General features: G+C 41.0%; 2 protein-coding genes across 2 annotated transcripts; one reads left to right on the forward strand and one right to left on the reverse strand.

Moving 5' to 3' along the window:
* Positions 36466–38659, forward strand: LOC109232127 (probable sodium-coupled neutral amino acid transporter 6). The gene is made up of 5 exons (XM_019397795.1): positions 36466–37116; positions 37307–37447; positions 37552–37755; positions 37832–38300; positions 38392–38659. The coding sequence occupies exons 1-5, from the start codon at positions 36738–36740 to the stop codon at positions 38516–38518; spliced, it is 1320 nt and encodes a 439-aa protein (XP_019253340.1). The 5' UTR covers positions 36466–36737; the 3' UTR covers positions 38519–38659.
* Positions 38783–40034, reverse strand: LOC109232128 (protein LURP-one-related 10-like). Its single transcript, XM_019397796.1, has 3 exons — positions 39687–40034; positions 39168–39389; positions 38783–39055 (listed from the first exon to the last, which is right to left on the reverse strand). Exons 1-3 carry the CDS (start codon positions 39933–39935, stop codon positions 38921–38923), a joined length of 606 nt encoding a protein of 201 aa, XP_019253341.1. The 5' UTR covers positions 39936–40034; the 3' UTR covers positions 38783–38920.

Raw genomic sequence — 72089 nt, forward strand, 5'->3', positions numbered from 1 at the left:
AAACCATGGTTTCATGACATTAAGAAGTATCTGTCAACAGGAGAGTATCCAGAACTTGCAAACACTACTCAAAAGCGCACACTGCGGAGGCTATCCAATCACTTCTTTCACAGCGGAGGAATCCTGTATAGGAGGACTCCCGATTTGGGATTACTAAGATGTGTCGAAGCAAAGGAAGCATCCAGGTTGTTGGAAGAAGTTCATGCAGGGACCTGTGGTCCGCATATGAATGGTTTTGTCTTAGCAAAGAAAATACTCCGAGCAGGATATTTTTGGATGACTATGGAAACGGACTGCATCCAGTATGTTCGGAGATGCCATCGCTGTCAGATTCATGCAGACATGATAAAGGTGCCTCCAAATGAGCTTAATGCAACAAGCTCGCCCTGGCCGTTCGCCGCTTGGGGAATGGATGTCATCGGGCCTATCGAGCCTGCCGCATCAAATGGGCACAGGTTCATTCTAGTGGCAATTGATTATTTCACCAAATGGGTTGAAGCAGCATCGTATAAGGTAGTAACCAAGAAGGTTGTGGCAGACTTTGTCTGCGACCATATCATTTGCCGGTTCAGCGTCCCAGAGTCAATCATTACTGATAATGGTTCAAATCTCAACAGTGATCTGATGAGGGCAATGTGTGAGACGTTCAAGATTAAGCACAGGAATTCTACAGCCTACAGACCTCAGATGAATGGATATGTAGAAGCATCCAATAAGAACATCAAGAAAATACTAAGGAAAACGATAGAAAAACACAAGCAGTGGCACGAAAAGCTATCATTTGCTCTGTTGGGATACCGTACCACAGTCCGCACATCAACTGGGGAAACTCCTTATATGTTNAGAGGATCAGGCAATGCGAGAGTGAACATCAGGAAATTCAAGAAGCAAATCAAAAGTTGATCGAGGAATGGAAGGATATGGCTGTCAGCGCCAACAAGCGTCTAAGGCATTTGGAGCGAGGGTTGGTAGAGCTGGAAGGGAAATTCATCCGGAGGATCGAGAATTGCCAAAACACTGAGGGAAATGAAGGAGGACATTTGGCTAAGGCTTATCTACTGTTGGGGCTGCGTGAGCTGGTGAAGCTGTTCGATGGAGCTAAAAATGCCGAATCTGGGGAAGGTCCTTCTGGGACCAAATAGTTAGGAGTCTCTTTTCTTTAAAATGTAATAAGGCCAGTGGCCATTAGTGACATTTTTACTTTATGCAATCTTAGTGTCGTTTTGGGACTCGTCTTATTTTTATCAATAAAATGAGGCATTTAGCATTATAAGTTCTCCAAATTAACTTGTCGCTAGGCCTACCTCGGGCACAACGAGGCACCCAATTTAGGACACGATTCATATTCTTATACTACGTGTTTAAATATTGCAATATTTTTCTCGGAATCCACACTAACTTGTTACCTTTTTGTTTTTTTTTTCTTTTATTTTTATTCCCCTCCCCAAAAGGTTAGTTCGTGCACTCTGGCATCATCATCCTACTCCACAAGATCTAAGGGCCCTCCACCTCCTCCTCCTCCAAGTCCTATCAAAAGCAAGAACAAAGCAAAAATGGAGGACGTGAACAACATCAGAAAGGAGAACTCAGCTGAAAGGGTAGAGGTTCCTCAGGGTATTCAGGTGTCCAAAGANTGTCTTTATCTCTCTTCTACTTCGAATTGACTTGGCTTTTTTGTTCTTTTTCTTTCTTTAACGCTTTCATTTACTGTTTTCCTCCAATACCGTTGTAATTTTCGAGCAATTATTATAATCATTATGAACGTGAAAATACGTGACAATTTGTTTCATTTTTTGTAATTGCATCTTCAACATCATATTCCACTCGTGCCAAACAAATCCCATAGCAACGCTTGATGAGGTGTTGCGCTCTTCCGATATTATTACCCCCTAAATTTGGCAAAGGCATATTTGCGGTAAAACCAGTCGATCGGCGGTGCAGTCGACGGTTCCGTGCCTTTCCCTCTGGAGTTGTCCACTCAAGGGTACCGGTCTAGCACCTCATAGAAACCTTATTCTATTTAATTGTTCATGCATCACTGTCAAACCTAGTCGAGTCAGTTATGTTGTCCACATAATGACTCCTTAAGATAGCCTTGTCCAAAGTCCACTGGGTTTCCTTGAAACCAAAACGGACACCACCATGTTCTGTGCATTTATTTGGAGAACTAAATGCCATTATGCTAATTATTGGTTTAAATAGTCGAGTCCGGTGGGGGTATGGTCTTACCCCTTTTGTTTTGCAGAAAATGGAGAACAAGGTCCCCGACTTCGGTATGGTCAGTATACCCTCACTCTTGCTGACCTGGTGGAGGAATCTCCCATCAAGTGACCAAATCAACGAATGGAAAGAGAGGGTCACCAAGGCTAGTGAAAAGTTGGAGTATCTGGAATACAGTCTGCTGGAACTGGAAGGAAAAGTGAGAAAGAGAGTCACCGACTGCCAGAATGCTGAGGGAAACGAAGGAGAACGCCTGGCAAAGGCCTTTTTACTGGAGAACCTACGCGAGCTGGAAGATTTGATCAACGAGAGCATTCAACCTGCGGAAGGTCCTTCTGGGACCAAGTAGTTAGGAGTCTTTTCTTTTACTTTTAAATGTAATAAGGCCAATGGCCATTAGTGAAATTTTATTTTCCGCAATTTTGGTGTCGTTTTGGGGATTCGTCTTATTTTTATCAATAAAATGAGGCATTTAGCATTATAAGTTCTCCAAATTAACTTGTCGCTAGGCCTACCTCGGGCACAATGAGGCACCAAATTTAGGACACGATTCATATTCTTATACTACGTGTTTAAATATTGCAATATTTTTCTCGGAATCCATACTAACTTGTTACCTTTTTGTTTTTTTCTTTTATTTTTATTCCCCTCCCCAAAGGTTAGTTCGTGCACTCTGGCATCATCATCCTACTCCACAAGATCTAAGGGCCCTCCACCTCCTCCTCCTCCAAGTCCTACCAAAAGCAAGAACAAAGCAAAAATGGAGGACGTGAACAACATCAGAAAGGAGAACTCAGCTGAAAGGGTAGAGGTTCCTCAGGGTATTCAGGTGTCCAAAGAAAGTGCCGCCCAGCTCGAACAGAAGCTACTGAAATTTCAAGAAGAACTAGACCAAGTCCGGAACTTGGCGAGCTTGTCATTCTCCCTCACTACTCCAGACGTCAACTTTCCCAATGCTCAACACCCCATACCTCCACAGAACATCCCGAAGCCGCAGAAACAACCCGCTACTCATCAAAATTGCAACACATGTCACAACAACACCCCACTCCTCATCCCTGAACCATCAAATGATCATCCCCACCACACTCCCATCTATGTGGAAACCCTACCACAATACACTCAGCCCATTACAAACACACCGGAGTCTGATGACAAAGACTCTCTCATCAAAAACCTGGCTGCCGAGCTCAAGAAACTGACTAGCCGAGTCCAGGGTGTTGAAGGAAACAAAGGTATTGAGGGTCTGAATTATGAGGACCTTTGCATTCAGCCAGACGTCGAACTTCCCGAGGGGTACAAACCTCCCAAGTTCGAAATGTTTGATGGCACAGGAGATCCCAGGGTCCATTTGAGGACATACTGCGATAAGCTGGTCGGAGTCGGAAGAGATGAAAAGATTCGCATGAAGCTCTTTATGAGAAGTTTGAAAAGCGATGCGCTATCTTGGTACATCAGCCAAGATCCCAAGAAGTGGACAAGCTGGGTAGGAATGGCGTCCGATTTCATGGACAGGTTCAGATTCAATACAGAAAATGCACCAGATGTCTTCTACATCCAGAATCTGAAAAAGAAAACTACTGAGACATTCCGCGAGTATGCTACTCGATGGAGATCCGAGGCTGCTAAGGTCAGGCCGGCCTTAGAAGAAGAACAGATGAACAGATTTTTCGTCCGAGCTCAGGATCCACAGTATTATGAGAGGCTAATGCTGATAGAGGGCCAGAAATTCTCCGACATCATCAAGCTAGGAGAAAGGATTGAGGAAGGTATTAAAAGTGGTATGGTCACTAATTTGGAGGCATTGCAGGCTACCAACAAGGCTCTACAGTCTGGTGGCACGTCCAAGAAAAAGGACGTGAGTGCCGTGATGGTTGCACAGAGAACCAAGTCCCCAGTAAAATACCAAGCCTACCCGGTACCCCCTCTCGCATACCAACCTATCCCCAATTACCAAGCACCTCCGCCCTCTTACCAAATTCCATCACCTACTTACCAATCATCTCCCTCCCCCACATATCAACCTACCTCACCAAGATATTCCCAACCCGCACCCGTCTACCAAGCCTATAATGCTCAGCCTTCTCACTACCAATCACCTCCCGCCCGCCAAAACTTCCCCAGGCCACGTCCTAATTTCGACCGTAGACCTCCCAAGCAATACACCGCCATCGCCGAGCCAATCGACCAGCTATATGAAAGACTCAAAGCAGCCGGTTACGTCACCCCAATCCCCGCCATAACTCTAGAAAATCCTTCCCAATGGGTCAATCCAAACAAAACCTGTGCATACCATTCCGGCATGAAAGGGCATACCATTGATGAGTGCCGATCTTTGAAAGACAAAATCCAAGCTCTAATTGACAACAAAATCATCGTGGCGAAGGAGCCTGCTCCTAATGTTTGCAACAATCCCTTGCCTGATCATAAGGGTGGAGGCGTGCATATGATCGAGGTAGAAGATGATTGGGACCCCAAAGGGTCAATTGGATTGATTGCCGAAGGTGACGAGCCCAAGAAACCAATAGTCACACTGAATCCAATCGTAGTCCAGATCCAGCCCTCTGGGGATGCTGAAGTAAACATGTCCGTGCCTCTCGAGTTTGAAACACCGTCATCCACAAAGACCGCAGAGCCAATTGAGGTGGAGTTTGGGTCTCCAAAGGCACCTGCACCATTTGAAGTTGCTGTATTACCTCCCAAAACAAGGGTGCCCATTCCTGTAGCAATGTCAGCCATAACGCCATTCCATACACAGGCCATTCCTTTACACCGCCGAGGCAAGAAGGAAGGGGAAAACTAGGTCTGGAGAAGCAATTGCAGCACAGGGTATGACCAGAACCGGTAGAATTTATACACCGGAGCACTTAGTTGAATCAAATAAGTAGGCCTCTGGACGGCCTATTGAAACTGGGCCCGATGATCTCTGGCGGAAGATACAGGCGAAAGAATACTCAGTTGTTGATCAATTAAATAAAACACCAGCGCAGATCTCCATTCTAGCTCTACTGCAGAGCTCCGAGACACATAAGAATGCCCTGATGAAGATACTGAGCGAGGCGTATGTACCCAGTAACATAACTGGAGGAGAGATGGCAAACATGGTCGGGCAGATATTGGAGAGTCATAAGATCACGAGGATGAGTTGCCCCCTGAAGGTTTAGGCCACAACAAAGCGTTGCACATCACGGTGCAATGCGAAGACTATTTCATCACCAGGACTTTGATTGATGGAGGGTCCAGCCTCAACATTTGTCCATTGGTGACCCTCAGAACATTGGGGAAGAGTCTACATGAAATCAAGGATGGGGCTATCAACGTCAAAGCTTTTGATGGTTCCCAAAGGTCCACTATTGGGGAGATCAGTTTATGTCTGCAAATGGGACCAACTTGGTTCGATGTTGATTTTCAAGTAATAGACATCCCAGCATCATACAACTTATTACTGGGACGACCTTGGATCCACGCCGCTGGAGCTGTAGCATCAACCCTGCACCAGGCAGTGAAATTCGAGTGGAATCACCAAGAGGTGATTATTCATGGTGACGGGAGTAACCCCATATACAGTCGCCAAACCATCCCAGCGATTGAAGGAAGAAGGAAGCTAGGAGGAGAAACCTACCACCAGATTGAGCGAGTTAACGCCGTGGACAAAGATAAGTGGTGGGATAACAAGATAGAAAGATATACTGAATTGGAGCGGGTATGAACCTGGCAAAGGGCTCGGCAAGAACCTCCAAGGAATCACCAAGCCTATCAAACTGAAGAAACATGGCACCACTTTCGGGTTAGGGTATGGTACGGTTATACTTGGGAAGAATTCCAGGAACTGGTCGCCACCATGGCGCGGCCCTTACTACCCGCTGGAGCACCCTATACCCCGCCTGGAGCAAACTTTCCAGCCAGCAGACATCATATATGGGTCAGAGGAAGATGAAACATTGGCAGCAATGAAGAACCTGTTCTTGGAAGATGACAATATGGGCTGTCATGTCATTCTCGAGGAGGAAGGGGAGGAAGGCCCTTCCATACAAGCTGTGAGCCGAGGAGCGCGCCTCAACAATTGGTCCATCAGAACCACCAAGGCCCGGAAAGCTTCGGGGTAGCAAGGCTGAACAAAGCACTATGCATTATCTTTTATCTTTTTTGCTAGTTGATTTCCCTTCAGTATTATCTTTAAAATTTTGAAAAGAGCTCCGATGTTCAAAACGATTTTGGAATTTATCGAAGTATTTCAGTTTCTTATAAGTCTCGCTCTTATTATTTTTCTCTATCATTTATTTTATTTTACACAGCATTACTATTACTTATCTTGATGAACCGACGAGTGTGACATGCGACGAGATAATGCAACAAACGGATATAGACTCAGAAGAGGATGAGATACCAGAAGAGATCGTTAAAAAGGTCGAGGACTTTGAGAATAGACCTAAGTCTAACCTGGACGAAACTGAGGTCGTCAACCTGGGGAATACAGAGAATATCAAGGAAACGCGAATCATTGTTCACTTGTCACCATCAGAAAAGGAAGAGTACGCGGAGTTCTTAAAAGAATATGAGGACATATTTGCCTGGTCGTATGATGATATGACCGGTCTCAGTACATCTATTGTAGCTCACAAACTGCCAACAGATCCAACATGTCCGCCGGTAAAGCAGAAACTCAGAAAGTTCAAGCCAGATATGAGTTTGAAAATTAAGGAAGAAGTTACCAAACAAGTCAAAGACAAGGTCCTCAGGGTAGTGGAGTACCCAACATGGTTAGCCAACATTGTGCCAGTGCCAAAGAAGGATGGGAAGGTCAGAGTCTGTGTCGACTACCGGGACCTCAACCGGGCCAGTCTGAAAGACGACATCCCCTTACCGAACATACACATCCTGATCGACAACTGCGCCAAGCACGAGCTGCAGTCATTTGTCGATTGTTTTGCCGGATATCATCAGATATGGATGGACGAAGAAAATGGCTTTCATCACGCCGTGGGGAATGTATTGTTACAAGATGATGCCGTTTGGATTGAAGAATGCTGGGGCCACCTACATAAGGGCCAAGACTACTATTTTCCATGACATGATACACAAAGAGATCGAGGTGTATGTAGACGACGTCATCATCAAATCCAAGAGAGCCACTAATCACATGGAAGATCTGAGGAAGTTCTTCAACAGACTAAGAAGGTACAACTTGAAACTGAATCCCGCCAAATGTGCATTCGGGGTTCCCGCCGGAAAACTGCTTGGGTTCATCGTAAGTCGCCGAGGAATAGAACTGGATCCGTCAAAAGTTAAAGCTATTCAGGAATTGCCGCCGCCAAAGAACAAGAAAGAGGTTATGAGTTTCTTGGGGAGACTCAACTACATCAGCCGGTTCATAGCCCAGTCCACTGTTATTTGTGAACCAATCTTTAAGATGTTGAAAAAGGACGCCGCCACTAAATGGATTAATGATTGTCAAAAGGCCTTCGACAGAATCAAGGAATACCTGTCAACGCCGCCAGTCCTGGTTCCGCCCGAACCGGGTAGACCGCTATTGCTCTACCTTGCAGTACTGGATGGGGCATTTGGCTGTGTTTTGGGACAACATGATGAAATAGGGAGAAAGGAGCAAGCCATCTACTATCTCAGCAAGAAGTTCACCCCGTATGAGGCCCGGTATTCCCTGCTAGAGCGCACATGTTGTGCTCTGACTTGGGTAGCTCAGAAGTTGAGGCATTATTTCTGTGCCTATACCACTTATCTCATATCAATTATGGATTCGCTAAAGTACATCTTTCAGAAGACCATGCCCATGGGCAAGCTAGCCAAATGGCAAATCCTGCTGAGTGAATTCGATATTGTCTACGTGACCCAGAAAGCGATCAAAGGACAAGCACTGGCCGATCATCTTGCTGAAAACCCTGTGGGTGGAGAATACGAGCCTCTAAATACGTATTTTCCTAACGAGGAGGTCTTTTTCATAGGAGAAGACATTGCAGAATCCTATGATGGTTGGAGAATGTTCTTCGACGGAGCAGCAAACTTTAAAGTAGTTGGCATAGGAGCAGTTCTAGTATCAGAAACAGGTCAGCATTATCCGGTGTCCGCCAAACTCAGGTTCCCATACACCAACAACATGGCCGAGTATGAAGCCTGCAGCTTGGGGCTCAAGCTGGCCATTGACATGAACGTTCAGGAGTTACTAGTGATCGGGATTCCGACTTGCTCATACATCAGGTTCGAGAAGAGTGGGAAACCAAAAACTCCAAGATACTCCCATACTTGCATCACGTACAGGAATTGAGGAAGAGGTTTACAAAGACAGAATTCCGGCATGTCCCCAGAGTCCAGAATGAGTTCGCCGATGCATTGGCCACTCTATCATCCATGATTCAGCATCCAGATAAGAACTTCATTGATCCTATCCCGGGAAAAATCCAGGATCAACCTGCTTACTATGCTCATGTCGAGGAAGAAGCAGATGGAAAACCATGGTTTCATGATATTAAGAAGTATCTGTCAACAGGAGAGTATCCAGAACTCGTAAACACTACTCAAAAGCGCACACTGGGGAGGCTATCCAATCACTTCTTTCACAGCGGAGGAATCCTGTATAGGAGGACTCCCGATTTGGGATTACTAAGATGTGTCGAAGCAAAGGAAGCATCCAGGTTATTGGAAGAGGTTCATGCAGGGACCTGTGGTCCGCATATGAATGGTTTTGTCTTAGCCAAGAAAATACTCCGGGCCGGTTATTTCTGGATGAATATGGAGACGGACTGCATCCAGTATGTTCGGAGATGCCATCGCTGCTAGATTCATGCAGATATGATAAAGGTGCCTCCTAACGAGCTCAATGCAACAAGCTCACCATGGCCGTTCGCCGCTTGGGGAATGGATGTCATCGGACCTATCGAGCCCGCCGCATCAAACGGGCACAGGTTCATTCTAGTGGCAATTGATTATTTCACCAAATGGGTTGAAGCAGCATCGTATAAGGCAGTAACCAAGAAGGTTGTGGCAGACTTTGTCCGCGACCGTATCATTTGCCGGTTTGGCGTCCCAAAGTCAATCATCACTGATAATGGTTCAAATCTCAACAGTGATCTGATGAGGGCAATGTGTGAGACATTCAAGATTAAGCACAAGAATTCCACAGCCTACAGACCTCAGATGAATGGAGCTGTAGAAGCAGCCAATAAGAACATCAAGAAAATACTAAGGAAAATGATAGAAAAACACAAGCAGTGGCACGAAAAGCTATCGTTTGCTCTGTTGGGATACCGTACCACAGTCCGCACATCAACTGGGGAAACTCCTTATATGCTGGTTTACGGTACCGAGGCAGTCATCCCAGCCGAAGTAGAGATTCCCTCCCTGAGGATTATACAGAAAGCGGAACTTGAAGATGCAGAATGGGTAAAAAGTCGCTATGAGCAGTTAGCCCTCATAGACGGGAAAAGACTGAACGCAGTTTGTCATGGTCAATTGTATCAGAACAGGATGTCCAGAGCCTTCAACAAAAGGGTCAAACCGAGACAATTCACGCCGGGACAGCTAGTACTGAAGAAAATTTTTCCGCATCAGGATGAAGCCAAAGGAAAGTTCTCTCCTAACTGGCAAGGCCCGTACATGGTTCATTGGGTCCTAACAAGAGGGGCCCTCATACTCGCAGAGATGGATGGAGAAGTCTGGCCAAAGCCAATTAATTCAGATGCAGTCAAACGCTATTATGTGTAATCATTATGATTTCTGTATGATGTAATTTGAACTACGCCTGACCTGATTCCCGTTTAAGAGGGGATACGTAGGCAGCCCTATGGGTTCGGTCACAATTCAATAAAATTTTCATTTCCCCCACTATTGGAAACTGGGGCAGAATTTTGAGGAGGACCCTCAAAATTCTGAAGTTGATCTTCAGCCATTCACCAACGCGCAGCCGTCAGAAGCACCAGCCCAGTAAACTGGGGCAGAATTTTGAGGAGGACCCTCAAAATTCCGGAGCAAAAGAGGTCGCAATATCTTGAACCGCGTCGCAGTCGTCTGTTCATCTAAAAGAAAATCGTTTTTATTATTATTTATGTGTTTACATCATATTTTTTGAAAGTTATGCATGGCTACTATCAAATTGCTTTGTTTAGCGACGCTACCCCCCAATGAAAACAAGATCCGAGTAGGACGAGCGAGGTCCACGGGAAGACGAACTAACCTTCCCCCTTTACAAAATTCACGATCCTTCTTCGAATGCAGGCACCCCAAAACATAGCACCATCAGATACGGTTACATATTCATATTTTGCAGGAGTACAACTCTCAGAATCATCGCTCACTTACAAGTGTTGTCCGCACATGACATCCCCAGCAGCCATAACGACGCAATCAACTATCAGCTATCATCTATTAACTAAGAGCTTTCGTTACTACTCACCTTTATCTGCATTTTGCATAAGGCTACCTTTCTGCCTTCCGAGGTTAAGCTCTACCTCCATTTTCATTTCCTGCATTGCATAAGGATACTATTCTGCCTTCCGAGGTTAAGCTCTACCTCCATTTGCATTTCCTGCATTGCATAAGGCTACTATTCTGCCTTCCGAGACTAAGCATTGTCTCCATCTGCATTTTGCACTGCATATGGCTACCTTTCTGCCTTCCGAGACTAAGCATTGTCTCCATCTGCATTTTGCACTGCATAAGGCTACCTTTTTGCCTTCCGAGACTAAGCACTGTCTCTATCCTGCACTCCTGCATTGCATAAGGCTACTATTCTGCCTTCCGAGGTTAAGCTCTACCTCCATTTGCACTCCTGCATTGCATAAGGCTACTATTCTGCCTTCCGAGGTTAAGCTCTACCTCCATCTGCATTTTTTTGCATTGCATAAGGCTACCTTTCTGCCTCCCGAGGTTAAGCTCTACCTCCACCTGCATTTCTGCATAAGGCTCCCATTCTGCCTTCCGAGACTAAGCTCTGTCTCCATCTGCATGGCTGAAATATCGCCACTTCATTTAAATCCTACATCGCCTGAAATATTGCCACTTCATTTAAATCTTGCATCGGCTGAAAGATCGCCATTTTACTTACATTTTTTGCATCGGCTGAAATATCGCCACTTCATTTAAATCTTGCATCGGCTGAAAGATCACCATTTTATTTACACTTTGCATGGCTGAAATATCGCCACCTCATTTAAATCCTGCATCTGCTGAAATATCGCACTTCATTTAAATTTATCTGCTGAAAGATTGCCATTTTGCTTACATTTTTGCATAGCGGAAATATCGCCACTTCATTTAAATCTTGCATCGGCTGAAGGATCGCCATTTTACTTACATTTTTTGCATGGCTGAATATCGCCACTTCATTTAAATCCTGCACCGGCTGAAATATCGCCATTTTATTTACATTCTTGCATCGGCTGAAAGATCGCCACTTATTGCATCTCATGAGCTCAAAGATCGCCAAACTGTCCAAGGGCGTCATTGTTCGGAGGCACCATTTGCATAACCTGAGAACGCCATGCCATGGCTTGAGGACCCCATTTTATCTTTTGCATAGCATTATTCAAAGGCATCATGGTTCGGAGGCATCATTCTCATAGCCCGAGAACATCATTTCATAGGCGGCGAATCCTTTATTATACGCTTCATGGCCCAGGACGTCATGGTCTGAGGACGTCATCCTAACCGTCCAAAGACAACATTCATGGTCCAACGGGAACTTGCGTCACGTTTAAATTTATGCGCAATATATGTTCGCATTGCTCATTTGCAGGTAAACCGGCTAGCAACGGTCGTCTCAGCAGGAGCGATCCCGCACCAGTTCCCGTAGCCTACTAGACTTTGACCATCCTTCCCAACCTGGATATCGCGTTCTTTTTTCAAAATCTCCATCGGCATATCCCGCCGATGGATCCCAAACTACATATGGCCTGATTCCTGTAAGACCAAGGATATGTCGGCGGCTCAGGAACCAGAGCTCGGTCAAAATTCTTCAAATCGTTTCGTTCGGTCAAATTGGCCAACATATCTTTACCCGACAACTCTTTCATCCTTCCCGGGTAAAGAGGGGCAGCTGTTGATACCCAATTTTTCCCTATGTATTTTTTATATACAAAATACTTTCAAAATAACATGTATATGCATATATAAGCACGCCCAAGTATTTTGGTACTTTTCCTAATTTTTAAAGATTTTTAAAATCAATTTATTGTCCACTTTAGGAGTACAAAAAATCAGTAATTATTCCCAAAAACTATCAATTTTGGTGAATAATTTATTTTATTCTCATATTTATACTAAAATATAGTTGAGATAATTTTTTGTATATTTTTACAAATTTGTTTGGTATTTAAAAGACTAAATTGCCTATAATTGAAATTTTAGCCTATTTTAAGATTGATACCATTTCATAATTATAAAATTGGTTCCAGTATTTTTAAATTAATATTTATATATTATTTACTGGATCAATACTTTTAATTTGCTTTTAAAATCATCTTTACTATTTTTTATAAATAAAAAGGTAAAACTGGCTATTTAACATTTAGCCCCATTTCATTTCAATTGTATCCTACTTTACATTTCAATTTTAACCCTAATTGACCCAGGCCTAATTAGACCAACCCAATTTCATTTTACCCGGCCCCGACCCAATTTAAAAATTCGCCCGGTTCCTGTTATTAATCCAGGTCGTTGATCATTTTGATCAACGACCATAATTCCCCCTTACCATTCTAACCCCAAACGACCTACCCTAATCCCTCATTTCATTCTGATAGCCGCCTTTGAAATCCTTTCGTCTCTCAAACTCTCTCAACGGTTCGTCGAAACCCTAATCGTCTCCTGCCCTTTCCAACCACCACTCCACCGGAATCCATGGCTTTTCAGGCCATGGATGGTCTATACTCACCCCCTCCACCATTAAACCTTGGATGTTCGAGGTTTCAAAGTCTGACTCCGATGGTTCTCTTTCAGATCTTCTCAGATCTTTGGTTCCATGGCCTCTCCGGCCTTTGCTCCGGCATATTTAAGCCTCAAGAGCCTGATTCTCCCTCATCCGACTTAGATCGGACATTTTCGAAGCCTTTCTCATTCTAGGGTTCATCCTAAACCCTAACTATCGAGGTTATCTCCGATTATTTTTAGATCTATTATATGTTTGCAATATTGCTTAAGTTTCTTAAACGTTTTCTCCGATTTTCTTTCAAAAAGTTACTTCTTTTCGATTAGGGTTTCTGGAAAAGGTTCTTGAAAATGTTTCTGACTCTTCTTCTTCTTTTCTTGGTGTGAATCGATCCCTGCTATGTTCTTATTTGCTCTTTTCTGACTCGCATGCTTTTTCGTGTGTTCTTATATTTGCTGTATTATGAAGTTTTCTGTTGTGCTCCGTTCTGTCTCCTACTGGTTTCAATATCATGCTCTCACATGCCTATCTTATGTGTTCCTTTACTGTGTTTTCCTACTGAGTTTTAGTCCTTTGTTTGCCTTTACCGGACTTTGTTCTTTCTAGATGTGTTTCATTGACTATTTCCTTAAGTTTACACTACCCCTTTATCTCCTGAACTCGTTTAAATTCCAAGCTTTTCTTGAAACTTGTTCCCTGTACTTCAAATTAGTTTCTATGTTCTATTTGCCTTGGACCTGCTATTGTGTTTGTATGTTTTCTCATGAGTCTCTGAAAGAGGTCTCTGAGTCTGTTTCAATAGCTTGCCTTCTCATCTCTGTGTCGAATTCGAGTTTAAAAACCCTAAGATTTGGGGGTTTCTTTGGCAAGTTTGATTTTGTGTTTGACAGGGGTTCTTCTTTGAAACCTCGAACTCTCAGACTCACTCCGAGTTTATGAACTGAATTTGAACTTTTTCTGCATTTGTGATTTTGAAACTTTCTTGCTAGTCTTTCGTAATTAGCATGACATCCTTCGTGCTTGACATGTCTATGTGTTTTATATATGAGAGCTTCTCTTTCAAAGGTTTTGCCAACTGTTAATTGATTCTGAATCCCTTTGATGTTGCTTACTTGATTGTTACTGATTTTCCCCTAAATTAAACTTTTCTTTACCACTTTTCTGACTCGGTTCAATCGAACAAGGCTTTCAACTTAGTTCGTTTACTGGCTGTTTTACTGATTCCCTTTCCTTGTTTTTCACAAATCAAGTACCACTAGACTTTTACCTTAAATAGTTTTTATGTATTTACCCTTTATTGTACTGCTTGGGAAAATATTCTGATTGACCCTTTCCTTAATTATCTTTACCCGTTGGAAATCANAATCAAACTTCAATTATTTTCTTACCTTATTTCTCATGACTTTCACACTATAAATACCCGGCCTTTTCTTTTCACAACACACTGAATACACTTCAGACTTCACGCTTATAATTCTCACAACCTTTTCTGAATTTTCTTGTCTGCACTTTGGCTTTCACAAGATCTCCGCTTTCTTTGCTTATCTTTTTCAAAAACTGGTATGTCTTGATTCAATTCCCAGCATCATCCCAATGTGTTTATTTACAGTTTTTTCGCCTATGTCTACCTTCTGCAGAATTTGACATTGAAATGCTTATGTGCTACTGTTTGCTTTACTTTCTTATAAACACTAGTTCCCCATCCCATTTACCCCCATATGTTTGTAAGTGGGGACTCAGGGCATGGCAACAAGAATCGTTGCTCATGAACTGAGTTCTAACCTCCCTAAGTAGGCTAAAGGGTGTGCCGGTATGTCCCATTGCTGGGTATGCCCTTGCCTGCTCCTTTCTTGAGTCCTGCTTGTTATGAATCTCCATATCCCCACTCCCCCATTTATGCTGAGTTAAGGTATAGTCTGGCAGCATCCCTATTGCTGTCCAAGGCTGAACCTGACCTTCAATAGGTCTTAACTCCCCAAGTTCAACTGACAAGCTGGTCAGGGGTGTGCTAGCACCTCAAAATGCTTGGCAGTATGTGTAAGACATGCTAAACAATTCGTTTCTTTAAGTGAGGAGGCCTACTTGAGGCTTTAGTTGTTCTTATTTCCCCAATAACTGTTTTATGTGTTTTGTTTGTCGCCCTAGAATTTTATCCTTTTAAAACCCCTGAAAAGCCAAGCTCCCTCCCTTTTAGGATTAGTAGTCCTAAACGCCTCCGGGACTGATAGGTGGGATGGGTAATAGCATGCAGTAGGTAACGATACCATTCCGTGCTTAAATACCATAACAGGGTGGGAAGGGTAGACATGGAGATGATGATCACATGTTAACACTATGCATACGATTGATTACCGGTGTTATGTGGATGATCCATGTGTTTTACAAACCTAGGACCCCCTTTCCTTTATGTGACTTTGTTTAATATCAATAAAATTCTGTCTTTTCAACTACCCAACACCCCTCTTTTATTTTACTGCATTATTCCTTTTTTCCTAAATATTTCTTCAATGTCTTGATTAATTTTCTGCACTCAGACCTTCCCTCAAAACAAATTGTAGATCATCTAGACCTTGATTCCAACATGCTTGTTACGTATCTATTTGTAACCCTTATGTGTGAAGTTATTTGTATACTTATTTGCATTAAAGTCACAACATAGCATGGCCGGGAACCACACTAGTGGATCTTGAGGGGTGCCTAACACCTTCCCCTCGAGATAATTTCTAGCCATTACCCGAACTCTGGTTTTCAAACTCAAAACCCTCAGTGTCCTAATGCACTTAATCATTAGGTGGCGACTCTTCAATTCCAAAAACCCAATTCCCACACGGGAATAGAGTTGTCTTCCCAAATGTCGTAAACCCGATTTCGCGAAAAAAAGGGGGCGTCGACACATGCTCCCTCTGTGTCGCTTCCAACTCGGCTTGAAGCTTCTCACTGAGAAGCTTGTAGGTGTCTCTCTTCTCAGTAAGCTCCCAGACCTCGGCCTCGTGATAGGTTAATTCCTCCCTGTATTGGAGGAAAGTATCATGGTGCAGTACCGAGACCTAAAAGCATAAAGGAAGGTGTTATGATTATTTACAACTTTAAGTTTAAAATACATAATAAAAAAGACGCTCGAAGTTGCACGATTCAATGCCTCTTGAGCTTCATTGAATAGGCAGGGCGTTTCCACCTTGTCCATCACGGCCTGGTCCTTTTCGGTCACCAAACACCGAAAATAGCTAGAAACCCCCACGGGGGTAGAGAAAACCCGGGCATCCTCTGGGATAACCGCATTCGGTCAGGATCAACACTCGGGTCGGGAACCGGTCTACTAATTTTAGGCTCGAGGAAGATCCACTGGCTATCGGCGCTGGTACCTTCTTTAGCACCGGTAAGTCTCTGAACCCGGTGACGTCCTCCGAGGTGGTAGCTTCTAAGCCATCTAAAAAGTTGTTGATTTCTGCCACCTCTTGAAACCCCTCGTGAGAACGACCTTCCAGCATACCAGCCGCATTGATCAAAGAGTCGGAGAACAGAGGAGACCCAGTAAGGTCAATCTCCCCAAGCGCATCTCTCGGGGCACTTTTCTCTGCTCGAGGAGTATCAGCCAGGGTCTCCCTCTCGACCCCCTAGCTTGGGAGGAGTGGCCTCACCCCCTTCTGGTTTGGGAGCTTCAACTAAAGCTCTCTCATTGACCTCCTCATGTCGAGACGGTTCAATTTCAGCACCCGCCGGTTCGAAAGCCCCTTGTATCATGACACCTGCCCGCACGTTGGCCACCAACTTGGATTTCTCTTCTTCTTCTTCTTCGAACTCATCCCTTAGTTAGTGGACTAAGTCCAAGGGTAGAGCGCTGGTGCTTCCCTTGGGTTTGTCTTCCGGCCTCCTCTTTGGTTTTTTCTTCTCCGAGTTCGGAGATCTTGGGGCCTTTTTCCTTTTCTTTTCATCACCCTGCCCCAAAGCAGGGGACTTGAGAGGTACATCCTTATCACTAGATGGAGACCTCATAGCAACATCTTTGGGTAGACCTGCAAAAGAAAATAGAACCGATAAGAATTCGATAGTGCAGGGAGAAAATCAAACATATAGAAAATAGAACTTACCATGATTACGGGCTTTCCACCGACCCTTCGACAGTTCGCACCATGCGCTCGGAATATGGTCTCTGTGAAACAAGGTCCTCGACCCACTCCTTGAGTCTAGGAACTGCATCCGGCATCCGAGCCACAACTGCACCAATTAAGAAGGGAGGGAAGGGGAGAAACAATAAATAAAATCATTAAGGCGAAGTTATACTTACGCTTCATGTTCCATTTCTCGAGAAATGGCATGTCCTCAGCGGGGATCAAGTTCGAGGTCCTCACTCGAATGAATTAGCCCATCTAGCCTCGGTCCCGATACTCATTTATACTCGAGAACGGGGCCCTACTGGCCCGCCGAGCAAGTTTGATTAATCCTCCTCGATAGAGTCGGCGACTGTACAGACGCATAAGATGATCGAGGGTGAAGGGACACCCCTTGATTTTGTTTACAAAGAAAAGAAGAGGAATCACTATCCTCCAAAATGAGGGGTGAATTTGACCAAGGGTCACCTCGTACCTCTTGCAGAAGGCGATAATGACGGGGTCTAAGGGACCCAACATATATATATATATATATATATATATATATATATCGAGACCAGATCGCAGTGACGCGGTGCCGAGGAAGTTTTTTCGACCTTGAAATTAGCACTGGTCGAGCACCCTCTAGGAACGAACTCTTTAGGGAGTGGTTCCACTGCAGTCCCGTCGCCAGTAGGTCGTGATGAAGAGGCGGCCTCCTCTTATGGGACAGTCTTAGAAGTTTTCGCCATTTTAGAGCAGAGATAAAGAAGAGGAAATTAAGAAGGCACACTTAGTGGTTTGCAAAAGTCTTAAGAAATCTGGGTACAAAAGTTGAAGAGTGAAGAGATTTTGAAGAACAAGAATAGAAGAAGCTTTGAACATAAAGTTTGAATGAATGAAAGTTGGGATATTTTTGGTCTGCTAATGACGGTTCAAAACCCGTAGTGGCTGACCAACGACTGACACGCATTCAATACCTTGTTAACTGGACCGACGGGACGTTTCAGTAACTGTTTGTCGCTTACGTCATGATCTATCAAAGCGGGGTATGAAAGTTCATAAGTTTCTTGTCATCTTCTCTCAGAAAAATGAGGGGACTATCTGTATACGGTCAAAACCGAGTTCGCCTGTTGTGTGACCAATCGAGACTAAAATGTGACAGGTTAAAGCTCAACCTCAGGTAATATCGAACCGACGTGCGAAGTTAAATCATTGAGCTCATGACCCCAGGACCGAACAAGAACGAGATCAAACAAGATCGAGGGAAATTTGCCGAGCCGAATAAGAAAAGGCTGAAAAATCCGCGATCGATTTGAGATCACGACAGAAATCTCAGCACGTATCAAGGAGAGGCTGATTAATTAGCAAATCATGAATTTTTTTAACTTGTATAGAAGTGTATCAACGTAGGACACCCCTACTATATAAAGGGGGGTCTGATCATTTATAACACACATTGCAATACGCAGCAAAAAAGTAATACAGTGTTCTTTCTAGCTCTTATCATCTTGTTATTCTGATCTTACATCAGTTAGGGCATTTCTTGGTTTGAGGGTGATCGAACTTGTATACGGTCGAAATCAAGTATGCCCGATTTCATGGGCTCGAAGAGTCGCTTCAAGCCCGAGTTCAGGATGGATCGAGTTCAAGCCCAATGGACCAAGCTCGAGCCCGGCGATAGAGTATAAGGCTCGAAGATCAAAGTACACGATGAGCACCGAAGCCGAGTATAACCAACCCCAAGATGAGGCCATTATGGGTTTGTAACAGAAAGAGCAAGATTCCTGCAACATCCCAAGATCCCGGCGTAAATTCCGGGACAGATTAGTATGGATTTGTACTAGGCGGTTAGACAGCTGTCCCAATTAGATTCCTTACTAGGAATGGAAATGTACCATACTTAGGGTTCTCCTACTATATAAAGGGGACCCCAATCATTTGTAACGACAATCAATCATTGGCAAAAGAATATACTCTCTTACTTTCTTGCTCATTACTCATCAGAATTGTCTCTTAACTTTATTGTTCTTGAGAACCCACCTCGAGGCCACCGCAGCACGAGGTCAAAATTAGCTTGAACACTGGTTTGATTCAACTTTCTTTTCTATTTTAAACATTTGATTTCTTAGTTATTAATTAGTATTGAACTAAATCACGTATCATAAAACCGCAAACAAGTTTAATTGTTACTTGTATTTTCGAGGTAAACAGTTTGGTGTCCACCGTGGGGATAAAGATAATAGTGGTTATTTCAGTACTGATTTTAATAACACATGTTATTTTCACACTTGTTCTTGTCAAGATTTTTCGTTCTCAGGTTAAAACATGTCAAACTCACAAAACGCACCCGTACACAGTAATGATGGTCTTGGATTTCATGGGGAAAACAACAATGTAGCAACTCCGGGAGCCAGTGTACCACCGTTAACCCTGGGGAAATGCCAAATGTGGAACCAGTCGATGTTAGTTCACACATTGCTTTGAATGCCGATTTAGGCGTAGACCCCGGAGGAAATGTACACAGGGAAGTCTGATCTGGTGGACAAGGAACACAGGGTATAGGAGATGGGGGAGTTAGCCTCCAAGTAATATTCGAACTGCTACAAGCTTAACAGGTTGCTATCGCTTAGCTTCAAAGTCAGCATAAAACTCCAAGTGTGGTCGAACTAGAAATCACTCGCCCTACTGAGCCAGTGCCAGAAAGATCAAACGGTAATGGCTCGGGGACTGACCCCACGATTATGAGGATGCTTGAGGAACTCACCAAAAGAATCGAGTCGGGGGATAAAAATATTGAGGATAATGACAAAAAGGCGGAGACGTACAACTCCCGTGTCGATCAAATACCGGGGGCACCACCAATCTTAAATGGAATGGATTCCAAAAAGTTCGTACAAAAACCATTCCCTCCAAGTGCGGATCCGTAGCCTATCCTAAAGAAGTTCCGTACGCCCGATATACCTAAATACAACGAAACCTCTAACCCAAATGAGCATGTTACTTCTTACACGTGCGCCATAAAGGGAAACGACTTGGAAGATGACGAAATCGAGTCTGTACTGCTGAAGAAATTTGGGGAGACTCTATCGATGGTTGCCTTAATTTGGTATCATAACTTACCCCCCTAATTCTATTGATTCGTTTGCTATGCTTGCAGATTCTTTTGTAAAGGCACACGCCAGAGCCATTAAAATTGCAATGAGGAAGTCGGACCTTGTCAAGGTAAGGCAGAAAATAACGAGATGCTCAGGGAATTCGTATCTCGGTTCGAAGCGGAGAGAATGGATTTGCCTCCGGTAGCCGATGACTGGGCTTTTCAAGCTTTCACCCAAGGTCTCAACACTCGGAGTTCCATAGCTTCACAGCAGTTAAAGCAAAGTTTAATTGCATACCCGGCTATCACTTGGGCCGACGTACATAATTGGTATCAGTCAAAGATTAGGGTCAAGGATGATCAACTGGGGACTCCTTTGGGGTCCGTTTATCTTTATCCTAGCAGGCCCATGGATAGGGTCAAAAGGGACATGAGTCGAGGTCGAATAGAGATAGATATCAACTGTACAATGGAGAACATAGAGGCAGCAGGTCTGGGCAAAGCTTCGCACGAAAAGAGAGGAGAAATGATCGAGGTAAAAATTCACGGGGGCTTGATACCGAGGAAGATCACGTTAAATATCCGAAATCCGAATAAAGGTACGACCCCATTCCAATCCTTTCTATTTTTTCGACTGACACTTGCAGGCTATTGACAAGGATCGACACGAAGCTTTGGATCTTAAAGCACGCGTTGCACTCTTTTTCCCTTAGGCCGGTTTTTGTCCCAAATGAGTTTTTCCGGCGAGGTTTTTAATGAGGCAACCATTATTCGTGCTAACTTAGAGCAATTCAACAGTATCCGAGGTTCCCTACAATAAGCCTCGAGTACTGGGGGCATTACCCTCGAATGTCTACTTTGTTGCAAGGAATCACTTCGTGACAGCGGGATATCGATAAGAAAATGTTGTAAGGGTCAAACGGTCAGATGAACCGTACCCGTATAGGTTGCTCGGGCCCTAACATCAAACATGCGCGCATGTATAATCATCTATTGAGAGAAGTATTTTTCCTTACCGGTATCTCCTACCTTTAGAAAAATTTCCTATTTTATACTCTTGATCTATTGTGTAAACAGGCTTAAGGGCCGACCATGACGGAAGTTCGAACAACTAACCCCACGCTTGAGAACTGCCATCCGAAAATCAAACGAAATCGAACTACTAACATTTCGAGACCATAAGACCTTAAAGGTGATGATAAGTTAGGATTTTAATGTGTTTTATACCCCTACTTGCCTACGCTTTGGTTATAAATTGCTACAAAATAGTCCCAAAATGCTCATAAGTTGTACTTGATTGCAGGTTTGATCGACAAAGCGATGAAAGTCAAATATTGGCTCAGAAAGGAGTGAAACCTGCTCAAGTGTTAAAGACCAAGGAAGTTGAGGAAAAAAGGCCCTAGTGCAGACCGCGCAACTGTGAACGCGGCCGCACTAGGAGGTTCAGAGAATGGCATATTCAAGGGGAAGGCTACGCGGCCTCAGTCATTTCCACGCGGCCGCACTAGGAGGTTCAGAGAATGGAATATTCAAGGGGCAGGCAACGCGGCCGCGGTCATTTCCACGCGGTCCGCGGCCAGGCTCCGCGGCCGCGCTACACTTCTACGCGGTCCGCAGAGCAGAGATTCATAGAGCCAAAAATTTGACCCCTTTCAAGCAAAGCGGCCCGCGTTCATTTCTACGCGGTCGCGCCAACTTCCACCGCAGCCGCTCTACATTTTTACGCGGTCCGCGGTCCTGAACTTCAGGGAAGCAGAAACCAAGAGTTCAAGAGCCAGTGCGGCCGCGGTCATGTTTGCGCGGTCCGCGCTGACCCCGCAGGGGTATTTTTGTCCAGTTTTTCCAGCCCAGTATAAATATGACCTTTTTCCATTTTTAGGTCAAGTTTGATTTTTCTGAAGCTGCTAAGCTCGTGAGAACGAATAGTTTAGCCATTTTTGGCTCTTTTGCTCTTCAATATTGTATTTTCCTCCTAGTAATTAACTAATATGTTTACTTCTTCATCTATTTCTTTAATTTTTGCATCTAGCATGAGTAGCTAACTCACTAGCTAGGGTTGTGGCTCAACTCTAGTGTGGGTAATTGATGGGTGTTACCATCTAAGGTTAGATTGATATTGGGTGTTTGTTATTTGGGTTAATTTTAGGTTTTAATTAAAGATTGGTGGTTGCAAACACTGATTCTAGCTTGGTGGGTCTAACTCTTCTTGAGAAAGAGAGTCTATGACCCCAAAATTGACCCAACAAGGAATTGGGATGGACCCATGAGAAATGGTAGTCCCAATTAACGGGTTAAATCTCGAGAGAGTAATCACCCTACTTGAACCCTAGTTGCTTGGTCTAATTAGCCTACCCAATTGGTCTCGAGAGAGTCAATTGGGCAAAATCACTCTCTCTACCGAGAGCTGTGAGAGTGGGTACAATTGTGCAACGGTTATAACATAAGCCCCAAATATTTCAATGTATCCTTAGTAGCATCTACCTGTTAGTTAACCACCTAGGTAATGCCACGACCCTAGTGCCTTTCTCTATATTAATTACAACTTAGCAATATTCCCGTAGCATAATTTAGTTTCAATCATTAGCTTTATAAAGGTAGATATAGAAATCAAAACCAAAAATGTTTGAAGTGATATTAGAAGCACAACTGCAATTCTAGACTAGACAGACATTGCAGCTCCACTACTAGCTCCCTGTGGAAATTCGATCCCGAAACACTATTCGGGTAAAAGCTGTAGCAACCCGCTCTTCCTACCTTAGTGTAGTGTCGAGTCGGCAGCGATCACTTTTTAGCACCATTGCCGGGGAGCTTACGGTGTTGACTATTTGTTTGGTTAGTTTTGTGTTTTGCTTCTCTTTCCTTCTTGTTTACTAATTTTGTTTGTGTCAATTAATCAGGTACTATGGCTTTAAATGGAAATGACCCTCTTGGAAACGTGATCGCGGGGGAGGAGGTAGAGGATATTGGAGATGAGGAGGTGCCTCTTGTACCTCCCGGACCAAGAAGAGGCCGCCAGGCCAATATAAATGACAACGTTCCAGACCCTCCTCCGCCACCTCCAAGAGCGGTCCCTCGGGTGCTGCCAAATCAAGTATATGCAAGTGCCATTATTCCTCCCCGAATCCGGGCGGGGAACTTTCAAATCACAAATGTTATTTTGACCTTGCTCGAGCAAAGAGGGTATTTTACGGGCACCTCCGACCAAAATGCCTACAAGCACTTGAAGGGGTTCGTAGATACTTGCTGGGGGAGCAAGCAAACAAACGTGTCCGAGGATGCGTTGAGATTGAGGCTTTTCCCGTTCTCTCTTCGGGGTAAAACGTTGGATTGGTTAGAAAGGCTTCCCAATCATTCTATCACCACATGGGATGAATTGGCGGACAAATTTATTGCTAAGTTCTTTTCTCCAAGTCATATGGCAGCTCTTCGGGATGAAATTCTAGCTTTCAAGCAAATGCCAATGGAACCTTTGCACGAGATATGGGAAAGATATAGAACAATGGTGAAGGAGTTCCCTAATAACGACATGACCGAGGCGATGATCCAACAAACTTTTTATAGGGGCATCAACACCACGAATCAGTGAGTTGTGAACCAATTAGCCAGTGGGAACTTTATGAAACTTTCTTACCAAGAGGCATGTGATGTACTTGACGAAATGGCCGACACCTCTTCGGCATGGCAAAGCCGAGCAAATGTACCCCAAGGTGACCCCACGGTCATCCATTTGCACAAAGAATTGAATGATCATGGCCAAGCTATTGCCGAGCTTACAACAACAATGAATCAATTGGCGAAGGCGCAATTGCAACAAGTTCAAAACCCGCGCCAAGTCAATGCAATGGAAAGTGTTTCTATGCTAAAAAGGAGGCAAAGAGGGCAACAACAACCTCAAGGTAATGGTGAGCAATTTGACAACAACAATGATGGTGTGGTATTCGNTGCCCCCCTCTATGAGCCTTGCCTTGGGACCTTGAGTTCCCTCTGAACATGGACAGTTTGAGGGCGGGTCCTTCCACACTGCACTATGTTCTTAACTTTGCAATGATATTTGGGGTGTAAGCATTTCCTGGAATTCTTGAAGTTCCTTGGAACTTTGACACATCCCAAATAAGAGAAGGCTTTGAAAATCCGATCCTGGAAGTTGGTTTATCTCATATTATTAGACTTTGAGTCTGGATTAGGCTGATTAGATGTAGATGTAATCACTAATGTAATTTTATTATTCCTTCTGATTCGCTTGGTCTATAATAAGCTTTGTAAATAACTTTGTAATAACTACTGGGGTATAGTGAAAAGGGATGGGACTGAATGCATGCCAAAGGGGTAGAAATCATGTCTATAAGATATTTACTCTTTAAAATTCTGCATTTTCACATAGAAATCATGTCTATAGGATATTTACCCTTCAAAATTATGCATCTCACATAGAAATCATGTTCATAGGATCATTACTTTCAAACTCTGCATTTTCACGTAGATACCATGTCTATAGGATATTTACTCTTTAAAATTCTGCATCTCGCCTAGAAACTATGTTCAGGGTTATCACTTTCAAAGCCTGCATTTTTCACATAGATACCATGCCCATAGGTTTTTTGCACTTTGTAATAATACCATGGCAATAAGTCGATAATGAAGCTCTGCATATTGTATAGATAATATACCTATAGGACTTCCTGCACTTTGCATATACATTTGTCATTAGGCAAGCCTGCTTATAGGAGTTAAAATAACTCATCACATATAGATAACCTGCCTATAGGATCTCTGCTCAAAATCAGTTACACCTAGAAAGCATGCCTATAGGAACTATCAACTTAATCAGAATCGCCACTCGTTCCTAAGTTTAAAATCAGTGGCAATTTGTTTAACACTCGTAGAGCTTATGACTAATGACTTTTGCAATCAGTTATTCCTCCGTCCCTGGATTAATAGATATCATGCCCATAGGCCCTGTTTAACATATAAATAGTTAGATAATTAATCAACTGTCAGTTTTCGACAACTACATCTAAGCAGGACTAATTTGGACTCTCTATCTGAGAAATATGTGGTAAATCAATTCTTCCTATGCTAATTTTAATTAATGACCTAAACAGTATGTGTAAGACATGCTAAACAATTCGTTTCTTTAAGTGAGGAGGCCTACTTGAGCCTTTAATTATTCTTATTTCCCCATTAACTGCTTTATGTGTTTTGTTTGTCGCCCTAGAATTTTATCCTTTTAAAACCCCTGAAAAGCCAAGCTCCCTCCCTTTTAGGATTAGTAGTCCTAAACGCCTCTGGGACGATAGGTGGGACGGGTAATAGCATGCAGTAGGTAACGATACCATTCCGCGCTTAAATACCTTAACGGGATGGGAAGGGTAGACATGGAGTTGATGATCACATGATAACGCTATGCGTACGATTGATTACCGGTGTTGTGTGGATGATCGATGTGTTTTACAAACCTAGGACCCCCTATCCTTTCTGTGAATTTGTTTAATATCAATAAAATTCTGTCTTTTCAACTACCCAAGACCCCTCTTTAATTTTACTGCATTATTCCTTTTTCCCCTAAATTTTTCTTCCTTGTTTATTCAATGTCTTGATTAATTTTCTGCATTTAGACCCTCCCTCAAACAAATTGTAGACCATCTAGACCTTGATTCTAACATACTTGTTACGTATCTATTTGTAACCCTTATGTGTGAAGTTATGTGTATACTTATTTGCATTAAAGTCACAATATAGCATGGCCGGGAACCACACTAGTGGATCTTGAGGGGTGCCTAACACCTTCCCCTCGAGATAATTTCTAGCCCTTACCCGAACTCTGGTTTTCAAACTCAAAAATCTCAGTGTCCTAATGCACTTAATCATTAGGTGGCGACTCTTCAATTTCAAAAACCCAATTCCCACACGGGAATAGAGTTGTCTTCTCAAATGTCGTAAACCCGATTTCGCGAGAAAAAGGGGGCGTCGACACATATGGCCATCCGGCCCAGGGAAATCCATCCCGGAATATACTCATCGCTGACTATAAGTCACTCGGTACCGAGGAAAAGGGTAATCCAACCCTGTGGAGAAATCGATCTCCAAATATCAATACTTCGAACAAATCCATGTCTAGAGAAATCCATCCCTCAATAATATCATCTGCGCTCACTGGGTGTGTTACAAACTCCCGAGGGGCTCCTACATCCCGAGCGCTATCATAATCATAAATATAACCGTTGCGGCGTGCAGCCCGATCCCATAACTGTCACACAAAATCAGGCTCTCGACCTCACTCAGTCATCACTCTCCAGTCTCACACACGAATGCCAAGAAACTAGCCCGGAACAATGATATGATGTGCCAAATAATAACAACTGAGACTGAGACATGATATGATTTACATAAATAAGAGTGAGTACAGAATATCAATGAAACTAACGAGATGACAGCAAGAAACGACCACTAGGGTCTCAACAATATCGGCGTCAAGCCCTAACATGATATCTAGCATGATTTATAGCTCATTTACTTAATCACACGATAGAAGCACGGATATCAGCAAGAAAGAGACACTAAGCGGTGCCATGGAATTAACCAGGCCACAATTTTCACGGTGATTGCTCGCACGCCCGTCACTCGGCATGTGTGTCACCTCAATAGAATTCACATAACACATAGTTCGGGGTTTCGAACCCTCAGAACCATGTTTGGAAGGGTTACTTACCTCAAACCAAACCAAAATCCTTTTCCGCGACACCCTTGCCTCTGGAATCGGCCTCCAAACGTCCTGAATCTAACCAAAAGCAATACAATGCAATCAATATAGGCCAAGGAACCACACCTCAAAATCCGACAAAAATTAAAAAACTAGAAAGCCCTTTCACTCGCGGGTCCATACATATGAAATTCATCAAGATCTGACTCTATTTGACCCCTCAAATCCTCAAATCAAACTCTCCAAAATTCCAAGCCCTAACCCCTCATTTTCACCCTAATCTTCACTAGTTACATGATTAAACAAGGGGAAATTATCACATATACGAGTATTAGGGCTCAAGAAACTTACCTTATTGATAAAACCTTGAATTCCTCCTCAAAATCGCTCTCAAAAACTTCAAAACCGACTAAAAATGGTGGAAAATGAACCAAAATTCGCGAAGTCCACAATTTATACTTTCTGCCCAGAGATACCGCATTGCGGTCCAAATGTCGCTTCGACGACGCCGCACCTGCAGAAAAACCATCGCAGGTGCGGTTCCCACTTATGCCCTCAGAATCTGCTTCTGCGGTCCGATTATCGCACCCGCGGTCTCGCAGGTGCACTCCACTATTCGCACCTGCGGCTCCTGCCCACCTCATCCTTGGCCGCATCTGCGGCTCCTTCTCCGCTTCTACGGGCTCGCACCTATAGTCCCCTCTCCGCAGGTGCGGTTATGACAGCTGAGTTCAGCTTCAACCTTCCTCAAATTCTAACCTTGTTCCGTCAACCACACGAAATCAACCCGAGGCCCTCGGGACCTCTACCAAACATACCAACAAGTCGTATATCAACATAAGAACTTAGTCAAACCTTCGGAACACTCAAAACAACATCAAAACACCAAATTACCCTCGGATACAAGCCTAAGGACTTCTAAACTTTCAATTTCCGCAAACGACGCCGAAACCTATCAAATCACCTCCGAATGACCTGAAATGTTGCACACACGTTACAAATGATACTACGAACCTACTCCAACTTCCGAAATTCCATTCCGACCGCGATATCAAAATTTCCATTGTCGACCAAAATTGCCAAAATTCCAACTTTCGCCAATTCAAGCCTAATTCTACCACGGACCTGCAAATCATATTCCGGACGTGCTCCCAAGTACAAAATCACCTAACGGATCTAACCGAACCATAAAAATCTAAATCCGAGATCGTTTACTAAAAAGTCAAAACTTGGTCGAACCTTTCAAATTTAAAGCTTCTAGCTGAGACCATTCTCCCAAATCAAGTTTCGGATAACCTGAAAACCAAAACCGACGATTCACATAAGTCATAATACATTATACGGAGCTACTCATGCCCTCAAACAATCGAGCGAAGTGCCATTGCTCAAAACGACCGGTCAGGTCGTTACAGATAACAAGAAGTATAAAAAGTCTCCAATAAAGGGTGTTCAATATATGTTATATACCACTAAAATCTAATATTTTGCCTATATATATCGTGTAATTTTTCGATGAAGGATGGTCAACGCTAGCTTCGCCCCTACACATGAGCATATGCCCACAAGGATATTTCAATTGCATATGGTCTATCTAACTCAGTAATGCAAGTACAAATTGTCTTACAACAACAATAACCCAGTAAAATTTCACAAGTGGGGTCTGGGGAGGGTAGTGTGTATGCACACTTCACTCCTACCCGAGAAAGTAGAGAGATTTTTTCCGATAGCCCTTAAATTATATTACAATATATGAAAATAAACTTTTCTTATAGTTTCTTTAATTCAATTCGAATTACGTTGCCATCTAAGAGTATTTTCGCCTGATCTGCATAAGCATTTTTGTTGTCTTTTTCACACCTAAGTTTTTAACTTGTGCCTTCCAAGTAAAGGAAGCGGCCAAAGCTAGGAAAATGTGTTTTGGTCTTTCCTTGAAGCCTCTCTTTGAAAGAAACGCTGTGTGTTGCATGTAAAAGTATTATCCTTGGGATTGTCTCTCTTTACCAGTTGTACTCTTATATTTGCGGAAGTCCTATGACCCCCATGTAATTGTTAGAAGTGTAATAAGTACCACCTTTCAACCCATCCCCAGTTTCAAATTTTTTGCTGCAAATCGCGCGCTTTGCTTGTCACGTGTCAAATTCATTTTGTTTTTAATTTTTTTTTTCAGTTTACCTTTTTATTTGTCCTTTTAATCTTATTTTATTCTTCTTTTTTTCTTTTGCATTTTCTTTCTCTATCTTTCTTTCTTCACCATTTCACCCCCTTGTACCCATAACCTTCCCCCTCCCCCTCTCTATGCTCTTCGTTGCCGACCACCCTACATTACTCACCTGAAAACTCGTATCTTATATCAAAAGGTTGCCGGAGATAATAGATAATATAAAATTTGTGAAGCCTTTTCAATAGCGTATAAATAATCTTCTAAATTAGTGGGAAACAGGGCAATAAATGGTGGAGATAACTTGACAGAAAGATAATGTCACTGGAATCACCATTTTTTACGGTGAGAAACATTGTAAAGAAAAAAAAGAAGGGAAAAAGAAAGACGAAAGGAAAGAAACAAAAAAGGAAAGGAAAAGATAAAAGAAAAAAAAGTAAAATGGAAAGGAGAAAACAAAATTTGCTTCTCTGCAGGATCATCAATTATCCGACGAAATACTACAAAAAAGAACAAATGTAAAAATAAAAAAGAAACGAGAAAAAAGGAAAAAGTTAAGCATTAAAAAAGAAAGTATAGAAGAAAAGATAGAAAAAAGAAAAAAGAAAGAAAAGCTAGCTGGGGTTGTGAAAATGGTGGATGGAGTAATAAGGGATAAGTAAACAAGAAAGAGAAGACAGAGAAAAGAAGAAAGAGAAAAAAGAAAAAAAATACTCCCTCTGTTTCAATTTATTTGAATCTATTTAATTTTTAGTCCGTGCAAAAAAGAATGATTCATTCCCTATTTGAAAACAATTTACCTTTATGCAATGATTTATAGTCACGCAAAATATATGTGCCTTATTTACACCACAGTTCAAAAATCTTCTCTCTTTTCTTAAATTTCGTGCTCAGTCAAATAGGTTCATATAAATTGAAGCAGAGGGAGTATGAAATTTTAGGACTTACGCGCAATCATCATGTGCAAATCAAAGCAAGTGTCACATCAACTCTGTATGGGTCAAAATTAGATCAGAGAAATTCGGCACGCGGAGACTTAAGGCCGAGGTTGGACCGTCATCAATAAGGCCGGGGTCGGATAGGCCGAGGTCGGACCGTCATCAATAAGGCCGAGGTCGGACAGGCCGAGGTCGGACAAGCCGAGGTCGGACAGTGATGAAACAACTAGTCTGCTTTGGAATCCTCAAAAGAAATATTCTACTGAATATTCCCTTTAATTGTACCTTTTCTTTTAGGATTTTTTTTTTTAGGAAAATCCCTTATAAATAGGAAGAGAGGACTTCCCAAAAAGGGTGCTCTGGCTCTCTCTCCCTCTCCCTCTTTCTAGAAAATATGTAAACACACCTCTCCAAAGAAATGAGAGGATTGGTGATCCCATACCTTTATCAGATCCAAAAAGGGTCATAAGGTTCTTGTATTTGTCTATCATTCGTCTTTATTAAAAGAAAGAAGATCCGTCTCACTAAAGATCGGGTGAATCTTTTCCTTTATTCATATTTTTGTTACTTGATGCATCTTTCTCTATGCTATTAAATCTGGTCATAATCGCCGTCAACATTGATATTCGGCTATGTTTTTTTTATTCGTATTATTCATCTCGGATCTAGAGTTAATTATCCTTAACTAGGATTTACCCCTTCATCTTTGATTGATTTGTTCAAAAAGGTTTTTATATCTTTTGAGTCAAACAATTAGGCGCCGTCTGTGGGGATTTTCTGGTTAAAATTATAGTTTTCTCTAGATCTAAAATTCAATTCTAGCAAGTTCCTAGATTAGCGTCATTGTTCGAGATTGCTGCATAAAATGAAAATCAAGAAATCTAAGCAAAAAATACTAGTGGATATTTTTCCGTATGGCTAACAAAGTTGCCCACTATGCTCACGCACAAGCAGGCCTCAATCACTGTGGATTAAATTAACCCACGCATATATTTGCAAAACACAAAAAAAATCCAAAAAAAATAATAGTAATATGGTAGGGGCCATGTTTAAATATCATGCTTTATATAAATTCATTTGGTGGTGGGTGATGGAAGTGGTCCCACGTTTCTTCCATGCTACGTTGTGCCGCCTTATGACTTTTTGGTCGGCAGCAGCTTACGTTGCCAAATTGTTCTCTATAAACGAGACAAAGCAAGAATCTTTTTGCTTATTTGATTTTATTTCTCTGAAATAATAAAAGTCTTAGTTGAGGTCCTATTTACCTCTACAAAGTTAAGGTGTCTCACTGACACCTCGCGCCAAGTTTAAAGGGCCATCATTTTTATCCATTGCAATATCTATGACATGTTCTGCATAATTACAGGAATATACATTTTAAAATAAACAAATTATACTAACACTTTCGGAAGATGGCTGGAGCCATTTCACCGCCAATTTGGATTTCAACATAAACATCCACAAAGATCAATGCTTACAATGTCAAACCCAGAATTTCTTATCCTTTAAAAACTCCAAGAAATGCAGTAGGGCCAATATTATTCAACAAAAGCCACAGTCTCTATCCCTTATTCATATTTGAGAGAAGTGGCCGACATGAACACCATTTCACACCTAAAGTTGCTTCTTCCTCTTCGGGTAAAAGTTTATTAAAAAGGCACCAAGATTGGCGGCTTTCTCATCAGATTGTGTTGTGTTTGGTTCTGCGGCCACTCTACAACTTTGAAACAATCAAACATGGATATATTTTGGAGTGTTCGTTGTCAATCAAGTCACAGAGACTTTCCAAATCAAGAAACAAATACTGCAAAAATACCACGCCGAGATTCGCAAGCCGTTATCCGAGTTCGGCGAATACCAGCTCGATCAAATCTCTCGAGCACAGGATATCGAAGCAGACGGCCTTGCCAAGCTGGTAGCGGCCACTAAAAGCATAACCAGAGGAGTGAACATGGCCACTCCTCTCTACTCGCCGACCGATCAAATCAAGGTAACAAATGATTTCATTTGGTTTAACTGACTATTTTTCTAAATGGAATAGAAGCAGGAGCATTCTCCCAGATACACGAACGGGAAATGCATCATATTGTCCAATGCAAGAAAAATTAAACAAGCTGGGACTCCCCTAGGAAATGCATCATGTTCCCCAGCACAAGAAAAATTAAGCAAACTGGGACTCCCCCAGGAAACGCATTATATTCTCCAATGCAAGCAAAATTAAGCAAACTGGGACTCCCCCAGGAAACGCATTATATTCTCCAATGCAAGCAAAATTAAGCAAATTGGGACTCCCCCAGGGGACACTTTAAGGCCAAGGGTCGTCGCCAAAAGAGAAGAGTTCGACCTTGATCGAACGACGACGGGTTAACATTTCGACAAGTTCGAAATAACACCCCTACGGCCAAGGGCCATCGCCAGAAAGAAGAATTCGACCTCGCTCGAATTACAACGGGTTAACATTTCGATAAGTTCGAAATAACACCTTACGGCCAAGAGCCGTCGCCAAAAAAGAAGAGTTCGACCTTGATAGAACAACGACGGGTTAACATTTCGACAAGTTCGAAATAACACCCCTACGGCCAAGGGCGATCGCCAAAAAGAAGAATTCGACCTCGCTCGAATTACAACGGGTTAACATTTCGATAAGTTCGAAATAACACCCTTTAAGGCCAAGAGCCTTCACCAAAGAAGAAGAGTTCGACCTTGATCGAACGACGACGGGTTAACATTTTGATAAGTTCGAAATAACACCCCCTACGGCCAAGGGCCATCGCCAAAAAGAAGAATTCGACCTCGCTCGAATTACAACGGGTTAACATTTCGATAATTTCGAAATAACACCCTTTAAGGCCAAGGGTCTTCGCCAAAGAAGAAGAAGAGTTCGACCTTGATCGAACGACGACGGGTTAACATTTTGATAAGTTCGAAATAGCACCTTTTAAGGCCAAGGGCCTTCGCCAAAGAGAAAGGTTCGACCTCGCTCGAATTATAACGAGTTAACATTTCGGCCTTAGCTCGAAATAACACCCTTTAAGGCCAAGGGCCTTCGCCAAAGAAGAAGAAGTGTTCGACCTTGATCGAATGACGACGGGTTAACATTTCAGCCTTAGCTCGAAATAACACCCTTACGGCCAAGGGCCATAGCCAAAAAGAAGAATTCGACCTCGCTCGAATTACAACGGGTTAACGTTTCGGCCTTAGCTCGAAATAACACCCCTACGGCCAAGGGCCATTGCTAAAAAGAAGAATTCGACCTTGTTCGGATCACAACGGGTTAACATTCCGGCCTTTGCCCGAAATAACACCCCTACGGCCAAAGGCCATCGCCAAAATGAATAATTCGACTTCACTCGAATTTAACTCTCATTCGACTAGCTCGAACTTGATTCACAACTAGGCCTCGTTCGAATTGAATAGGGCAACGTGAAAATGAAACGATAATAACTGCTAGCATCCGAATTATATTAGGAATACAAGAAAATGAGAGTGAGACATGTTCTAGTCTCACCTACAATTTGAGTCCATGACCCAACGCACCTATATAATTTTAGTGGTCACGCTATTCTCGACAACATTCCTCCTGATAGCAACGGCTTTTACCCATCAAATTTAATACCCTCTTTCTACGCTGCTATGGAGTTTCGACAAACCAGTGGCAGATCTTGTTAAGAATTTGTCTGCAGCAGATAAAGTCAAGAGAGTTGTTGTCATTCATGACATTCTCATGTCTTGAGTAGTTCAAGGTGTTATTGCCATACCAAATACCGAAATGTACTTTTTTCATGCTGTTTCTGCTCTGGACGTATGTTCTAGAATCTTGGAAGCAAAACTAATTACTGATCCAGTCACTCAGCCAACTGATGTTGCAGAAATATTGCAAGAACTTGCATCTATGAAACCTGGATCTGATTCACCACCACCATTAATGGTGAAATACGTGGAGAAACAAATAAGTTGAGCAGTTAATTATAGTGGCCTAAATATTTTCAGTACTTGTAAACCCATTAATGATATATATCTTGATTTGATGCAACAAGCTTTCAAATCGTATGATGAGCATTGGAAACTTGGGGTCTTGGTCTTTTTATGAACCCTTTGGAAATGGATCAGAATATTCAGGCAACTCATCATAAGGCGTCGTCTTCATCCTAGGAGGACTCATAAGCATTGCCTCTGCCATGTCAACCTCCCCATCCGGATTTCTCGAACTACGATTAATGAAGTCCGCTCACCGAGCTCAACCAAGAGACGACCTCGATAAGCGGAGGGACTAACTGTATGCGTCAAAATTAGATCAGAGAAATTCGGCACGCGGAGACATAAGGCCGAGGTCGGACCGTCATCAATAAGGCCGAGGTCGGACAGGCCGTGGTCGGACAAGCCGAGGTCGGGCAGTGATGAAACAACTAGTCTGCTTTGGAATCCTCAAAAGGAATATTCTACTGAATATTCCCTCTAATTGTACCTTTTCTTTTAGGTTTTTTTTTTAGGAAAACCCCTTATTAATAGGAAGAGAGGACTTCCCAAAATGGGGGCTCTGGCTCTCTCTCCCTCTCCATCTTTCTAGAAAATATGTAAACACACCTCTCCAAAGAAATGAGAGGATCAGTGATCCCATACCTTCATCAGATCCAAAAAGGGTCATAAGGTTCTTGTATTTGTCTATCATTCGTCTTTATTAAAAGAAAGAAGATCCGTCTCACTGAAGATCGGGTAAATCTTTTCCTTTATTCATATTCTTGTTACTTGATGCATCTTTCTCTATGCTATTAAATCTGGTCATAATCGCCATCAACATTGATATTCGGCTATGTTTTTTTTTATTCGTATTATTCATCTCGGATCTAGAGTTAATTATCCTTAACTAGGATTTACCCCTTCATCTTTAATTGATTTGTTCAAAAAAGTTTTTATATCTTTGGAGTCAAACAAACTCAAAAGGTGATATTAATCTCATAGGAAACCCCGCAAAGTAAGGAAATATAATTGGTAAAGCGAGACAATCCCAAAGAGTTGATTATGAATTATCCCTAATAATGTCATCCTCTCTCTATGTATCATGTATGTATGTATGTATTATGTAAGTCAAGATTTTAAGCAAAGCTGATACGTACGGAAATTAAAATCTGCTCCTTGGTCACGTCAAAACAGGCCATCCAGCTAGTACGTATTAGATAATTCGCGAATAAAAATGCTTATGAGCTGTCCCAGTGAAAACGAATTTGATACACGAATGACTTTCTCTTTAACTAATGGGACCAATCCCTCGTTACTGTTTTCAATCTTTATCACAAAAATATCCAATTGTCTCCCTCCACGACAACGATATTGAAGTTCAAATTTCAGTAATAGCAATCCATGTCAAACCAAATCATGCTCTTTGTTCTCCACCATACCTAGTTCCAGACTTTCTTTTGATTCGAAGAGATCTGAAAAGCTAAAAAGGAAATCCCTGAAGCATATAATAAAATAAAAAGGTGGAGCATAACAATGGCCAATTCTTGTAGCTTCATGAACCAAATGGATTGAATATACATGTGATAGCGACTGCTGTTACATCATATGGATCATGTTGTTTGTTGATTATTGGCCTAAATTAATCTTCAAAAGTTGTCCACACCATCAAATTTATTCATAGAGCCTGTTTGACCAAGCTTCTCCAAAGGTCAAAAGTATTTTTTCTCAAATTACTTTTTTCCTCAACTTAAGGTGTTTGGCCAAGCTTTCGGGAGAAAAAGTACTTTTGGAAAGAAACAGAAGCAATTTATGAGAAGCAGAAAAAAATAGCATCTTCCCAAAAGTGGAAGCAAAAGCAGTTTTGACTTTTCTTCTTATTAATAATACCCTTAACAAAATATAGTATATACCAAAATAACCTAACTTATTTTATACATAATACTTAGGATATTAATATATAAGTATTTCTTCTTATTTTTAGAATAGCTTTCTCATATATAATGACTTTAGGGGTGAATGCTCTTAATTTTTGTTGCATGATTTTTTATATATTTAAATCCTATTAAAAGAATTAAGTACTTTTTAATTTTATTTTCATATTTTACTTAAATAAAATGAAAAGATTTAATTATTATGTTTAATAAAAAAATTTTGAGATTATTTATATACTTATAATATTAACTGTTAAGTAAATCTATTCATATCTTTATTCGAAATTTGATACTTAAAAATACATTTTTAAAATGTCTGGTCAAACACAAATTATTGCTCAAAAGAGCTTTTCAGAGTGATTAGCCAAACACAAATTGATTTTCTCTAAAAGCACTTTTTCAAAAAATATTTTTGAAAAAAATACTTTCAAAATAAGCTGATTTTTTCGGCTTTGGCCTCAAAGGCTATCAATCTCATATAAGTTGTCATGAGCCACAAAGCTAATTGTTGTTAGTGAGGCCATTTGTCCCTTGTTAGTTTCCTTGTAACATTTGAATACCTCTCAACTGTCACTTTTGCCGCCTCCCTGTCCAATTCTCATATGTGTAAACTATTCTACTCACCATTTCCTCCGGCCATAGACTAGCTTATTAGTGAAATCCCATTATTTGTTAATTGTTTTAACAGCAAATCATCATAAGTGAAGTCTCACGAGGCATTTAACACTTCTCTTTGATTGCATATTCCGTCTACCAATATTTTATCTCCGGGATGGATCCGGCCAGGGCTGGTACCAGCGCCGACGTCCCACTGCTATCGCAACAAAACTCTCCGACGAGGGAGAACAACCGATGGATGATTTGGAGGGCGGTGTTCAACGTGTCAACAACTATTATTGGTGCTGGAATTATGTCAATTCCAGCAACTCTGAAGGTCTTAGGTGTTATTCCTGCATTCTTGTTGATTGTTCTGGTTGCTATATTAGTAGACATAACGGTAAATTTCATGTTGAGATCCACGTATGCTGGTCAGTCGACGACATATGCCGGATTGATGAAAGAGAATTTTGGAAAGATAGGTTCTTTGGCAGTACAAATTTGTGTAATGATCACCACTCTTGGTTGCTTGATCATGTACCTTATTATTATTGGTAAGTTTAATTCTTTAAATTTCTTGTTAATGCTTCTCATTTGCTATGTCCAGACTTGAGAACTGAGCAAGTCATAGTTTAATTTTCTTGTTAATGCTTCTCATTGCAAAGTAGACGACAGTAGATATGCTGTAAACTTGAATAATGATTGATTCTATTAGTTCTTTTTTGTTGTAATTTATATGATCAGGAGACGTCTTTTCTGGAAAAGGAGAACATCTTGGTATTCTTCAAGAATGGTTTGGGATTCACTGGTGGAATTCTCGCTATCTATCGATCCTATACACTGTCTTGTTTGTTGTGCTTCCTCTAGTCCTATACCGTCGTGTAGGTTAGTACATCCTGTCCTCTGTTGTTGAATTTCTATGAGATTTTGCTTGACTTAGTATTTAAACATTTTACTAGTAGTTTGCTTTTTATGGCTTGTGATTGCAGAATCATTATGGTTTAGTTCAGCAGTAGCGATTTTCCTAGCAATTGTATTTGTGGGTATATGTACTGTAATGGCAGTCATTGCAATCGCAAAAGGGAAAATAGTAAGGCCAAGAATGCTACCGGAGTTGAATAGTACTAGTTCCTTCTTTAATCTTTTCACCGCCATCCCAGTCATTGTAACAGCTTTTGCATTTCACTTCAATGGTAAGAGCTACTACATTAGTTAGATACTTGATCATACTCTTGATGTTAAATTACAAACATAAAAACTTGAATGCAGTTCATCCTATTGGAATTGAGCTGGGGAAACCTGGAGCTATGACCACTGCTGTCAAAATTTCACTAGTAATTTGTGCAGCCATATATTTTTCAATTGGTATTTTTGGATACCTTTTATTTGGAGATTCAATAAATGTAGATATACTTGTAAATTTTGGTAAGTCCTCTGGCAGTGTTGCAATCAGTCCTATTCTAAATGATGTGGTTCGCTTGAGCTATGCGCTTCACCTAATGCTGGTGTTTCCTCTATTAAACTTCTCCCTGAGGGCAAATATCGATGAACTTATATTCCCTAAGAAAGAGCATTTGGCAACTGACACGAAACGATTCATGTACATTACGTTGATCTTGTTAGCCTTGTCATATGTAGTAGCCATTGCTATACCATCGATATGGTACATTTACCAGTTCATGGGATCAACTTCAAATGCTTGCCTTGCCTTCATATTCCCAGGTGCAATTGCTCTAAGGTATTTCTTTTATTTCCCTCAACTTTTACTCTTTAAGAAACCTGAATTATTCTTTTTCTATGGTGAACATCTTAATTTCGTTTTTTTGCAGAGATGTCCATGGTTTATCTTCAAGGAAAGACAAGATAATCGCAGTGGTCATGATTGTTGTAGCTGTTGTGACGAGCATTATTGCTATTGCTGCCAACATCTACTATCTGATTGGAAATAGTTCATAAATGTTTTATCTTCTCGATTTGACTTTTTATATTATATTAATTGTCACTATTGTAAATTTTCTGCTGTGTATTATTGTGCAATATTAGCTAGTTTCCATTGTTGTGAATACAAAAAGTAGCCAAATTCTAAGATTTTTGATACAACATATTTACATTACTTGTTAACTCTACCAAGAAAGAGAAGTTCAAGATGAAAATGAGTAGCTAGTCTAATTTATGCAAGAAATGATCAGGAAGAAAGAAGAAACTTACAACTGGATACACTTTCACGTCAATCAAACTGATGTATATATTTATAGACATAAAAAAAGGCTAAATTCTAGTGGGTCTTTTTGACACATATGTACATTAAGAGAAAGGGAGCATTATATGATTGCTGAGTCTAGCTAGGGACATAAACTCCTATGATTCCCCGTATATTTCATTATATATTATTAATATTGAGACAATAAAAGCATAATCAATACCAGGATATACTCTTAGTTCAAAATTTTCTCTTCCTTTGAAGAAGCTTCCAAGTTTGAATCTTTCTTTAACCTGCATATTGAAGCAAATTTAAACGAGAGTTACTATAAGAATTGACGCACGCACAAACCAAAGAAAATCACTAACTGATAAAGGAAGCAAAATAATAATTGTAGTGAAGTACCTCAGCAATTAAAGTGTCCCCTTTGTAAACTTCGAAAGACTGATTGGTGTAAGCTCCCTTTACATGGAAATCACACATCTCTCCACTTACATTGCTGGCCAAGAACACATCAAGTTGCATTTTCATTTGAATTGGGCTTGATCTTTTAACTGTGTAGAGCAGATCATTCCTATCTGAACTCCCGGCACGATAAACTTTCCAAGTATTATGCCATGAAAGTGACTGTCAAATATTCAAGAACTTTCACTTCATATATAATATTCATTCCTTGAGTTACTTTACTTTGATGCTAAATCATGTTCACAAATCAGTAGTACACCCCGCTCCCTCCCTCCTCACTCCAAGTTGTGACCAAACCAAATCGTGGATGAACAGAATGAAACACTAAAGGATTTAAAATAGTCATGCGCGCGTAGTTAGCCTGGACGCTAATATTGTGAAATAGACACCCCTCCCATATTTACTCATATAGAAAAAATAATACAAATGAAAATAAAATTAGTATACAAGGCGTTGTACCTTTTCGCGCAGAGTAAGGATGGGTAAACCAGCTGGATCACAAATGATCCTTTTCTTCTTTCTGAGATGCCAAACTTTTCCATTACCTTGAAGAAGAGAAATCCCAATATCATCCAATACATCGATATTTATATGTGAAATTCCAAGAATTTTCTTCTTCACATTTAGGTTCACAAGGTAAGGGAAGCAGAAATCATCCCCAACAATGGGAACCAGAGGAACTTGAAAATTTATCTCTGGTTTAAACATGTAAAACAATTACTCCTACTTAAGAATTGGCTAAACAGGACCCCCTATTTATATTTTTGGTTCACAAGTGACGAGCTTTGCCGAAAGTTAATCCCGTTTAAAAGTATTACGGAAAGAGGATGATATCTCAATCACAGAAACTTCCCTTCGTTTGCCTATAAATTGACCGTTGAATTTTTCCTTTAAAAAAGAAAAGAAAAGAAAAAAGAAACCATTGTTACTTTATTAATTTTAAACAAAAAAATGTATGGAAACACGAGAAATTCGGTCGGACGGTGGATGTCAGCACGAATATAGCTTTCAATTTGTACTCCCTTAAGCATCCTATGATGTTTGCTTATTTTAACGCACATAAGTCAAAGCATTCACATTTGGCCTGAAAAGAGCCATCTAAACGGAAAAAAGTCTTTTGTTGGCTTTGCAAAAAGATTTAGTGTCTAGTTGAAAAAAAAATTTTGCAAAAAATTTTAAAAAGAAAATTGGGAAAAAAAAAAATCTTCTTCAAAGTATAGAAGCAAATGCAACCTATAGTAGCAATAGCTTTATGTTCTTTAAGAAATTTGAAGTACATCAGTTTACTAATTGTGTTCATATGAATTCAATTAGAATTCGAAGCAGACTCCGCGGAGTTAATACATTTTTTAGAATAACTATTTATACTTTTTGGTGGACAAGGGAGGAACAAATTTGCTGGAAATATTTCGGCTAGTTTATATGTAATACTTTGGCTAGTCTTGAAAACTTCAGTGCTATATATGGCACATCTATTATCTGTATTGACTGTGTCTAATTTTATAGTAATATATTTTTCCCGCATTACCAAAAATAAAAAAGTTCAATTAGAATTTCACGCTATAGTCAAAATGAGGAAAAGACCCCAATAGTCCCTTTTGTATAAGGGTACGACTATCTTTGTCCTTTATGTATTCTTGTGAACACAAAAGGTCCTCTATGTTTAACAAAGTAGACACATTTGGTTTGAAGCCTAAGAAATAACAGAAAAGTTAAGAATTTTAACGGAAAGAACAAAAGAAAAATAACACAAATAGAATTGAATAATTGCAGCTTCAGGCTCCTACAAAATTTCCAAACAAAATTCATTGCACTCCTTATTGCTTTTATTTCTTGGTCCCAATACCGATTGCACTCCTACAAAATTTTCAAGCAAAAATAAAAAACAAAAACATCGCAACCCCATAGTTAAACAAAAGCTTATATTAAAAGGGACCCTTCAAGCATTTGGATTTTGAAGGATATAATTCCAAACCAAACCAAAACACACTTCCAATCGGACATGTAAATCAACAAAAACCTCAAGAACATCGAATTTCAAGTATAATAACAGAAACCCATATCAAATTTAATTCCAAGAATTAGGGGCTTTCTGATCAAGATTGGCATCTTCTAGCCTTACAATTCAAATCTGGAATCTTTAACAATCCCTTAAAATCTTTCTTTTTTTGTTTTTCTTCTGGATAAGTGATTCCTTTAGTCTTCCTTGAAAGTGATGCACTGTTTTCCATTGCCATACTTCAATGGTGTCTTTAGTTATATCTTCAACTTGGAATTGGGCTTTGTGTAGCTATTAACCTAATTTCTTTTAACTACCTCTCTTCATCTAATTCAGGCGTTACTTGGAGTCAAAGAACCCGAATTGGTATTTTCCAGATTTGGGAACGCTATGCACTTTGAGGCATAAGAATCGTTCGGTTAACTTTGACGCCTTCCGTCTTCGAAAACTAAACAAATCTACTTTTGTTAAACATGGACGACCTTTTGTGTCCACTGGAATATATAAAGGACAAATATAGTCCTACCCTTATACATAAAGGATCATTAGGGTCTTTTCCTCTGGTCAAAATGGTCCATGGACCTTGCAAAATGATGAGGAAGCCAAAAGGAAAAGGGCAAGAAAATCAAGAGAAATTTCTCGACACACGAAACAAGGCAACGACTACATATAACGTCGTACATGAATCGTTGATTGAGCCGGGGACAAATGGTCCTTTTCTTTTTTCAAAGAGCTAATACCCTAAAATCCTCTTAAACTATCACGTTTTTATTAGTTTTCTACTTAAATTATTCGGTATCACCAAAACCCCTTAAATTATATTACCCTTCATATTTAAACTCCTTCGTTACTTACCTGGCATAACGTGTGTACACAATCGCTTGAGAGAGCGTTGCGGCTGAAAAGGCTATCAAAATGGCCCACCTGACAGGATGTAATGGCTAATTAGTCTAACCCTCTTTCAACTTTGTTTTTGTTTTAAATATTCTCCTTATTTTCTTTATATCCACCATTCTTCCTTATTTTTCATCTTTCTTTTTTATTTTATCACCTTTTTTCTTCGGCTCTCCATATGGGTTTCCTCTGGAAAAATTTCTCCCTCTCTTGTTTCCTCGGAAATAATTTATTTTCTTTCTTTTTTAGTCTTTTATAATTTGTTGAAATAACACTCATTTAAATCTTCTTATTAAACCAACACCTTATTGTAGAGAATAAAGTTGAATCTCTTAAACATTGCTTGTGTAATATAGAATTAGAGAATGTGGTTGTTGGCCGATTTATTTCTTATTTGTAAAATTTTATTTTGTGTAATCTTGTTTATATAATATACGGTGATTTTTTCATAAATGCAACACGATATGCCTTTTATTTATTTTTTTATTGTGCTGCAAAGTGAATGTAAATAAATAATTATTTAGTTGGAGTCTAGTATAAAGCGCACACACACAGTTAAACCTAAAGTTAATCCATTAGATTAGATCCTATTTTGGCCAAATTAAACTCCTATAATTAATCAGTCATCCGAGAGTAATACATCATGAGTAAAATACTTAAAAAATTTAGTACGAACTATAAGTTAATATTGTTAGGCAGACACACCTCTAAGAATTCAACATATGATTTTATTATATAGGGGAATATAATTTAGGGGGGTTTTGGGGGCACTGTATAATTTAAGTAGGTAACTGACAAAAAAGTTATAGTTTATGGGGGGTTTTAGTCTGGGTTAAATAGCCACGTATAGTGTCACATGGCACATTTTTTAGATAATTAGGAGCGTGTACTAGACGCACCTCTAAGAATACAACGAGGGGTTTTTAATATGAAGGACAATATAGTTTATGGGGTTTGGAAAATACCAAATAGTTTAAGTAGGAAACTAGGAAACTGACAAAACTGTGATAGTTTAGGGAGATTTTAGTAACTCCTTTTTGAAACCAATCTTTAAATTGTGTCTCCCGTTAATTTTGGCGAGTTAAATTTGTTCATTAAAAATAAAATAAAAGAGACCCAATTATTTTTAGCCCATAGAATTAACGGGGACATTCCTATACTACATATGAAACTTTATTACCCTCCCTAATCAAGTTTTAGCTTAATTACATGGCCATATACAATTCACCAATTATATACAAATTAGTTTTAAATGAGTATCCCTTTATATTAGGAATTGAATAAGGAATCAGCTATTTCCCATCCATGTTCTCTCTCTCATGCGCTCTCTCATTCTCTCTCTCTCTCTCATTCTCTGTTCTTTTCCCAATTTTTCTTCCTTTAATATTTTTTACTTTTTATCCTTTCATGTTGTATATATTTAATTGGAATTCATCAATGGATTTCAATCGTTTTACGATAGAGTTTTAACTTAGCAATTTCCTTCATGTTGCACAATTGGTGTTCAAATTGAAATTGTCAATCAATAAATTTTGAAGGCGTCTCTCCACCACTGACAATCATTAAAAAAATTTGAATCTTTGAATTCGAATTTGGGTTTTCAAAAACCATTATTTGTTTGGATTGGGTGTTGTTGCAAACAATTGGGAATATTCTTTGGAGTTTATATCTCAATTTTGAGGGTGTTTGGTGAAGATTAGACTTGATTTTGGCTGAATTTCATATTGAAACTCAAAGAAGAAGAAGAAGAAGAAGAAGAAGAAGAAGAAGAAGAAGAAGAAGAAGAACACATGACATACAATATACTAACGAATTTGTAGTAAAGTTGTATTATAATAATATGTAGATTATATTATGTTGTAGTTTTTTATTTATTTGAATGTTGCATGAAAGTTGAAAAATAGTTGTATAATGTATGAATTATTATATAAAATTTGTATTTAAGTTATCAATACTATCTTTTTATATAAAGTTGTTGATATGTATCAATTATATTAAGAGAGAAATTTTTTATTAGAATTTTAGAGAGGAGAAGCACACAATACATGCAAAATATTCACGCATGCACAATGAACTTCGATATGTAGTATTGAATTCAGAGAGAAGAAGAAGAGAGAAGAGAAGAACAGTAGCTCATTTTTCTGTTATGCCCAGTGATAACCGACTTAGTCCTTTTTATAGACTAAGTTGGTTATCACCCTTGTACACCTCTTAGTTTTTCTAATTACACTTTAGTAAAACTAACTAATTAGCAACTACTAACTAATTAGCAACTAACTTCTTATTTCCACACTCCACCTCAAGCTGGAAGGTGAAAGGAATTGAACACCCCCAGCTTGGATATCAAGGTTCTGTGTTGCTCAGCTCCCAGTCCTTTGGTCATCACATCTGCGAGTTGTTCTTTAGTGGAAATGTACTGAGGTGTAATCAAACCATCCTTAATTTTTTCTCTAACAAAATGGCAGTCAATCTCTATATGCTTTGTTCTCCCATGATAAACTTGATTAGCTGCTATTTGCATAGCTACTTTGTTGTCACAATGTAGTATTACTGGTTCCTTTACAGTTAAGCCCAGCTCCTTCAGTAATCCTACCAACCATACTATTTCTGAAGTTACTGCTGCCATGCTTCTATATTCTGCCTCAGCAGAACTCCTGCTCACAGTTGGTTGTTTCTTGGATTTCCAGGAGATCAATAAGTCTACTAGTTTTATCATATATCCAGTTACAGACCTTCTTGTGTTTGGGCAAGCTGCCCAATCTGCATCAATTAGGCTGTAACATCTTTCAATGATCCTTTCTTCAATAATATCCCCATTCCCGGTGAACCTTTAATGTACCTCACAACTCTTAGTGCATCATCTAAATGTGATTGCTTTGGATGCTGCATGAATTGACTTAGAACTTGAACTGCAAAACATATGTCTAGTCTGGTAATAGTGAGGTAAATGAGTTTCTCTATTAGTTTCTGATAGCTTACAATGTCTTGCAACTCCTCATCTCCTTTAGTCTTGCATGTTTATCATATTCAATAGTTATCAATTTTTGGTTTTGTTCCAATGGTGAGCTAGCTGGTTTAGTCCCACTTAACCCAACTTCTGAAATCAGCTAAAGAGCATACTTTCTTTGATTAAGTATTACTCATGTTGATGACCTCATGATCTTAATTCCCAGGAAGTATCTAAGTTCACCTAGATCCTTCAACTTGAAATGTTTGTGTAGGGTTGATTTTGCTTCTACCACCAATGTGTTGTTGCTGCCAGTAATCAACAGATCATTTACATATACAAGGATTATCACCAGTTCTGCATTTGTCTTCTTTGTGAACAGGGAATGATCATAGGCACTTTAAGAATACCCTGCTGTCACGATCCCAAATCCGGACCCGGTCGTGATGGCGCCTCTCGTTAAGACAAGGCCAGCCAACTATTCCCAATTCAAAGTTAAACAACTAAACATCAAGAAAACAGGCTAAAACATGATTTAATAGTACTATGTAGCAGATAATATCATAATAATGCGGAAGTACAACCCAAACACAGCCCTAACCGGGGTGTCACTAGTCATGAGCATCTATAAGTCCTAATACAAGTCTGCTAAGTCTGTAAACTAGTACATCTGTCTGGAGCAAGATAGAAATGATAAAGGAGGAGAAACACAGAAACTGTGGACGCCAGGCAGCTACCTCGTGTACTCCGAATGTCCGCCTGAAGCTGGAAGGATCAGCACTCGGGAGCAGAACCAGCTACGCCTGAATCTACACACGGGGTGCAGGGAGTAAAGTGAGTACTCCAACTCAGTAAGTAACAAATGTAAATAACGACTGAAAGCATGAAAACAGGTAAGGCACAAGGCATTCTATAATGAAGCAGTAAAAACCATTTAAAAACAGTAAACCAGTTAAGCATTTAATTAATAGGCAATTAAGGAAAATAAACACATAAAGGTTCGACCCTCGGGCACTGTATCAACAAAACCGCCCCTCGGGCAACATCTTAGAATAATACCAGCCCCTCGGGCAATATCTCAGAACAATACCAGCCCCTCGGGCAATATCTCAGAACAATACCAGCCCCTCGGGCTCAATATCACATCACAATGGGTACCCGCGCTCACTGGGGGTGTGCAGACTCCTAGAGGGGTCCCTTACAGCCCAAGCGCAATATCAAGCCATCTCGTGGCATCATAAACAGGCTCTCAACCTCATATCAATATCAAGCCACCTCGTGGCACACAAATCTCAGGCCCTCGGCCTCAAATCATTGTCAGTGTTTCCTCACAACATAGGCTCTCGGCCTTACTTAGTCAAAAATCCTCACAAGCCACTCGGGCAATAGTAAAATAGTGTTTCTTAGCCCAAACATCATTTAAAATATTATTTAAGTATAAAAACTGAAAAACATGGCTGAGTATGAAAAATAGTGGAAAATAACATGACTAAGTTCAAGTAATAAGTCAAACAGTGAGGAAATATCGATAAAAATCCCCAAAGGGTTCAAATAGTTGGCATTCAGTCCAAATATGGCATTCAGCCCGAATAATGATGATATCAAATAGGTTTCAGTTAAATAAGCGGTAAAATCATCAATCGGGACGGACCAAGTCACAATCCCTAATAGTGCACGACCCCACGCTTGTCATCAAGTGTGTGCCTCACCTCAATATAGCACTACGATGTGCAATCCGGGGATTCAAACCCTCAGAACATCATTTACAATCATTACTCACCTCGAACCGGCCAAATCTCTAGCTCGCAACGCCTTTGCCCCTCGAATCGGCCTCCACGTGCATCGAATCTATCCAAAATTAGAATATGGACGTCAAAATATGCTAAGAGAACGAAGCCCAAGCGAAAATAATCAATAATTGACACAAATCCTGAAATTACCAAAACCCGACTCCCGGGCCCACGTCTCGGAATTTGATAATTTTTACACCAATAGATTCCTTATCTTCCCATGAGTTCATACATACCAAAAACTCAGAAATCCGACATCATATGGCCCATCAAAACCTCAATCATAGGTCTCCAATCCTAAACCCTAGCTTCCCGAATTTTCACCCTTAATTCCCACAAATTCTAGCTCTAATCCATGAAATAATAGCATAGGAACGAGTTTTAGGTCCAAAATACTTACCTCTATGAAGTTCCCTTGAAATCCCTCTTCCAAATCGTCCAAAAAGCTCCCAAGCCGAAGTAAAAAATGGTGAAATAACCCAAAATTTGTGAAGGACTCTTTTTAATTCTTCTGTCAAGTTGTTCCGCATCTGCAGCACAATTGCCGCATATGCGGTCTATCCTCCACTTCTGCGAAAATCACTTAACGGACCAATTCCGCATCTGCGGTCCACTCTACGCACCTGCGACTCCGCATGTGTGGACCAACTACCGCATCTGCGGTTCTTGACTCTTTCTCTCGAATCCCCTTCCGCACGTGCGACGCCGCACCTGCGGTTCCCAAACAGCAGGCGCGAAAACACCAGAAGCAGCAACTTCAGCAGCTACAATAACATCTCAACTTCTCCGTTGACCACCCGAAATCACCCCGAGGCCCCCGGGACCTCAACCAAAAGCACAAACATATCCTAATACCTTATTCGAACTTGTTCCAATCATCAAAACACTTCAAACAACATCAAATCAACCAAAACACCTCGGATTCAAGCCTAGGTTTCTAAAATCTTCCGAATTCTGCTTTTGATCAAAAACCCAACCAAACCACGTCCGAATAACCTGAAATTTTGCACACACATCCCAAATGACACGACGAAGCTACTGCAGCTCTCGGAATTCCATTCCGACCCCTATATCAAAATCTCGCCTACCAACCGGAAATCACCAAAATATCAACTTCGCCAATTCAAAGCCTAAATCTTCTCCAAACCTCCAAAACCCATTCCGATCACACTCCTGAGTCTCAAATCACTTCCCGAAGCTAACCAAACCATCGAAACTCCCATCCAAGCCCTCTAACACATAAGTCAACATCCAATTGACTTTTCCAACTTAAGCCTTCTTAAAAGAGACTAAGTGTCTCAAACTTCACCAAAATCATTCCGGATTCAATCCGACCAACCGGATACCATAAAACAGATAAACAAAACAATAAGAAGCAGAAATGGGGGAAACGGAGCGGTAACTCATGAGACGACTGGTCGGGTCGTCACATCCTCCCCAACTTAAACAAATGTTCGTCCTCCAACGAGTCAAGAAACATACCTGAAGCCTCAAACAAGTGGGGATATCTGCTCCGCATCTCCTGCTCGGTCTCCCAGGTAGCCTCCTCCACGGGTCGACCTCTCCACTACACTTTCACCGAATCTATATCTTTTGATCTCAACTTCCGAACCTGACGCTCCAAAATAGCTGCTGGCTCCACATCATAAGTCAAATCACCCTCCAACTGAACCGTGCTGAAATCCAGAACATGAGACGGATCTCCAATATACTTCCGGAGCATAGAAACATGGAACACCGGATGCACACTCGACAAGCTGGGTGGCAAGGCAAGCTCCACCTGCCCAATCCTCCGAAGTACCTCAAAAGGCCCAATGAACCGCGGACTCAACTTCCCTTTCTTTCCAAATCTCATAACACCCTTCGTGGGCAAAACCTTTAACAGAACCTTCTCACCAACCATGTAGGACACGTCTCGAACCTTCCTGTCAGCATAACTCTTTTGCTGTTGTTATAAGCAAGCTCTACAAGTGGTAGAAACTGATCCCATGACCCTCAGAAATCAATAACGTAAGCGTGTAGCATATCCTCTAATATCTGAATAGTGCGCTCGGACTGCCCGTCCGTCTGAGGGTGAAAAGCTGGGTACTCAACTCCACCTGAGTACCTAACTCCCGCTAGACAGACTTCCAAAATCGGGAAGTAAAGTGAGTACCCCGATCTGAAATGATGGAAACTGGGACACCATGCAATCGAACAATCTCCCGGATATATATCTCTGCTAACCGCTCTGAAGAATAAGTAGTACAGATAGGAATGAAGTACGCGGACTTGGTCCTATCCACAATCACCCAAATAGCATCGAACTTCTTCAAAGTCCGTGGAAGCCCAACTACAAAGTCCATAGTGATCCGCTCCCACTTCCACTCGGGAATATCCATCCGCTGAAGCAAGCCACCCGGTCTCTGATGCTCATATTTCACCTGCTGACAATTGAGACACCGAGCTACAAATCTCACAATATCTTTCGTCATTCTTCTCCACCAATAATGTTGTCTCAGATCCTGATACATCTTCGAGGCTCCTGGATGAATAGAATACCGCGAGCTATGGGCCTCCTCCAGAATCAACTCCCGAAGCCCATCTACATTGGGCACACAAATTCGGCCCTGCATCCTCAACACCCCATCATCTCCAATAGTCACATCTCTGGCATCATCATGCTAAACTCTGTCCCTAAGGACAAGCAAGTGTGGATCATCATACTGGCGCTCTCTGATGCGCTCATATAGGGAAGACCGAGAAACCACACAAGCCAATACCCGACTGGGCTCCGAAATATCCAACCTCACGAACCGATTGGACAAAGCCTGAACATCAACCGCAAGAGGTCTCTCCCTAACTGGAATATATGCCAAACTCCCCATACTCACTGCCTTTCGGCGCAAAGCATCGGCCACCACATTGGCCTTCCCCGGATGGTACAATATAGTGATGTTATAATCCTTAAGCAATTACAACCATCTCCGCTGCCTCAAGTTAAGATCATTTTGCTTGAACAAATGCTGAAGACTGCGATGATCGGTGAACACCTCACAAGATACGCCATACAAATAATGCCTCAAAATCTTCAACGCGTGAACTATGGCAGCCAACTCCAAATCATGAACGAGGTAGTTCTTCTCATGGGGCTTCAACTGACGAGAAGCATAAGCAATAACTCTACCCTCCTGCATCAACACACAACCAATCCTTACTCTCGAAGCATCACAATACACGATATATGAACCTGAAGCTGATGGCAAAACCAATACTAGAGCTGTGGTCAAGGCTGTCTTGAGCTTCTGAAAGCTCTCCTCACACTCGTTCGACCATACGAACGAAGCACCCTTCTGAGTCAACTTGGTCAAGGGCAATGCGATAGATGAGAATCCCTGAACAAACCGGTGATAATAGCCTACCAAACCAAGAAAGCTGCGAATCTCTGTGGCTGAGGACGGTCTGGGACAACTCTGAACCGCCTCTATCTTCTTTGGATCAACCTGAATACTCTCACTGGACACCACGTGTCCCAAGAATGCCACTGAACTGAGCCAAAACTCACACTTGGAGAATTTTGCGTAAAGGTTCTCCTCCCTCAATCTCTGCAACACAACCCTCAAATGCTCCGTGTGCTCCTCCTGACTACGCGAATATACCAGAATATCATCAATGAAAACTATGACAAATGAGTCAAGATAAGGCCGGAACACGTTGTTCATCAAATGCATGAACGCTGCTGGGGCATTGGTCAGCCCAAAAGACATAATCAGGAACTCATAATGACCATATCTGGTCCTAAAGGTCGTCTTAAGAATATCCGAATCCCTGATCTTCAACTGGTGATAACCTAAACGGAGATCAACCTTGGAGAACACTCTCGCTCCCTGAAGCTGGTCGAATAAATCATCAATGCGAGGCAAAGGATTCTTGTTCTTGATTGTTACCTTGTTCAATTGCCTATAATCAATGCACATTCTCATAGTGCCATCCTTCTTCTTCACAAACAGAACCGGCGCGCCCCAAGGCGACACACTAGGCCGAATGAACCCTTTATCAAGGAGTTCCTGAAGCTGCTCTTTTAACTCCTTCAACTCCGCTGGTGCCATCGATACGACAGAATAGAAATAGGCTAAGTGCCCGGCACCAGGTCAATACCAAAATCAATATCCCTGTCCGGTGGCATACCCGGCAGGTCTGCAGGAAAACATCAGGGAAATCCCTCACAACTGGAACAGAATCAATACTGGGAGCCTCAGCTCCGACATCCCTCACAAAGGCTAGATACGAGAGACAAACCTTCCCAACCATTCGCTAGGCCTTCAAGAAAGAGATCACTCTTTTAGGAACATAATCAGTCACACCTCGCCACTCGATCTGTGGCACACCCAGTATAGCCAATGTGACTGTCTTAGCATGACAGTCCAGAATAGCGCGATACGGAGATAGCCAATCCATGCCCAGAATGACATCGAAATCCACCATACTCAATAATAAAAGATCCACTCAAGTCTCCAGACCTCCAATAGTCACCACACACGATCGGTACACACGGTCTACAACAATAGTATCTCCCACCGGGGTAGATACATGAATAGGTAAAGCAAGAAACTCACGGGACGTACCCAAATAACGAGCAAAGTATGATGACACAAAAGAAAAGATGGAATCGGGATCAAATAATACATAGGCATCCCTGTGGAAGACTGAAACAATACCTATAATATCAACATTTGAAGCAATAGCATCGGGTCTGCCTGGAAGGGCATAGAAACGGGCCTGACCGCCCCCTGATCGACCTCCCCCTCTAGGGCGACCCCTGGCTGACTGACCTCCACCCCTAGCTGGCTGGGCGGGTGGTGGTGAAGCAACTGGCGCTGAAGCCGATGACTGACCCCTCTGCTGGGATGAGCTAGCAAAACAACGAGGGCACTGCCTCCACATGTGACCCATCTCTCCACACTCATAACAACTCCCAGGTGTTGGAGAAGGGGACTGAAGGGAACCCCTCGCACCGGTAAGACTAGCAGACGCTCCTGGCGCAGAAGAATCCTGAACCGATGGAGCACGAGACGAACCCTGAGCTGGAAGTGCACTAAGTGAAGAATGGCCCTGCTGAGAACCGTGAGAACTATGGCCTGATGATGCCCTACGATAACCTGGGCGAGCTGACTGACCAAGTCGGAATTGTTGGCCTCTGCCATGCTGAAACTGGCCCCTAGAAGGAGCACCACTATAACTACCAGATCCCCGAGGCCTCTTGGCCTCCGTCTCCTCTTACTCTTGGCGACGAACAGACTCAATCTCACGGGCAATATCCACAACCTCCTCGAAAGTAGCACCTGACACCCTCTCCCTGGTCATGAGAACCCAAAGTTGGTAGGTGAGGCCATCAACAAACCGCCTGATCCTCTCTCTCTCAGTAGTAACCAGCCAAATAGCATGTCGAGCCAACTCCTAGAACCTCATCTCATACTGGGTAATTATCATATCCACCTGTTGAAGCTGCTCGTACTGCCTACACAGCTCCTCCCTGCGGGACTGTGGGACATACTTCTCGAGGAATAGAGCGGAGAACTGCTTCCAAGTCAGAGGTGCCAAACCAACAGGCCTACGCATCTCATATGCCTCCCACCAAGTGAAGGTAGCTCTGGTAAACTGAAAGGTCGTGAATGCAACCCCGCCGGTCTCCAGAATACTCGTGGTGGGAAGAATCCTCTAACATCTGTCTAAGAAACCCTGGGCATCCTTTCCCTCTGCTCCACTGAAGGTAGGAGGCTAGAGTCTGCCAAACCTCTCCAATCTACGCTGCTCATCCTCCAGCATAACAGGTTGCCACTAGTTGGGCTAGATGTGCCCCCGGCATCTAAAGTCCCTGCACGACCTGCTCAGGTGTGCGAGCGACGGGAGTCTGACTGCCTCCCCCGGCCTGAGAAGTAGCTGCGGCTGTAGTGGCTGAAACCACCTAAGCTAGGCCAGTGCAAACTGATAAGATCTGAGCTAAGGCCTCCTGGAGACCCAGGATCACAATGGGCACAGCTGGTGCCTGAGCTGGTGTGCTGGAGCGTCCACAGCTGGGACCTGGTCCTGAACTGGGGCAGCTGGTGGATCTACAGGTGCTGCCCTGGCTGCTCTGCCTCTACCACGACCACGACCGCGTCCTCGGCCTCTAGTGGCCACAGCTGGTGGTATTGGTGGTCGTTCGTTCTGACCGGTAGCGCGCGTCCTCACCATCTGTGAGAGAATAGAATAACAGAAGTTTAGTACTCGGATCAACAAATTCGCATGACAAGAATTTCAAGAATATGAAGTTTCCTAAAGGTTCTGCAGCCTCTCGAGGATAAATACAGACGTCTCCCTACCGATCCGCGAGACTCTACTAAACGTGCTCATGACTCGTGAAACCTATGTAACCTAGGCTCTGATACCAACTTGTCACGACCCCAAACCCGGACCTGGTCGTGATGGCGCCTCTCATGAAGACAAGGCCAGCCAACTATTCCCAATTCGAAGTTAAACAACTAAACATCAAGAAAACAGGCTAAAACATGATTTAATAGCACTAAGTAGCAGATAATATCATAATAATGCGGAAGTACAACCCAAACACATCCCTAATCGGGGTGTCACTAGTCATGAGCATCTATAAGTCCTAATGCAAGTCTGCTAAGTCTACAAACTAGTACATTTGTCTGAAACAAGATATATATGATAAAGGAGGAGAAACACGGAAACTACAGACGCCAGACAGCTACCTCATGTACTCCGAATGTCCGCCTGAAGCTGGAACGATAAGCACTCGGGAGCGGAACCAGCTACGCCTCAATCTACACACAGGGTGCAGGGAGTAAAGTGAGTACTCCAACTCAGTGAGTAACAAATGTAAATAACGACTGAAAGAATGAAAACAGGTAAGGCACAAGGCATTCTATAATGAAGCAGTAAAAACCATTTAAAGACAGTAAACCAATTAAGCATATAATTAACAGGCAATTAAGGAAAATACACACGTAAAGGTTCGCCCCTCGGGCACTGTATCAACAAAACCGCCCCTCGGGCAACATCTCAAAACAATACCAGCCCCTCGGGCAACATCTTAGAACAATACCAGCCCCTCGGGCTCAATCTCACATCACAATGGGTACCCGCGCTCACTGAGGGTGTGCAGACTCCTGGAGGGCCCCCATACGGCCCAAGCGCAATATCAAGCCATCTCGTGGCATCATAAACAGGCTCTCAGCCTCATATCAATATCAAGCCACCTCGTGGCACACAAATCTCAGGCCCTCGGCCTCAAATCAATGTCAGTGTTTCCTCACAACATAGGCTCTCGGCCTTACTCAGTCAAAAATCCACACAAGCCACTCGGGCAATAGTAAAATAGTGTTTCTCAGCCCAAATATCATTTAAAATGTCATTTAAGTATTAAAACTGAGTAAACATGGCTGAGTATGAAAAACAGTGAAAAATAACATGACTAAGTTCAAGTAATAAGTCAAATAGTGAGGAAATATCGATAAAAATCCCTGAAGGGTTCAAATAGTTTGCACGAAGCCCAAATATGGCATTCAGCCCAAATAATGATGATATCAAATAGGTTTCAGTTAAATACGCGGTAAAATCATCAATCGGGACGGACCGAGTCACAATCCCCAATAGTGCACGACCCCACGCTCGTCATCAAGTGTGTGCCTCACCTTAATATAGCACTACGATGTGCAATTCGGGGTTTCAAACCCTCAAAACATCATTTACAATCATTACTCACCTCGAACCGGTCAAATCTCTAGCTCTCAATGCCTTTGCCCCTCCAATCGGCCTCTACGCGCGTCGAATCTATCCAAAACTAGAACAAGGATGTCAAATATGCTAAGGGAACGAAGCGCAAGCGAAAACAATCAATAATTGACACAAATTCCGAAATTACCAAAATCCGACCCTCGGGCCCATGTCTTGGAATTCAATAATTTTTACACCAATAGATTCATTATCTTCCCACGAGTTCATACATACCAAAAACTCATAAATCCGACCTCATATGGCCCATCAAAACCTCAATCATAGGTCTCCAATCCTAAACCCTAGCTTCCCCAATTTTCACCCTGAATTCCCACAAATTCTAGCTCTAGTCCATGAAATAATAGCATAGGAACGAGTTTTAGGTCCAAAATCCTTACCTCAATGAAGTTCCCTTGAAATCCCTCTTCCAAATTGTCCAAAAAGCTCCCAAGCCGAAGTAAAAAATGGTGAAAAAACCCAAAATTCGCGAAGGACTCTTTTTAATTCTTCTGTCTAATTGTTCTGCATCTGCGGCACAACTGCCGCTTCTGCGGTACCGCATATGCGGTCTATCCTCCACTTCTGCGGAAATCACTTAACGGACCAATTCCGCATCTGCGGTCCACTCTACGCACCTGCGGCCGCATCTGCGGTTCCTCACTCTTCCTCTCAAATCCGCATCTGCGGCTCCCTTTCCGCATATGCGAGGCCGCACCTGCGGCTCCCAAACCGCAGGTGCGAAAACACCGGAAGCAGCAACTTCAGCAGCTACAATAACATCTCAACTTCTCCGGTGACCACCCGAAATCACCCCGAGGCCCCCGGGACCTCAACCAAAAGCACAAACATATCCTAATACCTTATTCGAACTTTTTCCAATCATGAAAACACTTCAAACAACATCAAATCAAGCAAAACACCTCGGATTCAAGCCTAGGTTTCTAAAATATTCCGAATTTCGCTTTTGATCAAAAACCCAACCATACCACGTCCGAATAACCTGAAATTTTGCACACACATTCCAAATGACACCACGAAGCTACTGCAACTCTCGGAAATCTATTCCAACCCCTATATCAAAATCTCGCCTGCCAACCGAAAATTGCCTATCAACTTCGCCAATTCAAACCTAAATCTTCTCCAAACCTCCAAAACCCATTCCGATCACACTCCTAAGTCTCAAATCACTTCCCGAAGCTAACAGAACCATCGGAACTCCCATCCGAGCCCTCTAACACATAAGTCAACATCCGGTTGACTTTTCCAACTTAAGCCTTCTTAGAAGAGACTAAGTGTCTCAAACTTCACCAAAATCATTCCGGATTCAATCCGACCAACCCGATACCATAAAACACGGATAAGCAAAACAATAAGAATCAAAAATGGGGGAAACAGAGCGGTAACTCATGAGACGACTGGCCGGGTCGTCACACCTGCACCTGTCAGCATCAGTCAATTTTATGTTCCACTGTCTCGATGCCTATTTGAGACCATAAAGGGACTTAAGTAGTCTGAAAATTTTATACTCCCCCTACCTATGGAATCCCTGAGGCAAGTCCATGTAAACCTCCTCATACAAATCACCTTGTAAGTAGGCATTGTTTATATCCGTTGAGATAAAGCCCATCCTTTAGAGACTGCTAGGTTTATCACAGTTCTAACTATTACCATCTTGGCAACAGGTGAAAATGTTTCATGGTAATCTAACCCCTCATGTTGTGTATATCCTTTGGCAACAAGCCTAGATTTGAATCTATCTACTTCACCATTGGCTTTGTGTTTGATCTTGTACACACATTTTGAGCCAATAGTTTGCTTTCCTGGAGGCAGGTCCACTATTTCCCAGGTCTTGTCTTCTTCAAGTGCCAGAATCTCTTGCTTCATTTCTTCTATCCACATGTCATCTTGAGAAGATTCCTGAAAAGACTTTGGTTCCATCTGAGTTGAAAATGGCCCAAGAGCATTGGTAGTGTTCATATAAGTGAGCATAGCTCACATAATTGGAAACTGGATAGAGGCTAGTTCCTTTTGGTTCACATGAAGTCACATAATCTTTGAGCCATACTGCTGGTTTTGTTGTTCTGGTTGACTTTCTGCTCTCAGTAGGCTGTGGCACAACTGATGGCATTTGTTCAAGTGTAGTCTCTTCATGTTCCTATTGTTGTGGAGGATCTTGTTCACTGCTTTCTCCTAACTCAAGTTCCTCTATGTCATTTACTGCCTCATCTAGTGGCATATCTAGTGCTACAGAGGTGCTGGAATCATCTGCTTCAGTGTTGTGGATTTGGTCATTTGCATTCTGAGAGGTTATCCCCAGATCATCATCTGCTTCTACTGCTGAAGTAGGCTGATTCCCGGCAGTTGTTGAGCAATCAATATCATGAATGAATAGATTCTGAGGTTCACTGGGTAGTGCCTTGAAAGGAAAAATATCCTCCCTAAAGCTCACATCCCTACTAACAGAAAATCTATTGGATTCCAAATCATACCGTCCATATCCCGTCTGCACTTATGAATATTCAATAAATACTGATTTCATTGCTCTGGCTGCAAATTTCTACCCTCTTGGCAGTGTGCTGGCATAACAAAGACACCCAAATACTCTGAGATGATCTATTTTAGGTTTCTTCCCATAGAGCTTTTCATATGGAGACTTTCCACTCAGCACTGCTGTGGGCAACTTATTGATTAAATAAACTGCAGTTTTGACACAATCTCCCAATAATCTAGTAGGTATGTTGCTTTGAAATTTCAACGCTCTTGCCACCTCCAATATGTGTCTATGTTTCCTCTCTACTACTCCATTTTGTTGTGGAGTATAAGGACAACTACTTTGGTGTACTACACCCAAGGATGACAACAACTCATTGCAATTTTTATTGAAATATTTTGTACCATTGTCAGATCTTAGCACTTGAACAATAGTATTAAACTGATTCTTCACAAGAGAAACAAAATCCTTCAATACTACTATTACTTCACATTTAGATTGTAGCAAACAGACCCAAGTATACCTACTATAGTCATCTACTATGGTTACAAAGTAACACCTCTTGTCATAAGTAGCTACTTTGTATGGTCCCCACACATCTATGTGCACAAGTTGGAAAATGCAATCAGATTGATGACTACTAATAGGAAACTTCAGTCTACTCTGCTTGGCTAATGGACAAATCTCACAGTTCTTCTGCACATCTTGATTTATTTTATTCTTCAAATCTAGCAAGCATTGTAAGGAACCTGTGGATGCATGTCCCATCCTTTGATGCCACAATGCTGCATTTGTTTCTTCCTTCTTGACTGATCCAGCTACTATTTCCTCCTCTTCACTTCTAATTATGTACAACCCTTCATCTTCTCTACCAATCGCCAGTACCCTGCTATTGTAAAGTCCCAGAAACACACAAAAACCTTGGTAGAAGCAGGCTGAACAACATAAACCTCTAGTCAGCTTGGATACTGAAATGAGATTGAACTTAAAGTCAGGCACATGTAAAATATTCCTAATCTTCTGCCCTCCTAGTATTGTTGCATCTCCTGTGTGTACTATTTCTAATCTTCCTCCTGTAGGTATTTGAACTCCACTACTATTTCCTCTATTGACTCTCATTAATTTTCCTAAAACTTCCTTGGAAAAGGTGATATGGTGTGATGCTCCTAAATCTACTATCCAATCATATGATCGTGCATTAGATAATAGTGGCTTTATACCTGTCATGTTTGATGAGCCTGTTGTGTTGTTGGAACTTCCTTCCATTGATGACTTTGTTAACAAACTTACTAGGTGCTTGTATTGCTCCTTAGTCATATAGTTTCCCCGTGGCTGATTGTTCATTGCAACTTCCTTTTCTCCACTGACATCGTCAGCATAAGATTTGGCAGGAAATTGACCTTTCTTCTTGCTTTTGAAATATGTTGGGTACCTAATGATCTTGTGGCAGTTTCCTTTAAATGCCCTTTGTACCCATAGTATTCACAGACAAGTCCTGGCTTCTTCCCCTTCAGAAACTGATTTCCTTTTCCTGCTAAAATGGTCATTGGCTCCCTATTTGTGTCAACCACTCCTAATTCTCTCTGACTCTCCTCCTGCACTACAACTGCATAGGCTTGGTTCACAGTAAGGACTAGCCTTTTCAGCAACACTACACTTCTCACATGGCTGTAACTCTCATTCAGCCCCATTAAGAATTGTAGTAGCCTTTGTCTCACTAAATGATCTACGTATGGGTGTGATTCTTCACAGTTACATGAGGTTAATGGTGCTAGAATGTCTAAATCATTCCATAAGTCTTTCAATTTTGAGAAGTAAGAGGTCACAGATTCTGTACCTTGCTTTAAGGTTGCAATGTCAGCAGATATCTGATAGATTCCGGTCAGGTCATCTTTGTCAAACCTTTCCTTGAACTCGTCCCAAATTTTTTTTCGCACTTGATGCGTACATGATGCTTGGCACCAACTCTGCCGCTACAGTGCTACTAAGCCATGAGACGACCACTGCACTACACCTTTCCCATGCGCCGCTAATTCTCCTCTATATGAAGCTTTGATACAGGTTCCATCCACAAACCCTAACCTCTTCTTCACTAGGAGAGCTACTCTCATAGATCTACTCCAAAGGGCATAATTTTCTGGCCCTGTGAGTTTGAGAGCTATCAATGCTGTTTCAGGCGAATCTGAATCCTTAACGTATAGTGGATGGTTGTGAGGAAGCTGTCCAATTTCATCATCCGCCATTGTCGTACCTCTGCGAGTTTCGAACTCAGCTAAGTTCTCAAATTGAAGGCAAAGAAAAACTCAAATCGATCGATTTCCGCTCTGATACCATGTCAATTTGCACTAATTGAGCACACATCTACACGATTCACACATTCACAATGAACTTCGATCTGTAGTATTGAATTCAGAGAGAAGAAAAAGTGAGAAGAGAAGAGCAGTAGCTCACTTTTCTATTATGCCCAGTGATAACCGACTTAGTCCTTTTTATAGACTAAGTTTGTGATCACCCTTGTACACCTCTTAATTTTTCTAATTACACTTTAGTCCAACTAACTAATTAGCAACTAACTTTTTATTTCCACAATAATGAAAACGGTATAGTACATACTTGAATTCGAAAGTTTTCTTTTGGTTCCTAAATCTCAACAGAAATGTTGTGCTAATACGTCAGCGAATCAAGGAAACGGTGTGCTAAATAGATAAAGAAGAACATACACAGCTAAGAAGTTGTGACTGGAGCAAGTTTCATATATTTTTGGACGAGTTTGTGTTTAGCTAAAAATAGGTAATCCACAATTGCAAGGAATCTTATTGAAAGAGAAGAGGAGAGAAAAAAGAAAAAGGGTGTAACTTAATCCCCTAATTTAATTTACGGCACTAATAATGGATTGTATATAAATTGTAAGCAAACCTTATTTAGGACGGGTAATTTTCAAAATTGAGACAATTTTGATAATAAGATTTCATATAGTGTATAGGAAAGAAAAAATCCCATTTAAAAAGTGGTACCAATTAAGCCCAATTGTTTCTTCTGATTTTTTTATTAACGTCACATTCCTCCAGATTTTCAACAGCAAAATCTGGTCACCTAACTAAAGTCCTTTTGTGTTGACTATTCAAATGTATTCTAGATTTCTAGTCAATATTTGCTTAAGGAGGAAGAGATCTGAATGAAGTTCATTGTTTTCTCCAGATAGTATGCTTAAAAAAAGGAAATCAAAGGAACAACTTAGTGAAAAGTCAATATTACTAGCAGATTTTAGAGCCAATTCTGCAACTGTGAACGGGTGGACTAAAATACCCTTGGCAGAAAAGAAAAAAAGCAAAAAAGAGTTTAGAAGAAAGAGATCCATTTGAGAATATATAGGTACCTAACTTTTCTAATAAAATGGTTAGTTTTTCTTTTCATTAGAAAAAAAGAGAAGAAAATATAAGATCAGTGTTTGAATCAAAGCAAAATTTTTATCTTACCACCGACGACGATCAGTGGTGGAGGAAGGAACTTGAGGACAGGAGAAGAACTACGAGGCGAAAGGGGTTCATTTGAATTTTTTTCACCGGAAAATTATACTGTATAAGGTCTATATATATATATATATATATATATATATATATATTGGATCCTCTTGAAATATTTATGTTTTATTTTAATTTCTTACTGAAAATTTCTATCTCCGGTACTAGCTAAGAAGTTAGAGAGTGTCTTCTTTCTTTTTTTTCTCCTAAATAGATCAGGTTCAAAACGAACTTCTATCCTTATTCCTGTTAGAAAAATAAATTGATAACTCAAAAAGAAATGTTCAAATTAATGTCTAAGTTCATTCTTTTCAAATTATGTTAATGAGTATTTATTGCACTAATTATTTTAAATATATTTCTTTAATATTTGTAACTGATAGTTGTTAAGCTTGAAATCATTTTTAACAAATTGAATCTGAACATTTACTAGCTATTATGGGATTCCTTAAGTTATTCTTTTGACAAAGTCAAATCTGACCATTTTATTAGACTTAATGATTTTTATTTGGGAATTTTAACTTCCTATACTACATATGAAACTTTATTACCCTCCCTAATCAAGTTTTAATTTAATTACATAGCCATATACAATTTACCAATTATATACAAATTAGTTTAAAATGAGTATCCTTTTAAATTAGGAATTGAATAAGGAATCAGTTATTTCTCTCTCTCTCTCTCTCTCTCTCTCTCTCTCTCTCTCTCTCTCTCTCTCTCTCTCTCTCTTCTCTCTCTGTCTCTCCGTCTCTCTATCTCTCATTCTCTGTTCTTTCCCCAATTTTTCTTCCTCTGATGTTCTTTACTTTTTATCCTTTCATGTTGTATATATTTTTAAAGGAATTCATCAATGGATTAGATCAATCGTTTTACTATAGAGTTTTAACTTAGCAATTTCCTTTCATGTTGCACAATTGGTGTTCAAATTAAAATTGTCAATCAATAAATTTTGAAGGTGTTTGACTCTCCATCATTGATAGCCATTAAAAAGCTTTGAAGCTTTGAAATCGAATTTGAGTTTTCAAAAATCACTATTTGTTTGGATTGGGTCTTGTTGCAAACAATTGGAAATATTGTTTGAAGTTTATATCTCAATTTTGAGGGTGTTTGGTGAATATTTGACTTGATTTTGGCTGAATTTCAGATTGAAACTCGAAAAAGAAGAAGAGGAAGAAGAACACATGACATACAATATACTTATGAAATTGTAGTGAAGTTATATTATAATTGTATGTAAATTGTATTCTGTTGTAGTTATATATTTTTTTTATTTGAATGTTGCATGAAGTTGAAAAATAGTCGTATAGTATATGAATCGTTGTATGAAGTTTGTATTTAAGTTATAAATACTATCTTTTTACATAAAGTTGTTGATATGTATCAAAATTGTATTAAGAGAGCAAGTTCCGACTGGAATTCCAGAGAGGAAGAAGAACACACCACTTACAAAATATATACAAATCATATATAAAATACATACAAAGGACATGTTGTATAAAATTTGTATGAAATTGTATTTAAATTGAATGATGTTGTAGTTGTATTTAATTAGGTAGAAATAATGTATGAAAGTTGTAGATAAATTATAAATAAGTTGTATGAAATTTATTTTTATTTTATATATTATTGTAGATGTATTAAATTTGTACGAAATTTTATTTTTAGTTCGTAGACGGCAAAGAATAGGGAAAGAGAAGAGGAGAGAAAAAAAGAAAAATAGATTATATATGGAGAAAGGATAAGAAAAGGATTTGGATTAGCTCCAATAGTTGAAGCTCATGTAATTATCAATAGGGTTCTAGATTAAGGCCATGTGTCCATCCAGAATTTTAAAGGTCATAATTGTATGCTCCATTTTTTTTTTTTTTATTTTCTTGCTCACGGTTTAACAGAGAAACACAACAAATATGAATTAGATGCTTGATTTGTTCACTGAATTATCTTTTTACCTTCTTCATTGATTTTCATTTTCTCCTCGATAACTTTATTTAGCTACTTGATTTTCAAAAACAAAAAAAATGAAGATATTGATTTGACCTCGGTTTGCATATGAGTTTCTTTCAGATTTGAAGAATTTTGTTAAGTTAGAACTGAGCATTGGCAGGTGGGTTATAATGAAGATTTCATGATCAAGAAAATGAAGAAATTGGAGGAAACAATCATGGCCTTCTAAATAGAACTCTATTGATAATTACTGGAGCATCAACTACTGGTGCTAATCTAGACCCATAAGTAAAGAGGAGATGAGAGAAGGGGAGAGAAAAAAGAAAAAAAGGGTGTAACTAAATCTCCTAATTTAAGGCACTAATAATGGATTGTAAATAAATTGTAAAGGAAACATAGTTTGGTCGGGTAATATACAAATCTAGAACAATTTTAGTAAATAAATTTTAAATATTGTATAGGAACGAAAAAAATCCCTTTTCATTTTGTAACACCCATTTGAATAGCCTTTGAATGACTTTTATTATTTTTCTTAATGTTGCTCACCTTTATAAGTTAAGATCTTTGAACTATATATCTTTTCCTATGTGTTACTTTAGGAGAGTGTGAAAGAAGTGAAAAAATATTCTTCTAATTTTCTTTTATCGTGATGGATTTTCTTTTAATTAATCTTTGTTGTTTCTGCTCTTATTTTATATTAGAAGAGCTTGTTGAATCCTAGGGGATACGCCTAATTTTATTTATCAAGGTATGAGAAAAATATCCTTTCCTCAAGCTAAATTTTATTCTCCATGATCCAATATTTTTCCAACAATTCCAAGTAAGCTCGTTCAGATGAGCTCATTTACCCGACTGATTCTAATTTATCCATAGAATTGCCTAATTGATTAGCCCAATTGGATAAAGTCCCCTGTCTGATAAATGAAAAGGACAGGAAAAGAGCAAAGGCTCTTTCATTTTCAGAACGAGTCATCCTGTTACCCAACTCACATCATATTCTTCTGGTATCCTTAGCTATACTAATTGATCTGGTTCAAACTTTCAAGTTTCAGCCGTCTAAATGTCTAATTCTGATGCAGGAACAAGCAATTAAAGAATAATTATTCTTGTCCCTGAGTTATTCTTTTGTTTTTATTCTGGTTTCGGTTTCTATTTCGTTCAACTGCAAATATCTAACCTCAAATTAAACCAAACATGTGGTTATTAGAGCTAATGGAATAAATCGGATCTACTGCAATAGTTATTTAAGTTAATTGAAAATTAAATGTACTTGATGTGTGGCTGAAATTCATGGTTTAGAACATTATGTGCCTTGCATTTTACATGCTTTAATGAGAAATTACACTTTGTTTGAGCGTAATGGAGTCTATTTTATGTGTAGGTGAATTGGAGATGAAAGTCGAGCTAAAGGGATACTTAAACGTCGAAACCGCGCTCAAGAACGGTGAAAAGGAGAGGCCAGGCAAAAGCCAGCTCGACCAGGCTTTAGCCTAGCGAGGACAGCCAAAGGCCAGGCCTAACCAATCGTTAGCTTGGCGACGCCAGCCTAAGGACAGGCTGAACCAGGCTTTAGCCTGGCGAGGCCAGCCTAAAGCCAGGCTGAGGCTGGGGTAAGCCTGGCGACGCCATGCCTAGGGCCAGGTCCAGTCCGAGTTTTGAAGGCTTAAATTGTTTCCCGACTTGACTAGGAGTTGGCCTACACGTTTAGGGCTTGTCCCAAACATATAAATAGACTCAAAAATGCCACTTTGAAGGACTTTTGCAACTAGAGGCAAGAATAGCTCGTGGAAAACTACATGGGAGTTAGAGTCATCGATTTCTACATCCCCTTATCTTTACTCTGTAATTTAATTATGCAAATTACTTTGGATATTGTTACTATGAGTATGAGTAGCTAACTCCTAATCTAGGGTTTTGATGGAACATGTTGAAGGATGATTTTCTCGTTATGTTAATATAGATTTGCCGTAGTATTCTCTCTATTTGTTCAACTATATGCTTATTGATGTTGATTGAAGGGGCCTCAATTAACTGTTCCTATTTAGTGTGCATTACTCGGAAGAGAGTTCATATTTAGGTAGTTGTTGAACAACATCACTCCTAACGTATATGAGGGATCAATACGAAGGGTTTATAGGTGGAATTAGGGATAACGATACCTTGGGTGCGATCTAAGTGAAATGTACTTAAGGCTAGCTAGCGTAATTCGGGAGAATATGTCTACTATATTGTTGTAATTACTCGGGAGAGAGTTACGACAGTCAGAGTGCTCATGATCGATAGAGAAGACTTAGGCAAATTTATAGGAAACATAGCAAAAAGGATTCCGACAATAGGGGAAATCATAACCTTAGATCATTCCAATTCTTGTCTACAACCCGTTCGTAGTTAGTTCTTAATTATTGCATTTTCATTACGTAATATTTAGTTAGTAAACATCCAATCTATTACTTAAATATTTCTGAAGATTGAATACGTGAATTTGTGTGAGTTCAATAGTTGTGATTGATAGGTTAATTCCCTGTGGGATTCGACTCAGGACTTGTTAACCGGAATATATTTGCAGCGACCGCTTCGTCCTTTTTATAAGGCATAGTTGGGCGTGATCAAATTTTAGCGCCGTTGCCTGGGTGTTAACGGTGTTATTAATTACAACTTAAAGAAATTCTAATATTGTTGGTGTAGTGAATTTTCTTCAATTTAAACTGAATACATTGAAATTATAACCTTTGTAGTCTTGGGTGTTACAGGTGCATGCCTAGAAACTCCTCAAGAACTGGTGAATTGTTTGAAGCATTATCAGATCCTGAGAAAGTTTTCAAGGCATTGAATTGTGCAGACTTGAAGGGCAAACAACAACAGAACTCAACAGAACAAATCAAACCAGACATGGAAGATGATAATTGAAACAACAGAAACAACGTGAATGGCCCGAACAATCAGGGTCTGGTGCCTCTTGTGCCAGAAGAAGCATTGTATGATTGGGCGCAACCCACCACCGACAACTTATCAACTGCAATTGTAGTCCCTCAGATACAAGAAGAATCATGCCAAATCACAAATAACATGCTACATTTGTTGCAGAACAAGGGACTGTTCTCAGGGTCATACGTTGAAGATCCTCAGCAGCATCTGAAGAATTTCCTGTCAATCTGTGCCACGCAAAGGCAGCATAATGTGACAATGGAAGCAATACGGCTGCTATTTTTTCCATTCTCAGTGACGGGAGCGGCTCAAACTTGGCTTAATTCACTCCCCATAAACTCCATCACTATTTGGGAGGAATTAGTCAAGCAATTTGTGAACAAATTCCGCCCACCCAATAAGACTGCTTAACAAATTGATAGATATTGAGCTTCAGACAGAAACCAATAGAGACATTACAAGAAACGTGGGAGAGGTTCAAGTGTCTGTTGGTTACGTGTCCACATCATGGTATTCCAGAGCAGATGTTAGGGTAGAAGTTTTATATGGGATTGGCAGATAGCTTGAAGGCCAATGTTGATGCTTCGGCAGGTGGAGCATTTTTTAGCAAAATATTTAGAGAAAGCAAGATTCTACTTGACAAGATGGCCCAAAACACAGGATGGATGATAAGAAACGCTCCAATCACTCCTGTAGTTCACTCAGTGGCTTTAGACCCAACTAACTCCATAGCTGAATATATGGCCACTCTATTGACACAAATGAGTATCCTCACCAAAAAGGTTGATGAATCGGGCCAAAAGCAGCTGGTACACATAGTTGATTCAACTAATGGGGGCTTATGTACATCATGCATTAATCAACCATATGTTTGCTCGTGGAGTGAGAAAGGTGATAACCAGCAATATTAGGAAAATCTGAACTATGTGGTCAACTATGGGGGGACAGAGGCAAGGTGGTCAGAATTGGGATCATCAGAATCAACAATATAGACCAGCTCGCAGCGGTACAACAAAAGCAACAATCTTGGGACTATGCGACCACAGGGTCAAATGGTGCCTTACCAAAGGCAACAGGGTTACAACCAGCAAAATCAGCAGCAGGCTTATCAACAACCTCAATAACAACAAACTGTGAGACACGAAGATAAGTTTGCTAAACTTGAGGGAATGATGCAACAGTTGAGTGGGTCCACTGGAAAAATAACTGAAAGAGTAGACTCACATGAATCAGTGATAAAGAATATTGAGATTCAATTAGGACAGATTTTGATGGCTTTAAATAATTATCCCCAAGGGACGTTACCTGCAGACATACAAATCAATCCAAAAGAGCAGGGCCCGAAACAACTTATGGCAGTGAGTCTACAAAATGGCAGAGACCTAGACCTAGAGCAAGAATTGCTCGTGAAAGCACACCTACTGAGACACTGGTGCCAGTACCCATTAACATAGATGATTCAGCAGGGTTAACTGAGGTGACAGTACAACATGCATAAGAGAACGCCAGCAAAGAAAAAGAGGTTGTGAAAGAGACTGAGGTAGCACATGAAACGATAGTAGAAGTAGTGCTTGAACAAGAAAAAAATCAAATCACCAGGAAGAAGCGACCTCCAGTACCATTCCCACAGAGATTGGCCAAGTATCAGAAAGATGAGTAGTACAAGAAATTCTTGGAGATGTTGATGCAAATTCAAGTAAGCACTCCATTGATTGATGCTTTAAATGAGATGCCTGGTTATGCGAAAATGATGAAGGACTTGATGTCCCGCAAGTTCGACTTTCAAGACTTGGCCACGGTTACACTGACTCAAACTTGCAGTGCTATTGTGCGATACCCATAGGTGAGAAGGTGTCTGACTCAGGGAGTTTCACAATCCCATGCACAATAGGCAACTATGCATTTGCTAAGGCACTGTGTGATCTGGGGGCAAGCATAACCTTATGCCCCTGGCTATCTATAAAAGGTTAGGAATTAGAAGAGCTAGACCCACGTCTATCTTACTACAACTGGCTGACCAGACAGTAAAGAGGCCCTCTGGTATTCTAGATGATGTATTAGTACAGGTTGGGAAGTTTGTGTTCCCAGCAGATTTTTTCATTCTTGACTGTCGGGTTGACGAGGAGATTCCCATAATTTTGGGAAGACCATTCTTGGCCACTGGGAGAGCTTTGATTGAATGTGAAACTGGAGAGCTAAAAATGAGATTAAATGATGAAGAGATAACATTCAACGTGCAGAAATCTATGCGGTGACCAAGTGAATTTGCTAATTGTCTCTAATAGATGTCGTGGATGTAGTTTTAGAGGAGGAAGATGAGACATTGAACACTAAAGACCCTCTAGCAGCCTGTCTTATGAACTTAGATGAAGCCAATGGAGAAGACTTGGCAGAGTGGGTACTTGCTCTTGAAGGCCAAGGTTTTTAGAGGAAGGAGCTCGAATTTGAGCCTTTTCACTTAGAGGAAAGAAAAACTCCTCCAGCTAAGCCATCGATAGATGAGCCACCAAAGTTGGAACTGAAGCCACTGCCACCTCATCTCAGGTATGCCTTCTTAGGACCTAACTCAACTTTACCTGTTATTATCTCATCTAGTTTGTTAGATGTGCAGGCAAAACAACTTTTGCAGGTATTGACGGAGTGCAAGGCTGCAATTGGGTGGACCATTGCAGACATTAAGGTTATCAACCCGACCTTTTGTATGCATAAGATTTTACTAGAAGACGGGAACAAACCTTCCAGAGAACATCAAAGAAGACTGAACCCCAACATGAAAGAAGTGGTGAAGAAATAAGTGATTAAGTGGGTAGATGCGGGAATCTTATTCCCCATCTCTGACAGCAACTAGGTTAGCCCAGTTTAGCGTGTACCAAAAAAGGGAGATATGACGGTAGTGAAAAATGAGAAGAACGAATTGATCTCTACACGAACAGTCACAGGTTGGCGAATCTGTATGATTATAGGAAGTTGAACTTGGCTACCTGGAAAGACCATTTTCCACTGCCATTCATTGATCAAATGTTGAATAGATTGGCAGGGAGGTCCCACTTTTGCTTTTTGGATGGGAACTCGGGGTATAATCAGATCTCTATTGCCCCGGAGGACAGAGAGAAAACATCGTTCACCTGCCCTTATGGAATCTATGCTTTTAGAAGAATGTCGTTTGGCCCATGCAACACATATGCCACATTCCAAAGGTGCATGATGGCCATCTTCACGGATATGGTAGAGGAAATAATGGAGGTCTTCATGCATGACTTCTCAGTGGTGGGGTATTCATTCGATGATTGCCTTATGAACTTGAGAAGAGTATTGAAGAGGTGTATCGAGACGAATCTAGTACTCAACTGGCAAAAGTGCCATTTTATGGTACAAGAAGGTATAGTCTTGGGGCACCTAGTGTCAAGTAAAGGCATTGATGTAGATCGTGCAAAGGTTAATGTGATAGAGAAGCTTCCACCACCCACTTCCGTCAAAGCAATCAGAAGTTTCTTTGGGCACGCTGGCTTCTATAGGAGATTTATAAAATATTTTTCAAAAATTGCTAACCACTTGTGTAAATTGCTTGAAAAAGATCACCCTTTTGTGTTTTCTGATGACTGAAGGGTAGCGTTTGAGGAATTGAAGAAAAGACTGGTAACAACACCTATCATAGTTGCCCCTAACTGGGAGCAACCATTTGAGCTGATGTGTGATGCGAGTGACTATTAGCCCGTTTGGCCAAGCTTCTAAAATCAGCTTACTTAGAGAAGTGCTTTTCTCAAAAGTACTTTTAAAAAAAGTGCTTTTGGTGAGAAATAGTTTGTGTTTGGCTAATTAATCAGAAAAGCACTTTTGAGCAGTAATTAGTGTTTGGTCAAGCTTTTGAAAACTGCTTCTAAGTGTATTTTTCTCAAAAGTGCTTCTCAGAAAAGTGCTTTTGGAGAGAAGCTATTTTTTTTGCTTCTCCAAAACTGCTTCTGCTTCTCCTCAAAAGCACTTTTTTTCCTTAAAAAAGCTTGGCCAAACACCTTAATTTTTGGCCAAAAGTGCTTTTGGCCAAAAAAGCACTTTTGGCCCAAAAAAAAGCTTGGCCAAACAGGCTATATGTTGTGGGAGCAGTTCTTGGGCAGCGAAAAGATAAAATCATGCATCCAATATACTACTCAAGTGGAACGCTGAGTGGAGCCAGCTAAACTACACTGTGACCGAGAAAGAGATGCTGGCAGTGGTGTTCGCATTTGACAAATTCAGGTCATACCTGATAGGCTCGAAGGTAATTATTTATACTGACCGTGCTGCTCTCAAGTACTTAATCGAGAAGAAGGAGTCAAAACCGCGCCTGATTCGATGGGTGCTACTGCTGCAAGAATTTGATTTGGAAATCCGTGACCGAAAGGGAACGAAGAACCAAGTAGCTGATCATTTGTCTAGGCTGGAAGGAGCTGAGAAGCAGGTTGAGGTAGAAGAGATTTTGGAAACTTTCCCAGATGAACAACTACTAGCCACGAGTCTTGAGGAAGCGCCATGGTATGCAGACATTGCAAACTACCTGGCGAGCGTTATTGTTCCTTATGACCTTTCCTCTATCCAAAAGAAAAAGTTCTTTCGTGATTGTCGCATGTATTATTGGGATGAGCCTTATCTGTTTAGGATTTGTATTGATAACATGATCCGGAGATGTATCCCTGAGATAGAATAGTCTTCTATTTTGCAGGCATGTCACGCGTCACCATATGGTGGGCATTTCGGAGGAGTAAGCACAGCTTCAAAAGTCTTGGAGTCGGGCTTCTACTGGCCAACATTGTTCAAAGATGCACATTTATGGATAAAAGGGTGTGATGAATGCCAACGAACCGGGAATATTTTCCGCCGACATGAGATGCCTATGAACCCAATTCAGGAGGTAGAAGTGTTTGATGTATGGGGAATCGATTTCATGGGGCCTTTCGCCAGCTCATATGGCAACAAGTCCGTACTCGTCGCTATGGACTACGTGTCCAAATGGGTGGAGGCTACAACTCTCCCTACAAATGATGCAAAGGGGGTAATTAGTATTTTGAGAAAGAACATATTCACCCGATTTGGCACTCCGAGGGCAATAATCAGTGACGGAGGCACTCACTTTTGTAATCGAGCCTTCGCGAAGTTGTTAGAGCAGTATGATGTACGCCACAAGGTGGCCACCCCATATCATCCACAAACGAGTGGGCAAGTGGAAGTTTCGAACAGGGAGATAAAGAGTGTGTTGACTAAGACTGTGAATGCTACTAGAACGGATTGGGCGAGAAAGTTAGATGATGCACTTTGGGCTTATCGAACGGCTTTCAAAACTCCAATCGGCATGTTTCCATATATGTTGGTGTTTGGTAAGGTGTGTCACTAGCTTGGTGGGCGTTGAGGCAGTTGAATCTCGATATTGAAGCTGCGGGAACAAGAAGAGTCACGGAGTTGCACGAACTTGATGAGTTCCGATATCACGCTTTTGAGAGCACAAGATTATACAAGGAGAGAATGAAGATGATACATGATAAAAATATTATTGAGCGGAGTTTTAAACCCGGAGATACAATATTGCTATACAACTCAGGATTGAGGTTATTTTCGGGAAAATTAAAGTCAAGAAGGTCAGGGCCATTTCGTGTGGTTGAAATTCACCCCACTAGTGTCATAGAGACTGCTGCAAAAAATGACTCTCGCACGTTTAGAGTCAATGGGCACAGACTAAAACATTATGTGGGCATGGATGAAGCAAAGGTAGTGTTAGTGACCCATTTGATCGAGCCGCCAATGTTGAGCGCACCTTAAATGCGCTTACCTGCGTCGTGCGCGACGTTAAATCAGGCGCTGCATGGGAGGCAACCCATTGGACTGTTGTATTCGTTATGCCACGACGTTAACTAAGGCGCTTGTTAGGAGGCAACCAAATTCGTAGTTTATTTTTAGTGTAGTTAGAATTTTTATTTTTGTTTTTTAGGTACTAACAAGTTTACAGGTGAGTTTGGGCGAGTCGAGCAGGGTTTAAGCGTCACGCGAAGCCAGGGTAAAGCCAGGGTCAACTAGGCCTTAGGCTGGCAACGCCTGGCTAAAGCCAGGGTCAACCAGGCCTTAGGCCGGCGATGCCTAGCTAACGCTAGGGTCAACCAGGCCTTAGGCTGGCGACGCCTGGATAACGCCAGGGTCTACCAGGCCTTAGGCTGGCGATGGCTAGCCAACACCAGGTAAGTATTTTCGGCCCTCTTTAAGTTCTTTCTCCTTATTTTTGGTCGAAATAAACCTCACAAACATGCCCTCACGCACTGAACACACTACAAAGAAAACTCTAACCTCACTTAAACCAACACACAACAAGCTCTACAAGAAATTTCACAAGAACACAAACACATTGCACAAATTTCTTGCTCACCCACACACAAGCACCAACACATTACCTTCCACATAGAGGTCAATCTTAGTCTTGCTAGTCTTTCACACTCATCCAAAATTCTCAGGAAACCTACTCCTCACAAAGCTTCAAAGGTATGATTCTATCTCTTTCCTTTGTAATTTTGAGTTGGATACAGGTATTGAGTGGTGGTTGTTCTTCAGTGTTGGTATTTGTTCTTCAGTGTTGG

Source organism: Nicotiana attenuata, chromosome 9 (assembly GCF_001879085.1).
Source record: "Nicotiana attenuata strain UT chromosome 9, NIATTr2, whole genome shotgun sequence".
In the NCBI taxonomy this organism is placed as follows: domain Eukaryota; kingdom Viridiplantae; phylum Streptophyta; class Magnoliopsida; order Solanales; family Solanaceae; genus Nicotiana; species Nicotiana attenuata.

Bases quoted from the DNA above. Each gene is read 5' to 3' on its own strand.
- LOC109232128 (XM_019397796.1), bottom strand. From the start codon at position 39,935: ATGTTTAAACCAGAGATAAATTTTCAAGTTCCTCTGGTTCCCATTGTT. The intron at 39,390-39,686 runs GTACAACGCCTT...AATATTTGACAG, and splicing joins TCCTTACTCTGCGCGAAAAG to TCACTTTCATGGCATAATAC. The intron at 39,056-39,167 runs GTACTTCACTAC...TTCAATATGCAG, and splicing joins GGGACACTTTAATTGCTGAG to GTTAAAGAAAGATTCAAACT.
- LOC109232127 (XM_019397795.1), top strand. From the start codon at position 36,738: ATGGATCCGGCCAGGGCTGGTACCAGCGCCGACGTCCCACTGCTATCG. The intron at 37,448-37,551 runs GTTAGTACATCC...TTGTGATTGCAG, and splicing joins AGTCCTATACCGTCGTGTAG to AATCATTATGGTTTAGTTCA. The intron at 38,301-38,391 runs GTATTTCTTTTA...GTTTTTTTGCAG, and splicing joins CCAGGTGCAATTGCTCTAAG to AGATGTCCATGGTTTATCTT.